Genomic DNA, 72,089 nt, shown 5'->3' on the forward strand with positions numbered 1-72,089 from the left:
AATCAACAAGATTTTTTTTTTTGGAGGGGTGAACTTTTCAAGAGTCAAAACTTCCTTTTGGGACCTGACAAAGGGAGCTTTGAAGCTTGAAAGCTTACATCCTGGAAATCTTGTTCATTTCTAAGGTGCTACTGGACTTGAATCCAGCTGTTCTACTGCAGACCAAAACAGCTACCCTCTGAAGTTATATAACACGAGTGGTAGGAGATGCTACACCAGGGCGGGGGGTTGTAGAAAAAGCCCAGCAGGAACTCATTTGCATATTAGGCCACACCCTTGACACCAAACCAGCCAGAACTGCATTCCTGTGTTTCTGCTCAAAAAAGCCCTGTGCCACACTCAGCCCCATACATTTTTATTTATTTTATGCTCATTTAATTATTTATATCTTTCTTTACTGCCCAGTTGTGAAAACAACAACAGGAAAACTGGGGAATTCTTCCAAGTGAAAATCTCCTCCCCCTGCTCTTCCATTCTGTCTCTGGCCGATTCCCTGCTAGCCTTGCTGTGGTCTCACTCTCCTTTTTTCCACAGTGCTTCTGCCCGATACTGCACATGCTGCTGCAAAGCTGCGACTTGCCCCGCCTCTTTCCCAAGTTTTCTCCACGGCTTCAACATCTGGTTTTCAGAGAATTCTACCCAGCTAAAAGCCAAAGGGTAGGCATCCTTTGGCTCTTGTCTTTTGGCCTAAGAGCTTGCATCTTTGGGCACGTCCAGGCCTTAAGTATCTACAGGTGGAGGAGAAGCAAACTCAACCAGATCTCATGCAGCTGCTGCTTTGCCGCTTGCCCGCTTCCTCTCCTGTTAAACTGGGGAGAAGCCATAGCTAACAGTGGCAGAACATACATTTTGTGTGTAAAGATCCAGAGTCAATGCTCAACATCACCAATTAAAAGGTCTCAGGCAGTGGGCCTGGACAAGCTTTCCGCCATCCAGAAGCCTTAGGGGGGTGCAGCCAGTGGGAGTAGAGAGCTAGGCCAGGTGAATGACTGTCTGACCCAGGATCAAAGAACCTGTATGTGAGGTCTGTGGTCTGCTCTCCCAATGAGGATCCAAAATGGCTATACAAAAACACCCAAATATAAAGAAACAGTTTAAGTAAACAAAATTCAATTGGAAATAAAAAAAGACAAATACAAAAACACATCTTGAGTTAATTCTGAATCTCATAGGGAGGCTCTCCCAGTGGATCTCACAGTGGCTGCAGGCTATAGGCCAAGAGTCCTTTGGCTTGTGCCCAGGTTTTAAATGCCAATGTCATCTCCCCATTTCCTGTAACAAGCTGATTTTCTTGGCAAATTCTGTCTGCCTTCTGTTCACCCACCCTACATCTCTCACTATCTCTTGTTCCTCTGAGTTCCTCTGGAGCTCAACACCTCTTTCCACCAAGTCACAATTATTTTTGGTAGTGGGAACAGGTTATCACAGTTTGGGTTGACAATTTTTATTTGGAAAATAGTGTAAGGAAAGTACAATTATAACCATTCCTCCCTCAGCACTGAAGACCAGATTCAAAAGCTGAGAGTTGTTGTAATTTAAAAATACACTGTGAGAGCCCATCTATAGGGATGGGCATGAGCTGCATTTTTGTGGTTTGGTTCATGTTTTATGGCTGAACCATGAACCAAACCATGCACCAGTAGGCCAATCCACAAGCCAAACAGGTTTGTATCACTAAGCAAGCCATTTAAAGTTTAAACCCTTGCCTTTTGCTCCTCACAAGAAGTGGTGGGGAGCAAAGCCATTTAAACCAAACAGCTGCATGGAAGGGCTCAGCTGTTTCTGGTGAAGAGCAGAAAGCAGTTTAAATGGCTCAGAGCCATTTAAACCACTGCTTTCTGCTCTTCACAAACCACCACAAATTGCCATGCCCTGCATCAAGAAAACCATAGAAGAAGAGGAAGACTATAGATTTATACCCCACCCTTCTCTCTGAATCAGAGTCTCAGAACACTTTACAATCTCCTTTATCTTCCCCCCACAACAGATACCCTGTGAGGTAGGTGGGGCTGCCCTTTCAAGAACAGCTCTTGCGAGACCAATGGCTGACCCAAGGCCATTCCAGCAACTGCAAGTGGAGAAGTGGGGAATCAAAATTTGTGGAGGTTCACGATGGCTCTTCAGTTTGCAAACATCACTCCGTGAACCACTAACCAGCCAAAATCTGTGACAAACTTTAGCTTGTGAGCTGTTTCATTCATGTAGCTAGAGGATTCCCAGTCGATGAATGCAAGGACCACTTCCTCATTTCCTAATGATGTCAGATGAAGAACAAGGACACAGAAGTTAGATAAGACATTGCTGTTAAATCGTATTACCATTACATTTTTAACCAAAGATCTGAAGCTCCTGTCATGAGTGAGCCTAAGACTGGCTCAAGTATTTTCTACTGTGTTCTAATGCACTTCTTCCAGCTCTGAGCCCTCACTCAGAGACCTGTTCTCTGACCTCCTGGTCTCTTAGCAACTTAATCTCTGCAGAAGGTCTGTTCTGTTCTTCTCTTCCATGAAAGGGTTTGTTTTTCTTTTCTTCCTAGAAGGAATGATGGATGTCCTCTAAAGAAGTGTAAAGTAAATTTAAGAACATGGTTAATAAGCTGACATTTGGAATTCCAGACCCCAAACTTTTGTTCTTCACACCTTAGAAAAGAATAACTCTGTATCCTGTGTGTATGCTGGCCTGTTCTCTGACTTACTGGCATCAGAATAGCCATTCTATTAAAGCTGCCTGTTTCACCAGCCCATAACCTTGACAGATTATTTTGTCTCCCAGATAGGTCTTGAGCAGAGGAGGGGGGATTTTAGTAGTTTTAATCCTCCTCTAACACCATTCCATAAGAGCAATTCTAGTCACTGGTAATTAGGGTTGCTGGACTCCCTGGTGGAGGTGGGGGTCCCCTGCCAACAAGCACTGTTCCCAATCAACTGGCTGGTGGGGGACTTACCTGGAGAAAGAGAAAGGCCCAGGCCTCATCACTGGCATTGCACAGGAAGTGACATCACACCAGCAACTTTCAGGCAGTGCTCTTGTATTTGGGTAAAAACTATGGTAGAAGCTGGTGTTACCATAGGGCGTTTTCGCACTGACCTTCAAGTGGCGCGACGACCCTCTTCACACCGGAGGATCTGCGCGGATTTCGCACAAGAAGCGCCGGCGCACCCAAAAGAACCGGCGACTTCCGTCGCGAAACCCACTCAAACGGGAACCGCCAAGAAGCAGGAAAACGTTTGAGCGGCTTTTGCGACGGAAGTCGCCGGCTCTTTTGGGTGCGCCGGCGCTTCTTGTGCGAAATCCGCGCAGATCCTCCGGTGTGAAGAGGGTCGTCGCGCCACTTGAAGGTCAGTGCGAAAACGCCCATAGAGTTTTTGCCTAGATACCAGAGCATCACTTGGACATCACTAGTGTGATGCCATCACTTTCTGTGCAATGCCAGAAATGAGACCTAGGCCTTTCTCTAGATAAGTCCCCCTCCATTCCCTTTGGTTGCCAGGAGGGACCTCGCAACCCTACTGCTAATGTCTGTTACCTTCATGGTTCTCTCAGAATACTCTTGAGGATGGTCAAATAAAGTGTGAGGCAGTTACAGAAGTAAATACATAATCTAATAGCAGTAAAAGTATCCATATGCATACAACTATTAATCAAAATACCATCAGGTAATAATGAAGGGTTTTCTTTTCTTTTTACTGGCTGTGCTGCTTTCTGCTCTAGACTCTTTGAACAGAGGTGAAATTCTAGCTTGGATTCCCTCCTTGTGAGTCTAGTGTGGTGTAATGGTTAGTTCATCTGACTAGGATCTAGAAGACACAAGTCTGCATCCCTCCCTGGCCACAGAAGCTTGCTGGGTAAGTTTGGGCAAGTCACACCCTCTTACCCTAACCTTCTTCACAGGGTTGTGGTTGAGAGGATGACATGGAGGACAGGAAACCTGTGTAAATTGATTGGGGTCTCCTCTGGGGAGAAAGCTGGGGTAGGCTACATTTGGCCAAGAAACGATGATCATTCTTGCTCTTGTTTTATCCTCTTTGCTACTGTTCTTTTGACAGGAGACAGAGCAGATAATTCCGTATTCAGACTACTGTGAAATATTGATTCAGATGGGTAGCTATGTTGGTTTGAAGAAACAGAACAAAGTTTGAGTCCAGTGGCACCTATCAGACCAATGAAGTTTAATTCTGGGTATAAACTTTTGAGTGCATGCACACTTTCTTCAGAAGGTTCAGAAGTGTGCATGCGCACAAAAGCTTATACCCAGAATTAAACTTTGTAGGTCTTTAAAGGTTCCACTAGAGTCACAACTTTATAGTGTTAAATATTGTGAACATAGCAAGTTATGTTTTCCATTCAGTCATTCATTCTTTAAAAAAAAAATGAACAAGAAAAGGGAAGACTTAAAATCTAGAAACTAAAGATTTTTTTTTTAAAAAAGACAAGACAAGCTATACATAAAGACAAGACAAAAATGTAACAACAGTGGTGGCAGATCTACGCATAGGTTTCTATAAAACATTTTAAATATCTAAAAAATAAGTTCAACATGCCATTGCCATGTCTATACCATGATACATTTTAAAAATTATTATTATTATTATAAATTGAAATAGGGGTACAGAAAAGAAGGAAGGGGGGAATTATAAGTATCATATTTATCTGTTATTTGTTCATCATAAGGACAAAGCATCAGAGTAAATTTAAAACATAAGCATTTAAGGCTGGGTGCAGATGAGTGGTTTAAGCCACCCCAGGGACAGCAGGTGAGCACACACAAGAAAAGCACATCCAAATGTGTACATCCGCCTGCCATTCCAGTCCCGTCCTCGACCCATTCCCAACTCACCTGGAGCTAGCTCAAAAAGGTACCACTTACAAAGTGGTACCTCATTGCTGGGGCACCTTTGAGGCACCTCCCTGCCTGTCTAAACAGCCAGGAAGTGCCCAGAAAGTGCTTGGGGAGTGGCGGACAGGGCGCATGAGCGCTCTGGATGCTCCCCCGGGGCGCTTGCAACCCATCCCTGTTCTATGGGCTGCTTGGAGGCTCTGGGGTGCTCCAATTTCCACCGGCTCACTTCCAGGTTGGCACACTGCTGCCCTGAGCCGGGGATCTGGACTCAGCCTAAGGTACTTAATATTCAGTAATTTCTGCATAATATGTTTGTTAGTAAAACTTAATATTTATTATCATGTACTATTGTTAATATGCATTATTTGTTGCTGTAACAGGTTTCTTTGTTTAAAGTGAAATCTGAACTTTATATATACATCCTAGTACTATCATGGTTATCATAGTCAAATTTAAATCTGAGAGTATTTTGAAAAACATTTCTAAAAATGTAAAAAGATAATGATAAAGTTCATATGTACATCAAAGTTAACTTTTGTAATCTTAAATGTATCATTATTTTATAAGTTATAACACTTTTTCAAAAATACCTATATTTATGCCATTATAATATTATCTGTAACAACCTAAACTATTTTAATACAGCTATATCAATGCGTATGCCAACTTTATACTAATAACTGAAATAACTGAAAGCATTTCAGTATGATTTGATTTTATTATTCAGATTTATATTCCTCCCTCCCCACAAGCGGGCTCAGGGTGGATCACAACATAAAATAAACATATAAAATCAATCAATCTAAATAACAATTCACTTCAATAAAACAGTATACAATTAGTAGCTAATACTATGAGAATTCTAAGACTCTTACTTACTCCAGTGACTTACTATAGGTGGGCTTTTATCTTTCCAGTGTTGTAATATGAATCTTTTAGTAGGGGCACAGAGGGTCCATTTCCATTGTCCATCTGCTAGCCTTGTGAGCTCAGGCAGCTACAGAGCTGGTGATTACAACAAACAGGAGCCAAGCTCCTACTCTCTCTTTCCCTCCCTCCATATTCACACACAAAAATACATATATACTTGTTCTTTGTTAACTGACATGAGATTCCTGAATTTAATTTTGTGAAGGGGAAAAACAGCAAGGAGTGTTATTGGCTCTGAAATACTCTAGTAAGTGCAGAACTGACTCAAAAAGTTTGAGAATTACTGCCCTAGAGGCACTGGGTCATATTATTCACATAACTGATTCCTGATTCTCCTCAAAACATTAGCTGTGTGACATTAGGTACCTTGAAAACTGAGGTGGACACATACAGAGATTGTTTTTCCTGTTTGAAACAGTGGGATTGTTCTCCCTGTGTTTATGTCCCTTTTGTGTTGCCATATACCTCCTCTCTTCCTAAGCTCACATGAAGTCATGCAAACAATCTGGTACCAGGTAGCCAACCTTAGCTTCCTTTCCAGGAAACCTCCTTTAGAGACAATTCCTCCAATAAACAAAGCCATTTGCATAGAATGAACAGCCACACCTCGCTGAGGCAGAGCTCTTATGTTGTGAGATGGTCACACATTCCCCACCCACACCCTGCCCATAAATACTAGGTGCTGGGGGTGGGGTGGATTGATGTGTGTGTGTATGTAACACACAGGGAAAGAGAGTGAGAGATTTCCCACAAAGACAACCTCAGACACACTGGTGTTCATGGAAAACACCTGCTCACTAACAAAGCAATACTTAATAACAACTTTCATACTTACTGAGAGCATGGCAATTAAAGCCATTGGAACTTGGCTCATTTAATTGCATGAATGAAATCAGGTACACTATTTGACATCCCAGGGTGTAACCAGACGTTCTGTTTTGTGCATTTTATTAGAGTCTCATTTGCCATAGCTTGTTTTGTATGTACAATTCTGGTATATTGTGTACAGTTCAGGTCACTGTATATCAAAGAGGACATCACAGAGCTGGGAAAAGGACAGAGGAGGGCAACCAAGAGGATTAGGGGGTTGGAACATCTTCCCTATAAGGAAAGGGTGAAGAGTCTGGAATTTTTCAGTTGAGAAAAGAGATGATGGGGGGGCATGACAGATTTATAAGATTATGCATGGGGTGGAGAGAGTAGGCAAAGAGATACTTTTCCCCCTCCCCCTTCCAAATACTAGAACTCGAGGTTATCCAATGAAGCTGATGGGCAGTAGGCTGAAGACAGACAAAAGGAAACACTACTTAACACAGAGAGTGATTACAATGTGGAATCCACTGTCAGAGGATGTAGTGATGGCCACAGGAATAAACAGCTTTTAAAAGGGATTAGAGAGATTCATGGAGGATAAGTCTATCCCTGGCTTCTAGCCATGATGGAGGCAGTGCCAGATTAAGCCCTATGGAGGCCCCTAGGCAGTCAAAATCTTGGGGGCCCCCTTGCAAATTATCTCCTAATATGTTTTTAATTTTATCAACCAACAATTTTAATAAGCCAATTTTATTACACAAAACAAACATTAACAATTATCAATGTTATTAAACAAATTAACATATGTTATTGAACAAGAATTATTAAATATTATTTATCGATACCCGCCTCCTTGTTAATATTTAGACAGTTTGTTACCTTCAACCATTCCTTATTTATTACGTATTTTTATTTATAATTTAGGATTTATGAAACAACTTTAACTAGAGTATGACCTAGGTGGTTCCCTAGAACTAGGGTATGACCAAGGTGGTTCCCTAGTCTTGTCTTGATTTTGTTTGTCTAAAATTGTATATCAGGGAGGTGGTAAAGATGGGCTCACCTCTCCAGAGACCTGGATCACTTCTGACACTGCATTTTTCACCTAAAGGATTCCTTTTGGAACCATTCTTATGAAAGCACATGCAAAAACGTTCCTTTGCAAAGAGTAGCCTGCACAGGAATTACTGAGAGAACTGATGCCAGATAAACAAAGCTGCTGGAATTGCCATTGTAATATGGGTTACATGGGGTGACTGAAAACTGGTTGGAAACTTCAGCTGACCCAAAATACAAGAGCCAGTTATTGTCAGTGGGCTGGATATAAGGATCATATCTTCCCTGTGCTGAAAGATCTGCACTGGCTGCCTGTTTGTTTTCAGGCATGATCAGGCTTCATTTTGGGCAGGAGCTCACAGGAGCGGAGCTCCAGAACCTCTAAATTTTATTGTGCTCTTTCTTTCTTACCCCCAAATACTCTAAGATCTGACAAACTTTCTAATATTTTCCCACAAAAATGGAAAAATAACCGAGACATATAGAGCAGACAGATGAAAATCTTCATCATGCCACTATGGCCACATAGGAGAAAGTACTTTAAAAAGTATGATGGGAGTAAGGTTTTATTATGATAATTATAATTCAAGAAGCATTTTAAGGTAGATGCTGAACTGATATAATTTAGTCCACTTTCCATTGAGGTCTGGGGTGTGTGACATTATGCAAATTAGTTGTGCTAATGAGCGACAGCACTTCTTTTTCGACAAAATGACCCCTGGGCATCATTCCAAGTGTTGGTTCTTACTTTTAAGGCCTTAAATGGCTTCAGGCCAGATTACTTGAGGGACTGCCTCCTCTCATACTGTCCAGCTACCAATAAAGATCCTCTTCCATGGCCCTGTTCTCTGACCCCACAGATGAGGCAAGTGGCAACCAAAGATCCAATTTTTTTTCAGTGGTGGCATTTGCCTTCAGAATGCTCTCTAGACTTGAGGCTCACTTGCGGCCTCATTTATTGTCCTTTAGATGCCAGGTCAAAAAATTTCTTCACTTTCTGTGTTAAAGCTATCCATCTTTTAAAGCTACTATTAGGCTGTGAACAGACGGGCATTTTGGGGCAGCTGGGAGGTGTCCCAAATCGGACAGGAGAAAAAAAGAGCCATTTGGGTTCACCCACAAGCCGCCCGCCTCTGGTCCGTCAGGCAGCTCTGTGCCTCTGCATGGGAAGGCGACCTGGAAGCCGGATTCCTCTTTGTTCCCCCTCGGGAAAAGCACTGATGCGCACAAGTGCTCTCATTGGGTTCTTAAAAAAACACACCCGGAAACAGCTTTGGGCGGCTTGGAAGTTCCAAACTGTCAAGCCGCCTCACTTGTGCCCCTCCCCTTCCAGACGATGGGGAGGCGACTACCGGCCGGCTCAAACATTTGCAACCGCTTTCAAAGTGGTTGCTTTTTGAGCTGGGTGGAGCGGCCGGAAGAACGGGGTGAGTGTGGGCTGGGGACACCTGGCAGATGTTTCTGTGTGGAGGGATTATTTGGGCCGACTTCACAGGCATCTCTGAGTTGGCCAAAAGTGCCGGTCCGTAATCAGCCTTAAGGACCATTTCTAGTTTGAGAGTTGCATTACAGATACCACGTCAGGCTGCTTAATGCTGTTTTCCTGGCTTTTTTCAATATTGATAATTAATGGTTGTTGTTATTATTTTAATGTATGTTTTTACTTGTAAGCCACCTCAAACAGATCTCTGGAGAGGTGGCACATAAATAAATTGTACAAGTTGTGAGGCTTAGCCTTCTGATGAAATTGGTTCACTCGTACATCACTGCAAGAGTCATTCTACAGACACTCAGCTGATTGCTAGAACTATTCTCAGGGCAGGCTTGTCCCTGTATAAGTACTGAGTGCCATATTTCATGTCATAGCTTTGCAGCTCTTGGTGTGATAAAACTAAGCATACTGAAGTCCAGTGCATTGCTAATACTGGGATTCTCTGTTCTTGCACATGCAGCACAGCAGTACCCATAGCAATATAATGCAGTTCCTGTTAATCGCACTTCCTCTTCAGGATAAAGAAGCCAAATATGTAAAAATTTTCCTTTACTCCTTATGGAAGATAGCATACACATGTAAAGGAAGAAGAGAAAGAGCCATCAGCCTTGCGCCATGTTCTCTCCTTGTCAGGCAGCAGAAAAACGCCAGCTAGGCAATGGCTTTTGAAGTATGGGGTTTCAGCTGTGACCCGGAGTGGATCACCGTAGGGAAGAAGAATGCCAATACTGCACCATGCCCCCTCCCTCAGTCAACATGGCTCCTTCACTGTTTACTCCTTTGGCTTTGCCTCAGGATTCTCATCTCCCCACTTCCAGCTGGTGACTCAGTCCCTCCCCTCCCCCTCTCCAGCTAGACACTCCATGTGGGTCTCGAACGAACGTTGCGTGCAGGCTTCAGTGAGCCTCAAAACAACGAGGCAAACAATCGCCCACAAGGGTGCGTGCACACACACAAATGCAACCCACCTATGGTGAGGTCCTGATGCCTATCCAGACCACTTGCCAACAGGAGCTCTCCTGAAGGGAGGACTGTATGGAGGTTGCTAGCTCACGTGCTCCCTCCCTCGCTGCCTCCAGTCCCATTCAACTAGGGAGCTGTCTGGCATTGCAAGGCGATGCATTCCCTTGCCTGGTGCTGTTTGGCTGTGTGTGAAGATGTTGCACTTGCTTGGCCCCTTGCCCTCATGTGCAGGCTATGAGGGTTGCAAGCAGGGGGGAAGCCAGGGGAAAAGCTGGCCCGGGACCCCTAAAGGCCTGGGGGCCCATAGGCTGGTGCCTACTTGGCCTATTTGTTAATCCAGCCCTGGACGGAGGCAAACCTCCACATTCAGAGGAACTAAACCTCTGAATCCCAGAGTCAGGAGGTAACATCAGGGGAAGGCCTTGGCCTCTATGATCTATGGTTGGATGCCTTGAGGAACTGACCATTCATTTGCTCACCAGGATCTCAGGCCAAGATCTTTCACATGACATACTACCCTATTCTTATAACTAATAGGGCTGCTAAGTTCCTGGGCCAGGCAGGGTTTTCCCCCACCTTGGAGGTTCCCAACCCACTGGCCAGCATTGGGTCAGTGGGGGGGAACCTCCCCCAATGTCATGATGACATTACTCACAGTGACATCATTGTGCTGGCGATGTCATGCGCCAGCTGCTCTAGGAGCTCCCAGGAAAACTCTTTGGTTTTCCTGGATGCTCTAGCAATTTGGGAGGGAAAACTCTATGGTACACCAAATTACTAGAGCATCCGGGAAAAACATAGAGTTTCCCTGGAAACTCCTAGAGTGGCCGGTACGTGACATTGCCATTTCGTTGCGTGCACAAGGCGCACATGAAAATAGACCCCGGCCGGAGGCTGCAGGGGACTTGGCAACCCTAATAACTAACAGTGGCAGAAATTGAAGCTGGGACCTTCTGCTGAGTCATATCTGTTCCCCTAGCTGAGGGTTCTGGATGAACTTCAGGAAAAGTCTGCCTTCTCAAATGTTCCTCATGGTGTCTGAACAGATATCTTCTGGAACAGCCTATCTGCTGGCTTGGAAGAACTCTAGCCTAGCTTCCCACTGGAAAGACAGCAGGTAATCTGAAGCAGTTTTTGAGTTTCTGCTGGCTGGGGACAACTGCATTTCAAATGGCTGGAAGACAACCATTGACAATGCAGACCGTGTGCTCCATTTAGCAGATATTCAAAGGCTGAAGCTGTTTTATCACCTAGGGAAGACTTCTCTTCATGATAGCTAGCTGTTGTCCTTGCAGCCAGCAAATCTGTCCATGAGTAAACATCTCAGGGCTGCTAATTCAAGAATATTCTGCTTTTGAGTTCCACTCTCACTGGCAGCATTAGTAGAGAAGAGGAGAGACACGCACAGATAATTTGCCCCTTCCCTTCCTTGAAAGGGTAGGTGTAAATAGGTGTAGTGCACTCATGTGCGCTCTCTCTCTCTCTCTCTCTCTCTCTCACACACACACATTTCCTCCTGTAGTCTCATGAAGGAATGCTTCTTGTAACAGGAACTGCTAATCTTGTTAAATCTATAGCCATTTCACAACACCGAGTGGGCACAACCACAAAATGGCTACCACACGAGCAGAGCCAATCACAAAATGGTTACCATGAGGACTGGGGTAATCACAAAATGTTAGGACACTGCAAGCTAAGGATCCTCCTACAAGGGAAGCAGGTATTTCTGAATAGGTAGTCCTTGCAGGTTCAACGGTGATGCCTCAAGAGTTCTTCTGAAACACTTCCTGCTCTAATGAAAGTACTATCTCTTCACAATAGAGAAGAAGTAAATGATGACAGGAAACCCCTGGCAGGTGGCATAGTACCCATGGGCAGCATGTTGGGGATCACCGTTGCAATACATGCTTCCTTCGCCCAGGCTAGTTTTAATCTCTCCCCCCCCCCCCCCCACGTAATAAGCACCAAACCTGAGCAGGGGTGTTGGTTGGCTGAGATTTGGGCTCAGGAAACCAAGCAACAAAAGGAAAAACGTTATTTTTTCCCCTGAGCCCATTTCTGAAATTCTACTGCAATTTTGACAATAACAGCCAGTTTTCTCCCATATACACATTCTCTCATGCCCCTGGTCACTCTATACCCTAAACCCTGTGGGGTCTGGTTTTGGATGGCTGGACTGGTCAGGCAGTCATCCCTACCTTCATTTAGCAGAGTACTTCCCCTGCTTGGGTGTATTTAAAGAACAAAACCTTTAGCTTTCTCATATGACTTTTAAAACATTGTCTGTCTGAGTACTTTAGTGCTTGTAACTGATCCTGCAGAAACGATCTGGTTGCCCAGTCATCTGTCACATGCTCCTTAAGTATAAAGTCATAGGTTTGCTTAGCTGTTTCACAGTCTTAAATCAATTTTAGATAATTTGTAGAAACAAACTTATAATGACTTCTTGTGCTATGTCGTCTTCCTTGTTCCATTTCGCTCTCTCATTGCCCCTGGCTGGTGGGTCTTCTGCTTTTCCAGGTGTCTCTTCTTGAGATTAAATTTCAGCCTTATTTTGCATTCAGCAAAATTATCATCTTCAAGAACAAAGACATTTGAGTCTTGCTCCTTTACAGCGGTAGCCATTTTAGCTCAATCTTTCTTTTTCTCTCTCCACAGTTTTTGGAGCTCCAGTATCCACTTGGACAAAATCAGAACTCAATTAGTATGTTCTGATACTTAGCTTAATAAGTAGCTGGGCCCATAACCAATTGTTCGGTCTGGTTTAGGATGGCTGGACTGATCAGGCAGCTGTCCTTACCTTCACTTAGCAGAGTGTTCCTTTTGAGCTTCAGTGCAGCAGTGTGGCCTAGTCTATCTCACAAACTGCACAGAAAGCCTTTGCTTTAAGTTAAGAAAACGGATTTATTTAAATAAACATAACATAAGTATTGTGGGGAGAAAAGAATGACTAAACTATTCTAGCTAACTGAATGGCTTTGGATTGTAGTAGGTCATCTGCTTAGTTCAGTTCAGGAGGAGAGACACCATGCTGTTCCTCCTGATGCATGCAGGGAAGAAGAAGGAAGAGGAAGAGAACAAACAAAAAGGAAGTTACATTCTATTGGTTAGGCAGGATGAATGAAAGCAGAACATGACAGAGACTGATATGAGTCTAGCTATCTAACTAGCTTTATGGTGTTTTTAGTCTTGGAGGACTGAGCAAGAGATAGGGTGGCCAGACCGTCCCGGTCTCCCGGGACATTCCCGGTTATGGCCACCCAATCCCGGCTCCCGGGCTGCCTATACCGGGACCATTAAAGGTCCCGGTTTAGCCAGCCCCGGAGCCGGTGGGCCGCGGGCGCCGGCGGGGAAGGCGGGGAGTGAGGGAGGGAGCGTCCCTGCGCCTGCGCAGGGCCCCTGCGCACGCGCAGGGCCCCTGCGCACGCGCAGGGACGCTCCCTCCCTCACTCCCCGCCTTCCCCGCCCGCGCGCGGGGCCGGCAGCGGTGGGGGAGGCCTCTCCGCGGCCTCCGCTGGTCGCTGGGGGCCTTCCAGAGTGTCTGGAAGGCCCCCAGCGACCAGCGGAGGCCGCGGGGAGGCCGCGGAGCACCCGGCGCTGGTCCGGGAAGGCCTTCCAGAGCCTCTGGAAGGCCTTCCCGGGCCAGCGCCGGCCAGCAAAGGCCTCCCCGCGGCCTCCGCTGGTCGCTGGGGGCCTTCCAGAGTGTCTGGAAGGCCCCCAGCGACCAGCGGAGGCCGCGGGGAGGCCGCGGAGCACCCGGCGCTGGTCCGGGAAGGCCTTCCAGAGCCTCTGGAAGGCCTTCCCGGACCAGCGCCGGCCAACGAAGGCCTCCCCGCGGCCTCCGCTGGTCGCTGGGGGCCTTCCAGAGTGTCTGGAAGGCCCCCAGCGACCAGCGGAGGCCGCGGGGAGGCCGCGGAGCACCCGGCGCTGGTCCGGGAAGGCCTTCCAGAGCCTCTGGAAGGCCTTCCTGGACCAGCGCCGGCCAGCGAAGGCCTCCCCGCGGCCTCCGCTGGTCGCTGGGGGCCTTCCAGAGTGTCTGGAAGGCCCCCAGCGACCAGCGGAGGCCGCGGGGAGGCCGCGGAGCACCCGGCGCTGGTCCGGGAAGGCCTTCCAGAGCCTCTGGAAGGCCTTCCTGGACCAGCGCCGGCCAGCGAAGGCCTCCCCGCGGCCTCCGCTGGTCGCTGGGGGCCTTCCAGAGTGTCTGGAAGGCCCCCAGCGACCAGCGGAGGCCGCGGGGAGGCCGCGGAGCACCCGGCGCTGGTCCGGGAAGGCCTTCCAGAACCTCTGGAAGGCCTTCCCGGGCCAGCGCCGGCCAGCAAAGGCCTCCCCGCGGCCTCCGCTGGTCGCTGGGGGCCTTCCAGACACTCTGGAAGGCCCCCAGCGACCAGCGGAGGCCGCGGGGAGGCCGCGGAGCACCCGGCGCTGGTCCGGGAAGGCCTTCCAGAGCCTCTGGAAGGCCTTCCCGGGCCAGCGCCGGCCAGCGAAGGCCTCCCCGCGGCCTCCGCTGGTCGCTGGGGGCCTTCCAGACACTCTGGAAGGCCCCCAGCGACCAGCGGAGGCCGCGGGGAGGCCGCGGAGCACCCGGCGCTGGTCCGGGAAGGCCTTCCAGAGCCTCTCCGACGCCTCCCTGGCCTCGCCGCCGCCGCCGCTGGACTCGCCGCCGCCGCCCGACCCGCCGCCGCCCGACTCGCCGCCGCCCGCCACCGCAGGTAAGGGGGCCGAAAGCGGGGGGGGGCGGCCTTCCTTTCTTCCCTCCCTCTTCCCTTCTTTCCTTTCTTCCTCCCTTCCTTCCCTCCCTTCCTTCCCTCCCTCCCTTCCCTTCCTTCCTTCCCTCCCTCCCTCCTCCCTCCCTTCCTTTCTTTCTTTCTTCCTTCCCTCCCTTCCCTCCCTCCCTCCCTCCCTTCCTTCCTTCCTTCCTTCCTCCCTTCCCTTCCCTCCTCCCTTCCCTCCTCCCTTCCCTTCCCTCCTCCCTTCCCTCCTCCCTTCCTTCCCTCCCTCCTCCCCTCCCTCCTCCCTTCCTTCCTTTCTTTCTTCCTTCCCTCCCTTCCCTCCCTTCCTTCCTTCCTTCCTTCCTTCCTTCCTTCCTTCCTTCCTTCCTTCCTTCCTTCCTTCCTTCCTTCCTTCCTTCCTTCCTTCCTTCCTTCCTTCCTTCCTTCCTTCCTTCCTTCCTTCCTTCCTTCCTTCCTTCCTTCCTTCCTTCCTCCCTTCCCTTCCCTTCCCTTCCCTCCTCCCTTCCCTTCCCTTCCATTCCCTTCCCTCCTCCCTTCCCTCCTCCCTTCCTTCCCTCCTTATGTTCTTATGTGGCGCAGAGTGTTGGACTGGAGGGGCCACTGGCCTGATGCAACAGGGCTTCTCTTATGTGACACAGAGTGTTGGACTGGATGGGCCACTGGCCTGATCCAACAGGGCTTCTGTTATGTTCTTATGTGACGCAGAGTGTTGGACTGGATGGGCCACTGGCCTGATCCAACAGGGCTTCTGTTATGTTCTTATGTGACGCAGAGTGTTGGACTGGATGGGCCACTGGCCTGATCCAACAGGGCTTCTCTTATGTTCTTATGTGACGCAGAGTGTTGGACTGGATGGGCCACTGGCCTGATCCAACAGGGCTTCTGTTATGTTCTTATGTGACGCAGAGTGTTGGACTGGATGGGCCACTGGCCTGATCCAACAGGGCTTCTGTTATGTTCTTATGTGACGCAAAGTGTTGGACTGGATGGGCCACTGGCCTGATCCAACAGGGCTTCTCTTATGTTCTTATGTGACGCAGAGTGTTGGACTGGATGGGCCACTGGCCTGATCCAACAGGGCTTCTGTTATGTTCTTATGTGACGCAGAGTGTTGGACTGGATGGGCCACTGGCCTGATCCAACAGGGCTTCTGTTATGTTCTTATGTGACGCAGAGTGTTGGACTGGATGGGCCACTGGCCTGATCCAACAGGGCTTCTGTTATGTTCTTATGTGACAATACTGACTTTGGTGGACCCAAGCACTGATTCAGTGTAAGGGAGCTTTGTGTTTGTGACTGGAGTGGACAATACTGACTTTGGTGGACCCAAGCACTGATTCAGTGTAAGGGAGCTTTGTGTTTGTGTCTTCTGGTGCAATTTTGTTCTCAGATCCTGTATTTACTTCATCAGTATATGGGATAAGGCACTTTCTCAACTGTGCTGCATAATGCAGCCTATTTATTTTGTCCTGTTGGCTCTGTTGGCTCTATCTGCGCCACCTTCATCACTTTCGGGGTGTGGATCCCCCAGTGGGGTGGGCTCCCGACTCCCTCTGCCGGCTGTTTCTGATAGCCCTGCGCCCCCTCTTTCATTTGATATGTGTCCCGTGCGGGTGCCACCCTCCTGCCGGGAGATGCCGCAAAATGAGCCCCCTTGAGGCTTATGGCGGCAGGGCTCGGGGGAAGCAAGCTAGACTGCTGTTCTTTTGAGGGGTTATAGAGTGTTTCGAGCCCCTCCCTGTGGCATCGGTCCCATCGTTGTGGGACCCAGGGGGCCGGTGCAGCGGCCCGCGGAAGCAGCCTGTCAGTCACTTCCGCATCTCGACCTGTGTTATTAGTGACAGGCTGCTTCGGCAGGCTGCTGCGCCGGCCCCCTGGGTCCCACGACGATGGGACCAATGCCACAGGGAGGGGCTCGAAACACTCTATAACCCCTCAAAAGAACAGCAGTCTAGCTCGCTTCCCCCGAGCCCTGCCGCCATAAGCCTCAAGGGGGCTCATTTTGCGGCATCTCCCGGCAGGAGGGTGGCACCCGCACGGGACACATATCAAATGAAAGAGGGGGCGCAGGGCTATCAGAAACAGCCGGCGGAGGGAGTCGGGAGCCCACCCCACTGGGGGATCCACACCCCGAAAGTGATGAAGGTGGCGCAGATAGAGCCAACAGAGCCAACAGGACAAAATAAATAGGCTGCATTATGCAGCACAGTTGAGAAAGTGCCTTATCCCATATACTGATGAAGTATATACAGGATTTGAGAACAAAATTGTTTCCGGCGGTGATATTTGGGGGATTTTTGGGGACGTCACAGGAAGTGCTGTGAAGTCACTTCCTGTTTCCGGCAGTGGCATTTGGGGGAAATGATGCCATTTGGGGGAAATGATGTCACAGGAAGTGATGTCACTTCCTGCTTCCGGCAGGTGGCGCGGGGGAAATGATGTCACAGGAAGTGATGTCACTTCCCGTTTCCGGCAGGTGGCGCGGGGGAAATGATGTCACTGGAAGTGATGTCACTTCCTGTTTCCGGCGGTGGTATGACGTCGCCGGAAGTGATGTCACTTCCCGTTTCCGGCAGGTGGCGCGGGGGAAATGATGTCACAGGAAGTGATGTCACTTCCTGTTTCCGGCGGTGGTATGCCGTCGCCGGAAGTGACGTCACTTCCTGTTTCCGGCGGTGGTATGACGTCGCCGGAAGTGACGTCACTTCCTGTTTCCGGCGGTGGTATGACGTCGCCGGAAGTGACGTCACTTCCTGTTTCCGGCGGCGCGCGCGCTTTGCGCGCGCGCACTCCTGCCTTCCCCCCCCCCCAAGGTGTCCCTGGCTGGCCTTCAGACATTATGGCCACCCTAGCAAGAGACATCATCAGTCTGTTCTTCTTACAAACCCTGCCCCACCATCCGCTTTATCTGGATAGGCTTGGTCATGGTGACACTAATATTAGCATGAGGGAGTGAAGTCTCACTAGAGACTTCAACTCTGAGACCTTCCCTTCCCTCCATCCCCAGTGCTTTGAGAGTTGGAATGTAAATTGTGTCCCGGGCCAACACAAAGGACAATAGAAAAGATAGTTTTACCAAGACAAGCCTGTCAAAATGCTCCAGCAAAACCACATTTGTTTATTTATTTTATTTAAAACATCTCTGTCCTGACTTTCCATCCAATTCAGGGTTCCAAACATTAAAATAAAATTCAAAATACATACACATAGGGATTTCCTGCATTTTCATTTTCCTCCCTTGTGAGTTCCTGTTTCTCGGGGGGGGGGAAGGTCTGTTTTATAAGTGTTTTGCTTTCTCTAATGGTCAATTTAACATCACACCTGATTATTTCTGGCATAAAAACCTGCAGTTTGAAACATGCCAGTCATGAATGAGTGTAATATCAAATGGACCACTAGAGGGAGCACAACACATATGAAAGAGGAAAAGAAGTCTTCACCTGCTGGCAGAAGACTATAATACAAGAAGATAGATGAATATCCTGGGGAGGGAGTTGCAGAAGTTTCAGCAGCATGACTTTCTCAGGCTGCCATCCATCTGGCCTCTGATGGTGAGAGTATCTAAAACAGGGCTTCTAAATATGACTGGAGTGGTCAGATAGCTTCATATTGGAGTAAGTCCTTTTCCTGGACTGATTTCCCAGATCTCCCAGTTTTCCCAACATCAGGGAAAGGGTTTATTGTTTAGGGGGGAGTGCTGCATACAGACCTATGTAAGAAAGGAAACATTTTGTCTGGGGATGTTTCATTAAAAACTAGGAACTATATCTCTTGTACTGGGTTAAAATCAAACTGGATGAGAAATATAAACTACGAAAAGTTTGCACTGTATACATAGATACTGTTGTATATATAATTAAGGTAGATTTATAGTGCTATCCAAGCTCTGCTCATGACCTGAGTTTAATCCAGTGGAAGCTGGGTTCAGGTAGGCAGCCCAAGGTTGGCTCAACCTTCTATCCTTCTGAGGTCAGTAAAATGAGTACCCAGCTTGCTGGGGAGAAAGTGTAGATGACGGGAAGGCAATCGCAAACCACCCCATAAAAAGTCTGCCAAGAAAACGTATTGTGACATCACCCCATGGGTTGTTAACACAGGGGATGTTAACACATCACCCCATGGGTTGCTTACACAGGGGATCACTTTTACCTTTACCTAAGCAGAGTTATACTGTTTTGAATCCATTGTCAACAATGGGTTTAGAATGCTGTAACTCTGCTTGGGATGGCACTGCTTAGGGTTAATGGTTAATGTTTGTAATAAAAAATTGTTATATTTTTTCATGTATTAATCTGTCAATAAAAGTTTTGAAAGAGAAAAAAACCTAATTCAGAACTTCAAACATTGACCAGAACTTTGAATCTGGGGAATATTTCTCTTTGTTTAAATCTCTGGAATCCTGTTGGAGATGTGTTAAGTTTCAGTTTGCCCAATGTCGGCCTGCCAGCTTGATGACAGCTTTTCCAGCCTCTCCCTGGGGCTTGTTCCATGCAGCCACCCAGTTAGAACACCTGTAGAAGTACATTGTGGACAATCTCAACACAGTCATCAAAACTAAACTGGGAGGGGTCATGGGAGAGGGAAACCAGAGCCTGCGATTTCATAGTCCCATCTCCACAGTTGTGAGGTTACCATTTATTTTTCCTCCCCAGCTGGGTTTCTGGAAGATTTTAGTCATTAACTGGTTCCATGGCAACAAAATCAATGCAACTTGCATGATCTAAGGTGGGGCGAATTAGCCTTATGCAACACTATAAAAACACAACAGGGAGATCTCTCCAGCTTCTCAGTGGTGAAACTAAAGGAACTTGGGGTGTATTGGTAATGTTAATTGTGGACCCAGGGGCAAAGCAGGGAGTGAGGATGAGGAAGGAAGAATCAAGACACAAACTAGTTTTGAAAAAAAATATTGCTAAAGCTTTTATTGAAAATAACCAAAGGAATATTGGTGCAACATGGGGACAACTCCTACACTGGACAATCCATCTGGCACACAATATACCCCATCCCCCACAGTCCACATGCTGGGGAGGGCACTGTGGCAGGTCTGGGATCCACATAGGCACTGACCGTCATGTGGTTCTCTCGCCACCTGGTGGTGACAATCCTGTAGACAGCTCCCAAGCTGGGCATGCTGCTGAATGGCGTCACCCCCAAGATTCCTTAAGGGAGTCTCCAAAGTGGGGGAGGTGAGCATGCAAGCACAGCCTCACCCTCAGAAGGATCTGTCCCAATGCCCAAACGGTTCTAACAAGCTGTGACAGAGCAGAAACAAAGGACCGTACATATCGAAACGCAGCCTGTGGAAACCAAAAACAAGAGAGGGTAAGGCGGGAAAGTTGGAACTGAGGGAAGAACCTCAGAAGTGGCCCAGTTAAAAAAGGAAAGGGAGGGCCAGTGTGAAAACTCTATGCTCCAGGTCAGCCTGGAGCCCTGCCCCCTCTGGAAAAATCTGATTGGCTGGCCTGGAGCTGCTGCAAGGACCACGCCTCCCAAACTCCACACAGCCAGTAAGTTGGGGCCAATGTTTCTCTCACAACAAAGATCTCAGTTTAAGGGAGCTTGCACACCCATACACATGCTATTACACATTGCTGGTTTTTAACAACACAGGAAGAGCCCTGCTGGATCAGACCAGTGGTCCATCTAACCCAGCATTCTGCTCCATGCAGTGGCCTACCTTCTTACTCCATTCATTTCTGGCAATAGCCTGTCCCTCTTCCATTGACCAGAAAGCATTCTTCTTCTTCTTCTTCTTCTTCTTCTTCTTCTTCTTCTTCTTCTTCTTCTTCTTCTTCTTCTTCTTCTTCTTCTTCTTCTTCTTCTTCTTCTTCTTCTTCTTCTTCTTCTTCTTCTTCTTCTTCTTCTTCTTCTTCTTCTGCAATTTCTGAATTTTCAATCGAGGAAACAATAAAGTGGAACAGCAGAGCATCATGATAATGACTATGAAATATAGTTGGTGAAATTTGTACATTTACGTCCACAGGGAATTTGGCATATATTCATAACCTGGTGAATTTTTTTTTAAAAATAATCTTTGCCAAATCTTCATTGGGCATTGATTTTTATATTATTATCTGCAATGGATTAAATTGCACATCATCTTTTGTACCCACCAGCAGCAATTAAAAAAAAAAAAGAACTGTGCTGGTAATTCTCTTTAGGTTCTGGGTTCTGACATGGAGGACCCAGGCTTCCATGATCTTGTTAGATATCAGAAACTAGGTAGGGTCCATCCTAGCTAATACTTGGAGGGGAGATCACCTCAGAAGTGCAGGTTCACTACACACAGATGAGTAAGGGAAAAGGCCCTTCTGCACCAATGTTTTTCAGCTTCTGAATGTGATAGAGTCAACATACGATTTTACCCAGAATCTGACCAATTTTGCACTATGCTTGTTCCAGGGTGGAGAGCCCTTTTGCTACAGAGGCTTCTCTCTGTTTTTGCATAAGTTGCCCTGGAGCTGCGAGTTGGCGTGCCACCATTCCACAGCAAGCAAGATCCTCTGACAAGCAGTTTCTGCTTGCTGCAGAAAAGCAGCACGCCAACTCACAGCTCTGGGGCAACTTGTGTGAAAATGGAGAGAAGCCCCGGTAGCAAGAGGGCTCTCCACCCTGGAACAAGCATAGTGCGAAATCGGTCTCTCATTATTTGCCAATCTTTGCAATTTCTCATGCATGCCGTACTGGTTTTTTGTTTTATATTAGCAATATGACTTATCATTTCTTGTGTCCTGTTTTGTTCTGTTCTGTCTGCTTCCATTGAGGGTCTATTCTTTTTTTCTGCCTTTGATCCTATTCTTAAACCATCCTGTGCCATTTCTACCTGGAATGTCATTTAGATCCAACCACTGGGGGGAACAATACATCGAAAATGGTGCATCTAAGAAAATGCAAGGAAACAGGAAGTAGTGTGAAAATCAAGGCCCACAACTTTGATTCACACCAATGAAAAAACAAATGCAAGATGGGGATTTGAAAAATGGTGGGATTTCCAAATGAATTTACTTCCTCATTTTGTGCCCACAGCCATGTTTGGCTGCATTACGTATGCAGTTGATCACTAGTAAGGTTAAGTCCTAACCATGGCCATATGATTGAACAAGCATGCTGTAAGGCAAAGTCTGAGCTGTCTCATTGCATGTACCAGCTGCATAACTTTGCCAAATTCATTCATCCATCCAAATATTTAATACAAATATGTATATTTTCCATAGCTCATAGCAGCTTACAAATTCACACACACACACACGTACAGAATACAATAAAACTCCACACAACCCCATAGAAGCCCCTCTAGTTTAGTGTAGTGGTTCAGAGCATGGACCCAAATCTGGGAGAACCGGGTTCCCACTCCTCCACATGTAGCTGCTGGTATGACCTTGGGCTGGTTATAAGTTCTTTCAGAGCTGCTCTCTCAAGAGCAGATCTCAAGAGATCTCTCAGCCCCACCCCTCACCTAACAGGGGAAGGGGAAGGAGATTGTAAACCACTCTGAGATGCTGAGTGAAGGACGGGGTATAAATCCAATCTCTTGTTCTTCCAAAACTGCCTACAGCCTATATTGCATTAAAAGTCCAAGCAGATAGAGTAACCTTGAAGTACCTTCTCAATACCTTCAGGGGTTGTCCCCTCATCTTTTCTGGGATCCTGTTCCATAAGCTTGGCATCACAATGAAAAGAAACACAGGCTCTAGTTGATGCCAAGTGGGCTCTCCTAAGAGGGGAAACAGCCAGGAAGTGGCAGCCTAACATAGGCAACATTCTGGTCACCACCTTTTTTTTTTAAGAAAAACTAGGGACACTATTGTATGCTTCACCAATGCTTCTTCCCATGGCATTTATACACATCAACCCAGATATTAAGCTATCATTCCACTCTGTCATTTACATAACACTCAAGGCTTGGGTTCAATAGGTTGTCGTGACTTTTATTACAAGCGCATTTGACAGCCAGTTTTATTGTATTTGAAGGTGTTGCCAGATGATCGCCTGATCTGTTTGGTTCATGCCATGCCAAAGAACCTGGAAGGTTTGCCAAATTGATTTGCTTCCGAATTTTGCAAAACTGCACATGCATAAGGAAACTGATTGGCAGCCGTCAGTATCACTAAGGAACGACAGCTTTAGATGAACACTGAGGGGCAGGATTTGATTGAAACAGCATTTATTCATACCTGATAGAAAGTGCTCTAATTGCCTATTTAAATAATTGCCCACTAAGCAAAGTAGTTATGCAGCAAGGATGGTGAGGGAGTAGAATTCAATCCAGTGGCATGAAGATGCATATCTGCAAAAAGGCCACTGTGTTGTACTGCCTGGTTAGGAAGGAATACAGTAAAGCAATTTCAGACACAATGGGTGGTTACAGATGGGTGGTTTAAGCCACCCTGGGGATGTGCTGGCCACCCTGGGGATGTGCAGGCGAGTGAATCTAAAAAATGCATCCAAATGTGCACAGCTGCCTGCTGTCCCAGTCTCACATCCATCCCATCCTGGCTGGCAGAGAGCTACCTTGGAAAGGTACCACTTCCACAGTGATACCTAATTTCTGAGGTGCCTCCCCAGCTGTCTGGATGGTCAGGAAGCACCTGGGGAGTGGCAGACTGCATGAGCACTCTAGACACTTGTGCATGATGCACGCAGCCCATCCCTGTTTCAGGGGTGGGCTGTGTGCTGTTTGAATGCTTCCAGGCACTCCTTTTCCTGCCAGATCCCTTCTGGGTTGGCTTGATGCCCCCCTGAACCAGCCATCTGTAAGCAGCCAATGTCTTCCATTTAACAAATGAGTGCATCTTTTTTCTTTGCAAGTAGAAAAACATAAGAAGGGGAAGGCTATATGTTGTCAATGGCTATGTGTGCAATAAGTGCTGTCAAATCACTTCTGACTTATGGCGACCTTATAAATTAATGTCTTCCAAAATGTCCTACCATTAACACGCTTTCTTAGATCTTGCAAACTGAGGACTGTGACATCCTTTGTAGAGCCAATCCATCTCATGGTCAGCATTTCTGCTCCAGTTTTTGATCCTGCTTACCTTCAACAATAGATTTACTGATATTTATTACTGTGTATGTGTTAAATGTCATTGAGTTGCTTTCAGTTATGGTTGCCAGACCCCCTGGTGGAGGTTTGTGTCTCCTGCAACCAGGTCCAACTGTCCTACCCCCAATCAAATGATTGAATAATTGATCTGTTGTGGTCATTACTGTCTGCTCTGAGAAGAAGAAGAGGGGAAGGAGGAGAAGATTGGATTTATATCCTGCCCTTCATAGGCTTGCCAATCCCTAAGTCCCAGTGGGGTTCTTCTGCTTTTCCAGGCTCCTTCCTGCCCCCATTCAGCTGGCCGATGGGGGAAGCCCCCCCCCCACAGCTACCATGTGACTTTCCACCTCCAGAGGCTTCAGTCTCCGATTGGAAAGGCTTCCAAAGGATGGTGTTTCTGTGTTACTTTGAAGAAGTTGGCAGCAAAGTAGAGTAGAGATGCAAATCCTTCACTTCAGAGTCGCCAGAAATGGGGTTGGGGGGGAGGGAAATGTCTGCTGGGCACTTCATTATTTCCTATGTGGAGATCGATTCTCATAGGATATAATGGTGAATTGATCTGGAAGTATCGGGGGCTCTGGGGGGGCTATTTTTTGAGGTAGAGGCACCAAATTTTCAGTATAGCATCTAGTACCTCTCACCAAAATACCCCCCAAGTTTAAAAACAATTGGACCAGGGGGTCGAATTGTATGAGCCCCTATCCTTCCTGGAGAAGTGTTGGGAGGTAAAGTAAGGGCGAGTGTGCTGCAGGGCCCAGATGTGCGTGTGTAAATGTGTAATTATAATCCAGGTGTGGGGATGGCTGTGTCAGTCCAAATCACTTGTCTGAATGGAGCCATATTTCAAAGTGGCAGTTTCTCTAGGTGAACTGATCTCTGTTGCCTGGAAATCATTTATAAACCCAGGAAATCACCACCCACCACCTAGAGGTTGGCAACCATAAATATTATGTAGATAATTGATTTCATAAAAGTTGTTTTTTCCCTGGGAAGAGGAAGAAGAGTTGTTTTTTTATACCCAGCTTTTCTCTGTCCTGAGGAGATTCAAAGTGGCTTACAATCACATTTCCTTTGCTTTCCACCATGTGAGGTAGGTGGGGCTGAGAGAGCTCTCAGAGAACTGTGACTGGCCCAAGATCTCTCAGCAGGTGGCAGAGGAGGAATGGGGAATCAAACCCCATATTAAAGGCCATGTTAAGCCAAATGCCCTCAAAACGAGGTTGGGGAATTAGTTAGGTGGACACCTGGCTTAATAGGAATCTTTTTACCAATATATACCAGGCTCAACCATCCAGAGAGTAAATGCTCAATAAAGAGGACTCTAATTTAATAAAACCAATTGTAATTTATTGTGAAAAATAGTTCTTTCATACAAGATAAAAACAAAACAATCACACATTCACACAGGTCTAAGGAAATACAGATAGATTGATAGGGGAACATATATGGGTAGACAGACAGGGCGATATTTATCTCTCGCAGACTCCAAGGAAGGCTCCGATGGCGACAGTTGAGGGAATGGGGGAGGACCCGAAACTGATCAGGAATCGGGGATGGATCTACACAGCGGAAAGTGGGTTGCTGAATAGAAGCACACATGAGTGGAGTTGGGTCAGAGGTTAAATAGGCTCTCTTAGACCCTCAGGGGCTGGGAGGTCCAAGGGAGGAGAAAGGGGGAGGCTCTGTGATGACCATGAAGGCTGGACATTAGCAGAGCCAATGGTGAGTCCTTTGGTGACATCCAATTGGGTGTCAGCTTTGACCAATGAACTTCACCTTAGTCCGGTGAACCTGGAAATTTCCAAGCTGCAATATTGCCTGAGGCGGCTCCAAGGTATTAGACTGGGGTGAGAATGGGAATGGCTGGATACTTGAGGTTAAATGGGATTATCTGGGAAGGTGACAATAGGGAATCAGATATTGGCCTAGGTATCCCCAGTGTAGACAAAAGAGTTGGTAATGACAGGAGATGTCCTTCCTCTTATTCCATCATCTTCTGGGCAGGAAACATTGTTTAAGGTTTTGCTAGACAATCAGGACCAACAGTGGAGCTGTTAATCCATTCATGGGGCAGATGGGTTGCTTGCAGGCCAAGGGTGACACAGGGTGTGTACGTGATCTTCCCACTAAGAAGGAATGGAGTCCAGCCTGGCAGGGTATGCTTGGATAAGCTTATGCAAAGCTGAAGCAGATGCTGGAGATGAAATCAGGAAAGCACGATGGATCCTGGTGTTGTTAGCCTTAGGTTCATGGAGGCAGGCTGGCTTCTGGCCTGGCTTCTTCCACTGCAGCGGCCAAGACTGGGCACACAAGGAACAGAGTTCTGGCTAACACGCATCCAGAGGTGTAGAATGCAACGCTGCCACATAAGCCTTAGAAGCTGTGGGCAAAGTCCACTTCTTAGAGCAGATGTGTGAGAGTCAAATCTCCAGGCATCCTGGCAACCATCCTGGTGATCACGATGTCCATATGTATGAAAAGTAGGGGGCTTTTTCCTCACAGCCACTGCTCTATACATCTACACTATGTTGGCTTTCTGTGTGATGAAATAAAAACTGAAACTCTAAACATTCTGCATGCAAAGCAGATGCTCTGCCACTGAACCCTGGCCTCACCTTGTATCCTGTGCAAAAATCCCTCCCCTCAGCTTCCAAAATTAAGAACAGCCAGGCAGTAAAAGGAAATCATAAGTAACTCATGGAAGCTACACTTAAGGGAGGTATTTGTAGGCAACATATTTGGGACATACAAGCAATTTTCTCATTCAGTGAACAATTCACAGACAGTACAATGTCCTTAGACATACACAAGTGGCAATCAAGTTTAAAAAATTCTGTCAATTATGATTTCTCATTAAGTTCTTAAGGACGCACCAGAAATGTGTCAGCTTCACTAAATAGGGAAGGCTGGCTGTGACCCAGGGCTGCCAATTAGGATTGAAGGCTCTTGTGTGGGTGTAGATTCTCATTTCTTCCCATTGTGGAATTTGCTTTTATTAACTCTCTGGCACATTGACTCTCATGCCATCGCCTGCGTGCCTCCTCTTCATCTTTCCAAAAGCAAGGTGTGTCTCTCCTCCCCGATACTTCCATTGGCTATCCCTGGTGCTTTGATGAGGATATATGCTTCACTCTTAACAGCCTGCATCTCAAGGCTGCTTGGAAGAATCCTTGTTCCAAAGCCAGCTTGGCATCCTCTGCCTTCATAGGTGGTTTATTCTATTAGTAAGGACATCCTCTCTTGGTTGATCAAGATGAACAGGTTTCTTCTCCTGGGATTTGCTGCTTTGCTCTTCTGCACAGTTGGTAAGTACAAGAACAAAGATATATATATATAGACACACACACACACACAGATATACTTTGAGATAAGTGTATATGAACATTTTGAAGGGACTGTGTAAGAATTTGGACATGATAATTCTCTTTACCCAGTCATATTAGTCATTTGATTGTCAGAAATACTGGACTGTGAACTAGGGATTCCATCCTTTTCTTGAAGAATGGGAACAGAGTTGCCTCTTCCATGAGGGTGTAGCTACAATTCAGATCTGTGTATTTGCAGGAGGATGTATGTGCATATGTGTGAAGAATGCCTGGCTTGCAGAGAAAGGTTGCCAATAGGCCTGTCCTTTTAATATATGCTTAATGTGCGGAAATGGGCAATTCAGACTTTTCTTGGCATGGAGGTAAATAATATCACCTGGTAAATGGAATCTCATTAAGCATATATTAAAAGGGCTAGACGTTTTATTTTCAAGCCTGTTGGCAACCCTACCTGCCAGGTAGTAAAGGAGAAGGAGAGAAGTGCACAATGAATGACTTGGGTCCGGAAACAGGAATACCTGGCTCTACTAGACTTCTGCCCCCACTGGCAGACCTCCTGATGGCACTTGGGTTTCGGCCACTGTGTGACACAGAGGGCTGTACTGGACTGGCTGGAATTGTAAGAGCTGTTGGCTAATCTGCTTCGGGTGACAAAATTCCCTGACAATAAAATTCCCTGGAGATTTTACCAAGACTCTTGGCTGGTGATACTTTATGAGTGGACTCTCTGGTTGTGAAGTTGTTGTTTCTGTTCTTATATAGGGCATATGACTGGTCACATAGCTATGCTGTGAGCTTCTATCTCTTTTGTGTCCATTTAGGGCTGCAATCCTAAACACTTTGCTGACCTAGCAGGGTTCTATGAGGGAGTAAATCCTATGGAACACAATGAAATTACTTCTGAGTACATATTCTTTGGCTTATGCCATGATTGCTTGATTTTGCTTCACTGATAGAATCTTGAGAGCTGTTAAGGGGGATGGACACAAGTTTGTTAGAGTTCTCATTGAATTACAGTCTGGGGTAGGGGAAATCATTATTAAACCAGAATAAGCAGAGATAAACATGTGAAACTGGATTTTGCCAAGTCAAACCACTGGGCTGTAACTGTATAGCTGTAACTGGAAGCAGCTCCTTTCAAGCACAGGAAAGTTTCTCTCAGCCCCTGAGAGCTCAAGCTCAAGGGTCTTATTGATGCAGTGCCGGTGCGTGGGGTTCTGCCGCCTAAGGCTGAACCTTGACGCGCCCCCAACCCCCTCCCACGGCGGAAAATTTTCGCTCTTGTGCTTTGTGCCTGTGCACAGTGTGATGATGTCAACCAGAGATGACGTTATCACATCAGTCACTGAAGCGCCGTTATTTTGGGGCGCTGAGGGACGGGAGAGTTCCTCCTACCCTTCAGCACCCAGAAACAACGAGTGGCACTTTTAGGCTTCGGCATTCTCTGAGGAGAATGTCAAAGCCTGAAGGTGCCATTGTTTCTGGGTGCTGAGGGGCAGGAGAATTCCTCTGACCCACCCTTCAGCACCCGGAAACAATGAGTGGTGTTTTCAGGCTTCAGCGTTCTCATTGGAGTGCGCCAAAGCCTGAAAGTGTCCAGTCGGAGGCTCAGGTATGGTGCAAATGGGGAGGAGGTGCCTGCCCTGTGCCCCTGTTGTGAGCAGGTGCCCTAGACCAGGGGTGGCCAACAGTAGCTCTCCAAATGTTTTTTGCCCACAACTCCCATCAGCCCCAGCCTTTGGCCATGCTGGTTGGGGCTGATGGGAGTTGTAGGCAAAAAACATCTGGAGAGCTACCATTGGCCACCCCTGCCCTAGGCACTTGCCTAGATCACCTACTCCCGTGCTCCGGCCCTGTATTTATGTAAAACTATCACTAATCATCTACATCAATTCATCTACATCTTTCAGTCTTCATGTATTTGGGAAACCTGGCATCCATCACAGTCAGTGTGTTGTAATGGTTAAGGTTTCAGAACAGGACTGAGGAGATCTGTGTTCTAATCTCCTTTCAGCCATGAAGCATTCTGGGTCCTCTTGGGCGAGGCATTCTCTATCAGCCTATCCTATTTCACAGGGTTTTGTAAGGCCAAAACATGTATACCACCTTGATCTCCTTGGAGGAAGAACATGATAAAATTATATAGCTGCCACTTCCTCACACCGAGTTCCAAAAAAGAAAGTCATCATTCAAATTACTATTTAATTTTACTGCCTACAGTGTGTTCTAGGTATGGTGCACAGTCAATGGCAAAAAAGTGGGTGGGAAGGGAATATACCCAAATGAGACCTCCGGGGGCAAAACCACATTCCATTCTTGTTAGGCACTGACTTAAACAAGTCCAATATAATATTATAAAAGGTCTGTGAAACAAAATGTGTGCTTCCTTTCTTCATTGTAAAAAGGTGACGTTCACCATGGGCGGTACTTAGCCAGACTGTCACCAGGTGAGGCCTACAACACAACTTCTCTCAGCAATCAAAGCTTTATTTCTTTTCTTGTCTTCTTTCCTTTTTCTCATTCTGGAGTGACAGTGATTAGACCAGAAGAAAATACTGTATTCATAGTGACATCCTAAACTGAGTTACACCCTTCTAAATCCAGAGAATTCAATTGGCATGCAGCGGTCAATAATGAGCACAGATTATTACAGGGATACCACCACATGCTGGAATCATGCCTTTTTTAATTGGTTTTTTTGTTTTTTTTGTTTTTTTGCTTTTAATGAATCAGATTTAGTGGAAAGTAGAGTCTGATCCTGCTACAGAGTCCTGTCTTTGGAGCTGTAGTCTGTAATTAGTACAAATCTCCCCTGCAGGTTCCCACACCTTCTCTTGGCAAAATGCCTCTCATGAGAGCATCCTGGCTCAGTTCCAGCTTCCTATTCAGTCCTTAATTTGTTGATACCTGTGTGTCTCATTTGATCTTATCTTATTTTCCACCCTACATGAAATAATTATCTGTTTTCTCCCAAATATGTATGGATAGGAGGGGGGGAGGTCTAGGGGCGAGTATTGGCGGACAGTTTATAATTCATGCTAGGGATTATTCAGGCAGAGTTTGAAAATAAAATGGCCTGTATTGTAATGGAGTTAATACACCTAGGCAGCTGTATTTGAAATACTTGAAACAGTTTGGGTTTCCTTCTAGAAGGATATCCTAGCAAACAGGGAAAATAGATAACTGAACAAACAAAAGGATCCCCCTTGCTGCTGCTGCTGTGTGTGTGTTTTAAATATCAATAAAATACTGTGTGAAATTTAGAAATACAAAGATGAAACAATGCAGAAAGAATTTATTGCTTCCACTTCAAAAAAGTATCTTATGAGCAGTAGATTCGGGACAGACAAAAGGAAATAGTGCTTTACACAGAGAATGATTAAAATGTGGAATTTGCTGCCAGAGGATTTTGTGATGGACGGCCACAGGAATACATAGCTTTAAAAGGGGATTCAGTAGATTCATGGAGGGTAGCTCTACCAGTGGCTACTAGCCATGAGAACTGAGGGGAATCTCCATGTTCAGAGTGCCAGCAGGCAATATCATGGAAAGGCCTCAGCCTCTATGGCCTGTCATTGACCCTCCAGAGGAACTGATTGACCAGTGTGTGAGACAAGATGCTGGACTGGGTAGACCACTGGTTTGATTACGGTTGCCAGTCCCCTGGTCCAGGCAGGGTTTCTCCCACTTTTGTGGACTCCTCACTACACCTGGCCAGCTGGCTGGCAGGGGAATACCCCACCTAGAAATGCCCCAAAATGTGACACAATGGCATCACCTGGAAGTGATGTCATCACACCACCGATGTCACGAGGCAAAGCTCTGGCTTTTGGGCGTAACTCTATGGTAAAATTGTGCTCAAACCATAGAGTTTTGCCCCAAAACTAGAGCATCGCCATGTGATGTTGGTGGCATGATGACATCAATTCCAAATGACACAATCACACCATGCACACATTGCAAGCATAGCAGAAGCTCCCAGAAAAACCCACTGATCCTCCTGCTGGCAGAATGGTAGGACCTGGCAGCCCTAGTTTTGATCCAGCAGGGGGGTTCTTATGTTCTTGGGAATGAAATTTGCAGTTCCCAAATCCAGGGAGAAACTTAGAGTAGGGAAACTTCAGAAGCATTCCTTTATTTGATGTATCTGATAAAGTGAGGTTTGGCTCATGAAAGCAGATGCTAATAAGCATTGTTCATCGTTTAAAAGCCACAGAATTCCTCATTTCTATAACCCCTGAAATAAACAGCAACCATAAGGGAAAGAGGATGACATTTCCACAGTTTGATCCGTTTTAGATTCCTCTGCTGGATGATTGGCCTTGGCCCCTCATAGCCAAAGGTTCTTCATTAATTCTATTAAATGTCTGCTTGTCTTTCTGCTTTTCTCCTGCAGCTCAAGGACTGATATGCAAAGTCTGCAAATTCAAAGTGGGTTACCTTTGTTTCAGTTCTGATGACCCCTGTGTAGCAGAGGAGGGACAGCACTGTGAAACCACAAGAGTTTATTCAGGTAAGGGAAAGAGGTTTACTTCATGTTGGAACACACCTGAACACCTGAAGCCACCTCATACTGAATCAAACAACAGTGGCTACTCTTTTCGGCAATGGCTTTCCAGAGACTTTGACTTGAAGCTATGAATTACTTTTCTTCACAAGCTCTCCATGGGGACTTGCAGCCATATTGCTGCGGCAAATTCCATGACAACTCATACATACAAATTACAGATGGTCAAATTCTGATCAAGACAGCTATATGGGGAGAAGATGGGGGAAGGGCTTCTGAGACCCAGTGTGGTGTCGTGGTTAAGAGATGCAAACTGGTTTCACACTGTGAAATTGATGCGATTTTATCCTGTTGGGAAAAAACCCACTTGAGTTTGATCCATTTCTGGGCTATCAGACAGCCGCCCTTGAAGCAGCAGGATCCCAGCAGTGGTCCGTGGTTGCCCATTCACACTGCTAGTGCAGCTCTAGCACGGACCAGCTGTGGAAAGTTTTTTTTAAGGCCCCTGGTGTGTGCACTCGAGCAGAGAAGCACACAAGTGCACCTGGGAGAGGAGTTGGGGGGTGGGGGGGAAACCCGATAGTGGCGAAACAGCTTGGCACAATCACACAGCTCTTCTGCTTATGAGTCATGTCAGGGCATTCAGACAGCAGCCGATTATATGACCTACATCCGATTCAGGGGGATACTACCAAAAAAATCCAGGTAGCTTTTTAAAATGGATAGGTGGTGTCTGGAGATGGGGTGAGAACAGGTGCAGCTTGGAGGGCAGATGTGCTTGTGTGATCGTGCACTTTTAATCTGAATAGGAGGCAGGGCTAGGTTGGGCCAAGTCTCCTGTGTGAAACCACCTGCAGACTCTAATCTAGAGAACTGGGTTTGATTCCCCATTCCTCCACTTGCAGCTGCTGGAATGGCGTTGAATCAGCCATAGTTCTCACAGATTGTCCTGGAAAAAGCAGCTTCTGTGAGAGCTCTCTCAGCCCCACCCACCTCACAAGGTGTTTGTTGTGGGGGAGGAAGATAAAGGAAGATCAAGGAAGACAAGAGATTGTGAGCCGCTCTGAGACTCTGAGATACAGACTGGAGGGTGGGATATAAATCCAATATCTTTTTCTCCTTATGAGGTCTGCTGCGTGACCTTGGGCCTCTTACAGTTCTCTCAGAACTCTCTCAGCCCCATCTACCCCACAAGGGGCCTCTTGTGGAGAGAGGAAGGGAAGCCAATTGTAAGCTGTTTTGAGACTTCTTGAGGCAGAGAAAAGTGGGGCATAACCAACTCTTCTTCTCCCTCTCCCCATACCATTTTTGGCAGCCAAAACAGGCCAGGCTCTGAGAGGATGGGTGTTATTCACACTGTTGGAAGGCCGCAAGTGTACTGTACCCTTGAGTTTGCAGCCTTCCAACAATGTGAATAATACCCAGCCCCTGCAGCCCCCAGGTCATTAGGCTGACATAAGCGGCACATGGGAAGGGAGGTAGAAGACCTTCCTCCCCTGTGTAGGCTTCCCAACCCTCCCGCCCTGGCGGGGATCCCCAGGATTTCCACCCTCTTCCCCCGCTCCCCCAGAAAATGGAAGCGGGGGGAGGGGGGAAACGGCGCCGGGGTGCCCCCCTTTCCCCTCTCCTAAGACTTCACAAGGACAGGGGAAGGCGAAGACAGCGGTAGCCCATCCCTGATTAGAAGGGGGTATGGCAAAAGGGGGGCGGGGAGAAACCGCGCAGGAAAAGGCGCTCGCCTCACCAAGCCTCACCTCTGCGGCGCGAGGCACTCCCCAGCCCCACCTACTAAATCACCACTCTCTTTTTCGCCTCCCTCCACTGGCGCTGCCTCCTCTCAGCGACTGGAGCGCGAGGAAGGAAAGGGGGGGGGAGAGAGGAGAGCGTTCCTTTGCCGCGAGGCTCTTCTCCCTGCGAACTTTTGCGGCCGGCGGGAAGCCGGTAAAGGGGCGCGCGAGGTTCTTTCGCCTCCGTCTCCCCACGGCAACGAAGCTGGACGGTCGGCAGGAGCGGCGAGGGTGAGGGGAGCCCCCTTTCTCGTGGTGGTGGCGGGGGGGGGAGTGTCCCTTTAAATGTGATGGCCAGAACTCCCTTGGAGTTCAATTCTGCTTATCACACCCTTGCTCCTGGCTCCGCCCCCAATGTCCCCTGGCTCCACCCCCAAAGTCTCCTGGCTCCACCCCCAAAGTCCCCAGATATTTCTGGGGTTGGACTTGGCAACCCTACCCCTGTGCCACTTTCCCAGTCAGAATTGGGCCCAACTGTACAATGGTTTCCAAGCCTCCCTCCCAGCCACCAGCTGGGATGAGGGGTATGGTTGCCAGCTCCAGGTTGGGAAACTCCTGGAGATCTGGGGATGGAACCTGGGGAGAACAGGAACTTCAGTGGGATGAAATGCCATGGAGTCCACCTTGCAAAGCATCCATTTCCTTCAGGGGAATTGATCACTGTCACCTGGAGGTCATCTGTATTTCCAGATCTCCAGGTCCCACCTGGAAGCTGGCATACCTAATTTGTACTTTTTTGCACACAGGTTGCCATGGTGATTTGCAGCTCTAATATGCCTGCAAATTCCTGTGTAGAACTCATGAAAAACAGTAACATATAGTTTGAGCCTGAGGTCAAGGTCTTTCACATCACTTGTTGCTTGATCGTTTTATCTGCAGACGTCATGAATTGAACCTGCACTGTACAGTATATGTCTGTAAATCAAAACACTAATTACTGTGCAGAAATTGTATGAAAACTCAATGTGTGTATTAATAAACACTGTTAAGTGAATGAACTTGTATACTGTATTAATATAGATAAATATCTGAAAGAATTACAAGAAATAGTACTAAGAATGAAGATAGATAAAATCACAGTCAATACATAATGCAAAAACCATGTGGAGAAGTATGAAAAAGTCCCCAGTGAAGCAACTTATAATAGAAGATAATAGCTCCATTGAATATAATCCATTATGTATGCAGTGGAAAACCTTCAAGACAGACACAATTCTTGCTGTCATCAAATTGTGTGATTAACATGTGGAATTCACTGCCACAGGAGGTGGTGGCGGCCACAAGTATAGCCACCTTCAAGAAGGGTTTAGGTAAAAATATGGAGCACAGGTCCATCAGTGGCTATTAGCCACAGTGTATGTGTGTATATAAAATTTTTTGCCACTGTGTGACACAGAGTGTTGGACTTGATGGGCCGTTGGCCTGATCCAACATGGCTTCTCTTATGTTCTTATGTGTGAAGTTTGCAGTCTGTCTCTATGATGAACTGAGATGAGAACTCTCAGCTCCTCCTCAGAATGTCAGTACAATCACACAAGAGAACTTAACCTGGAGCTGTATTTTAACATACATATTTAACTGTGTCAGATGCAACCCAAACTAGAAAAAAATAATAACGGAGGCTGTATACAATTGGGCAGCTTAGCGTGCACCAGAGGCACCTGAAACTGTGCCACCCCAAAATGGGCTGGTAGAATCCCATCCAGATACTCTCACCCAAGTCACCCATATCTTGTGCGTGGTGTGCTTTGGCATGGTCAGACAGTCGTTGCGCACCATTCCCATTGCTCGGTTTGTGTGTTTGCTTTTCCCTAACATTTTTGGTGAGCGAGTACTCATGCACACGTGTGCTCATGTGCTCAGGCAGGTATTTTGTCTTTTTTTTAAAAAACAGAAGTGTCCTGGGGTGGTCTGGTGGGTTAACATTGCCAATCCACCTTACTTGCATGTTCCTGCGTTCAGATGCTTGGAAAGGCGGGAGGAGTGCAGTGGAAAACTTACTACCACTTTCAAGGTGGCTGCTTTTTGAGCCACCTCAGAGACACCAGAGGATGGGTTGAGTGAGGGAACAGAATGGGAGGCAGATGTGCATGTCTGACCTTGATTTTTTAAATCCATATGGGGGCTGTGGCTATTTCGGTTTAAACTGGCCATCTGTAAGCAGCCAGAGAATGAATCCACATGGGAATTACCCAAGATAACACTGAAGACTGAATTATTGCTGTTCCTTAACCAGATGAGAAGACAATGCTTCATACTCACTCAGGATGGAAAAACACCTTTGATATAGCCAATCCTTCTGCAGTTTACAGTAAGCCCTGTACTAAGAGCCCTGTAAACTCCAAGAAGGTTGTCTACATCAGGGGTGTGTGGCCTAATATGCAAAGGAGTTCCTGCTACAAAAAAAGCCCTGCTCATACTCATAAGCCCTGATCATACCCATAATCTTCATGCAATTTGATGACAGCAAGATTTGTGTCTGCCTTAAAAGGTTTCCCACTGCATACATAATAGACTACATTCAGTGGAGCTATTATCTATTAGCAGGGCTTTTTTTTTTTTTTTTTTTTTTTTTTGGGGGGGGGAGCAGGAACGCACAGGAACGCAGTTCCGGCTGGCTTGGTGTCAAGGGGTGTGGCCTAATATGCAAATAAATTTCTGCTGGGCTTTTTCTACAAAAAACCCCTATGTGAAACAGTGGTGACATCAAGGGGTGTGGTGTAATATGCAAATAAGTTCCTGCTGGGCTTTTTCTACCAAAAAAGCCCTGTCTATTATTATAAGCTACTTCACTGGGGACTTTTTCATGCTTCTCCACATGGTCTTTGTATTATATATTGACTATGATTTGTATCTATCTTCATTCTGAGTACTATTCCTTGGAATTCTTTAAGATATTTATCTATGTTAATGCAGTATACAATTTCATTTACTTAATAGTGTTTATGAATTGAACCTGGGCATGCTAAGCAGATGCACCATTACTGCACATTGGCCCTTTTGTTTTAATCAATGACAGCTGTTGGCTGCAAAAAAGGTTGTCTTCTGTGTGCCCACAGCTATGCTCTCTGTTTCCACAGCTTTTAGTTCCACTTTCCCTATAGTTTGACATTGTTTTGATGTGCCTTCCCTTCCCCTCCCCTTCATACCAGTGGCTGCATCAGAATGACATCAGCCCACAGTTAAATTAGAGGTTGTTGGCAAAACCTCAACACCAAACTTTCTTTGTTTATTTGTGCATTGCAACTCTGAATTTGGTAAACCTGAACAATAAAACAGTTTTATTCAAGGTATGAGCTTTCTTGTGCACACAGAAGCTCACACCGTAAGAACATAAGAGAATCCATATTGGATCAGGCCAATGGCCTATCCAGTCCAACACTCTGTACACAGTGGACAAAAAACCCAGATGCCATCAGGAGGTCCATCAGTGGGGCCAGGACACTAGAAGTCCTCACACTGTTGCCCCTCCCAAGCACCAAGAATATAGAGCATCATTTGCCCCAGACAGAGAGTTCCAACAATACGCTGTGGCTAATAGCCACTGATGGACCTCTGCTCCATATGTTTATCCAATCCTCTCTTGAAGGAGAGGATTGCTTGTAGCTGCCACCACCTTCTGTGGCAGTGAATTCCATGTGTTAATCAGCCTTTGGGTGAGGAAGTACTTCCTTTTATCCATTCTAACCCGACTGCTCAGCAATTTCATTGAGTGCCCACAAGTTCTTGTATTGTGAGAAAGGGAGAAAAGTAGTTCTTTCTCTACCTTCTCTGTCCCGTGCATAATCTTGTAAACCTCTATCATGTCACCCCTGTTGATGTTTCTCCAAGCTAAAGAGCCCCAAGCATTTTAACCTTTCTTCATAGGAAAAGTGTTCCAACCCTTTAATAATTCTAGTTGCCCTTTTCTGCACTTTTTCCAATGCTGTAATATCTTTTTTGAGGTCTGGTGATCAGAATTGTACACAGTACTCCAAATGATGCCACATCATCAATTTATACAGGGGCATTATGCTACTGGCTGATTTGTTTTCAGTTCCCTTCCTAATAATTCCCACCATAGCGTTGGCCTTTTTTATTGCAGTCGCACACTGTCTTGACATTTCCACCATGACCCCAAGATCTCTTTCTTGGTCAGTCTCCTCCAGTTCACATCCCATCAACTTGTATTTATCGTTAGAATAAAACTTTGTTGATCTTAAAGGTGCCACTCGACTGTAACTATTCTGTTGCTTCAGACCAACATGGCTACCCACCTGGATCTAGTCTCTAGGGTTTCCAGCCTCCCGCTTAAGTCTCTCCCCTTTCCAAACCCAGCCTTTTCCAAGTCTCCAAAATTTCAGAGTTAGCAACCCTGACAGTTCCTCTCAGAAAGTGAATAGAAGGATTCTGTCATTGTCTCAGGAGAATGTTCCACATATGGAGCATGCAGAAAGATACACACTGGAACAAATTAAAATGCTATCCACAAAGTCAGATCACAGTCCCATCTAGTTCAATACTGTCTATTCCAGCTTGAGTTTCTCAAGCAGAGGTTGTTGTGTTTTTGCACTGTTTGATGCCTGAAGTCTGAGGAGATAAGGTGGGTGATAAAAATGATTTCTATAAATAAACCAGGCAGTCCATTCACTAGATATTTTTCTAATGAATTGATTTAAAATATTTATATCCCACTTCCTTCCCAGTCACTGGGGCTAGTTTCACACTGACACAATTTTATCCTGTTCAGAAAAAATCTGCTAAAATTTGAACCATGTCTGGGCTATCAGACAGCTGCTGCTGAAGTGGCAGGATTCCGGCAGCAGTCCGTGGTTGCCCATTCACACTGCTAGCCCGGCTCAATCAGGGACCCCCTGCGGAAAGGGTTGTCTCTTTAAAAAGGCCCCCATGTGTGCGCTCATTTGGAGAAGTGGAGAAGCACACCTCGGAGAGGGGTTTGGGGGAAACACGCCCCCCCCCCCCCCGATCTTGCTGGAAAAGGCTTGGCAATCACATAGCTCTTCCGCTTATGAGTCGCCCCCGGGCATTCAGACAGCAGCCAATTATGCGACCTACATCCGATTCAGAGGGATGCTATTGGGAAAATCCAGGTAGCTTTTTAATGCAGATAGGAGGTGTCTAGAGAGGGGTGAGTACGGGTGCAGCTTGGAGGGCAGATGTGCTTGTGTGATCATGTACTTTTAATCAGAATGGGAGGTGGGACTAGGTCAGGGCAAATCTCCTGTGTGAAACCACCTTGGGACTTCCAGAAGCTTGAGATACCACTGAGATACCACTCTCTGTCCGGTGCAGTGATGCTCTGTATTCTTGGTGCTTGGTGGGGGGGGGCACAGTGGGAGGGCTTCTAGTATCCTGGCTCTACTGATGGACCTCTTGATGACACCTGTTGTTGTTTTTTTGCCACTGTGTGACACAGAGTGTTGGACTGGATGGGCCATTGGCCTGATCCAATATGTCTTCTCTTACGTTCTTATGTTCTTATGATACTGTTTCATGGACTATTTCCAACCTACATATGTCTAATATACTGAATGCAACCTCAAGTGCAATCTTCCTCATGTGAATCAGGAACTAGTTTGCACCATTAGTTACTAGTTGGGAAGTGGACAGTTATCCAGTATAGGAGGATCAAGTAATACACATTCATCTGTGAGAACCGAGTGAAGCAGTTCTCCCATCCTCCCCTAGCATGGAGAAGGGCTTAACATTGATTCACAACTTTTCTTTTCTCTTGCTCTCTTTTTCTAGGTAAATTAATGCTCTTCACAAGGCATGGCTGCAACAAACACAAGGAGCTGTGCAACTTGACTGAGCAGAGGGATAACGTCTTTGACATGAGCTACAACCGCACTTGTTGCAACTATGACCTGTGCAATGGAGGAATCGTCAGCGGTCCCAGCTTACCGCTCTTGGCTGGACTCAGCTTGGCTCTTGGTAGCTGGCTGGCACGCTAGCAATGAAGACTGATAGTGAAGCTCATCATTCCCACCCAGCTGATGACCCTTGGACTGTCTTTCTTCCCAGAAGAGACAAGATTCTCTCACCTCCTTCCCTTCCAAAGGGGCCTCATCGCAATGGTAGCACTTTTTCAGACCAGCACAACTTTTGCCTTCCATGTCAAATGTAGCCCATCAGCCACGCGCGAGGGCCCAACAGGATGAATCGCCTTTTACTTTTGAATTATTAAAAAAACAAATGGGGCAAGTTTTTTTTTAGGGGGCAATTATGTATGATTTTCAAAATAAAATACATTGAAAACAAAGCCTGACTTTTCTATGCCAGTTTGGTGTAGTGGTTAAGTACATGGGCTCTTATCTGGGAGAACTGGGTTTGATTCCCCACTTCTGCACTTGTACCTGCTGGAATGGCCTTGGGTTAGCCATAGCTATCGCAGAAAGGGCAGCTGCTGTGAGAGCCCTCTCAGCCCCACCCACTTCACAGTGTGTCTGTTGTGGGGGGAGAAGATAAAGGAGATTGTAAGCCGTTCTGAGTCTCTGATTCAGAGAGAAGGGTGGGGTATAAATCATTCTTCTTCTTTTTCTTCTATGTACAGCAAAACTAGCCTCCAGGTGGGGCTTGGCGATCTCTCACTCTTACAACTGATCTCCAGCTGGCAAAAGATCAGTTCACCTGGAGAAAATGGCCCCTTTGGAAGGTGGACTCTATGGCATTATGCCCCACTAACGTCCCTTCCCCTCCTCAAACCCCACCCTCTTTAGACTCCATCCCTAAAATAGCCAGGTATTTCTTAACTCACAGTTGACAACACTCGTTTCTCCATGTCCAGATTACAAAGAAATATTGGTTTCATACTACTGTACTCTACAATCCTCAGCTATTGGCACTTAGGGTGGAGAGAGAACTTATTCAAAGGAACTTATTTGAGCCAAACAGGCTCAATGCTCCCTTCCTTCCTTGTGGCATAGGCATCAAGTTCAAAGGGAGCCTCAGATAGAGGTACTTTGGGGACATTTAATAATTTTTTCAACTTTGTAATGAGTTGTCTTTTTATTTTTGTCATGGCTAGGAGCCTTGAAAGCTGGAAGTGTTCCAGGTATCTCTTAGGCTTCTGAGGGCCAGATGATACAATACAGGGTTTTAATGCATTTGGACAGGGTTTCCAGACTTGACTGGATTTCCCCACACCCACACAGCAGTCACTGGAAATGTTATTTTAAAAATCAGCAGGAGCCTGCTTCAGCTCATAACTGTGGCACTGAGAGACAGGGAGGAGGAATAGGATTTTCCCTGTTCCTTTCCCTTCTTTTTCTCTCATCTCTGTGCAGGCCTGGGACTACTTGTCAAATGAGATGTGGTGCTGGATGTTCTGCAAAGAGACTTGATTCAGACTGGGAGTGTGGCTCAAACAGGAAAATGGGTTATATCTTTTAAATAAATATATTTAAATAGAAAAAATATACTTCAAGAATTCCTCTCTCAAAATTTATCCCTATTCTCCTATGTATTGGGATGTTTGGTTAAAATTGCAGAGTTTGCCCAGTCATAGAAGTGTGATCCCGATTGCAGTAAATAAATCTCCCAAGAAGCTGATTGCAACCTTACATTTATTCAAGTCAATCCAGTTCACATTCATGTTACAGTCAAAACTAGAGAAAAGAAGCCTAATCTAAAGAGTACTTTCCCTATCACAAATGACCAGATAACCCAGCATCACATGTATGTGAGTATGAGGGCACTGTTTTTACAGGAGAGACCGATAGAGATGTGTGTCTCCATGGAAGGCCATGTGAATTGAGTGAGAGGACAAAGAGAAAGACGGTAAGGGTCAGAGGGTAGCTCCCAAGTTAAACCAAAGAGAAGCGTCCCATTCAAGGAGATGACACCTATACACACTTGGGGTGATGTAGCACCCTGTGAAGTCCAGGCATGCTGAGTCGCTTACGCCAACACTATGAACATAATTTCAGAGGGTAGCCTTGTTGGTCTGCAGAAGAACAGCTAGACAACAAGATTTCCTGAATATAAGCTTTTGAGGGTTAGAGCTCTGAAATTTCTTGAAAATCTTGTTGGTCCCTAATGTGCTCCTGGATTTGAATCTAGCTGTCTTATTCTCCTATTAGCCTTTGGAGGTGGGGAAAAAGCTCAAGTAACCTTTTTCGCCTCTCCAGAGTTACTTACTGGCTTGAATAGCCCAGCTTAGCAGAACTCATCAGAACTTGGAATCTAAGCAGGATTGGTTGTGATCAGGGCTTTTTTTGTAGCAGGAACTCTTTTGCATATTAGGCCACACACCCCTGATATAGCCAATCCTGCAAGAGCTTACAGTACAGGGCCTACTGTAAGCTCCAGGAGGATTGGCTACATCAGGGGTGTGTGGCTTAATATGCAAAGGAGTTCCTGCTACAAAAACAAAAAAAAACTGTGGTCATGATTAGTACTTGTATGGAAGACCACCATGAAAACAGAAGTTGCTATGCACAGGAAGGCAATGGCAAATGACCTCTGTTCATCTCTTTCCTGGAACATCCCATGGATGGGGTTGCCAAGAATCAGTTATGACTCAACAGCACATGCTTCTTCTCCTTCCAAAGCTAATTGCATATGTGAAATAATTTCAGCAGGAGATATCATACTAGGGCTGCAATCATACACAGTAAATAATGCACTTTCAATCCACTTTCAGTGCACTTTTCAACTGGATTTTGCCAGTTCACACAGTAAAATCCAGTTGGAAAGTGAATTGAAAGTGGATTGAAAGTGCTTTATTTACTGTGTATGATCATAGCCTGGGATAGGAATATTAACTCCCTTGTCCTCTTCCTTCATTTATTCATTGCTGTCTAAGGGTCAGAAGGAATGCCCTCACTTAAATAAGAGAAAGGAGGGAAGAAAGTTAGCCCCAAACTGGCTGGCTGATGATACTCTTGACCCTTTTCCATTGGCTTTGGTGAGGGCAGCAGCCAGCAGGTTGAGCAGGCAGGGAGGCTGAGTTAGTGACAGAGGGCCAGAACCTGCTGGAGTGCTCCCATGAGTGCGCCATTCTTTTCAAAACCTAGCCTGAAAGGTAGCATGAGCCCACATGGCCTCTTGGGAGGAACAAGAGCCTTGCAAGAGGTTAGGAACCATCATCAGGCAGACAGATGAGCTGTGCTGTCCTCATGCAAGCCTTATCTCCCGCTCTTCCCTTTGCCATTGTGCTACTTTAGCTCAATTTGTAGTGATTTGTGTGGTGCACAAAAGTCTGGACTTGGATATCAGCTAAGCAATTGCACTGTGGATGCTGCAAACTGTCTTGTAAACCCATTGGGTGCTTTCACACAGTAACTGTTTGCAAATGGGTTTTGCCATTCCTACACAATAAAAATCCAGCTACAAAGTGCATTATATATGGTGCTTTCACATAAGAGACTTGGCCTGACCTAGCCACACCTCCCATTTGGATTAAATATCGCATCAGTCTCCCAGTGTGATAGCACCCTTAGTGTGTGCGAACACACCCAGTCAGACTTATTGCATTCTAAAGGAACCATATGCAGTTATCAATCTTCATGTAGTGATCAGATGAATTCTCAGTCTGTCCAGTTCATGCTGAGCAGTTGTGAACATCTCCCAGATTGGTTTGCATCAGTGTTTTGCAGAACTGTGCACATGCAAAGTCTCTGCCAATTCAAACTGATCAGTGGCCACTAGCATTACTAAGGAATACTCAAACACATACTGGAGGGTAGAGTTTTACTGAGATGCAGTATTTATTTGTGACTGATTTATATTATTTTTGAGGGATCTAATTGTTTATTTTTACAACTGCCTGCTGACTCTGAGGGGTTTTGCAGAAAGATGTGGTAAAGAAGAACTCAGGCTGCATGAGAATGTACATGCATGATAAGCCAATTACATTGTTCTGCACCAGGGCTTTTTTTTTTGTAGCAGGAACTCCTTTGCATATGAGGCCACACACCCCTGATGTAGTCAGTCCTCCTGGAGCTTACAGGGTTCTTATTACAGGGCCTACTGTAAGCTCTTGGAGGATTGGCTTCATCAAGGGTGTGTGGCCTAATAGGCAAAGGAAATTCCATCTACAAAAAAAGAAAAGAAAAAGAGCTCTGTTCTGCACAATTGAAATGGAATACAATGAAAGAACTTGTTGAACACCCACTAACAGACTGATGAATTATCAAAGTAATCATAAAAAAATCTACAATCTACAAAGAGGGCATGAGCTGATCTGGAACATCTTTGGGCACCCCTGAATATATGCCTCTGGATGCCAAAGCTCAGTTCACATTTCCTCAGTCCTCTGAACCTTCTAATTTTCAGGGTTTACTGAAAGACTGATGGACCAACAGAAGCAAAGGAAAAGGGAAATCTGCTCATCAATTGATGCATGCTGCATGTGCCCATGTGCAAACATATGGACTGGTGAGATAATACAAGTGATAGCTTCCTAAGACAGGAATTCTCACAATGATATAAGGACACCATGCTTCACGCCTGATGATATCAGCTCTACACAAATTATGTTTTTAGTTTATAATTTAGATTTATGAATTGCCCAATTGCTTGGGAAATTATAAATGTTTGTATGCAAATGCTAGAAGTGTCCGAAGTAAAATTGGTGAATTGGAATGTTTAGTGTTGGGAGAAAACATAGACATTGTGGGAATTTCAGAAACTTGGTGGAATGAGGAGAATCAGTGGGACACGGTGATTCCTGGATATAAGTTATATCGGAAGGATAGGGAGGGAAGGGTTGGAGGTGGGGTGGCTCTGTATGTCAGAGAGGATATACGGTCCAGTAAGACTGAGGTCAGAGAATTAGATTCCCTTTTAGAAATGCTTTGGGTTGAAATAGAGGGCCCAAAAGGAAATTTAACTATGGGAGTTTGTTATCGCCCACCAAATCAAAAGAGAGAGGACGATTATAATATGATGGAGGGATTAAAGATAGCGGCTAAACGTAAAAACTGTGTCATAATAGGTGATTTTAACTACCCGCAGATTGATTGGGTCAATATGTGTTGTGGTCGAGAGAAAGAGATTGAGTTTCTTGATGCTCTCAATGACTGTGCTATGGAGCAGATGGTCTCAGAACCTACCAGGGGTGGGGCGATCCTGGATCTGGTCCTAAGTAATGCCCAAGACTTGGTGAGAGACGTAAAAGTGATTGCGCCGCTTGGGAACAGTGACCATAATGTTATTGATTTCACCATTTGTATAAATAGGGAGTTGCCCAAAAAGACCGCCACAACCACATTTAACTTTAAAAGGGGTAAATTCTCTGAGATGAGGAGGCATGTGAGGAGGAAACTGAAAGGAAAGGTAAATACGGTCAAAACCCTTGGGGAAGCTTGGAGACTATTTAAAACTATAATCCTAGAAGCTCAGATAAAATACATACCACAAGTTAGGAAAGGCACAAACAGGTATAAGAAGAGGCCAGCATGGTTAACAAACAAAGTAATGGAAGCTGTAAAAGGTAAGAAGGACTCCTTTAAGCGGTGGAAAACCAGTCCAAGTGAGATTAATAAAAGGGAACACAGGCAGTGGCAAATCAAATGCAAGACTGTGATCAGGCAGGCAAAAAGGGACTATGAGGAGCATATTGCAAAAAACATAAAGACCAACAATAAAAATTTCTTCAAATATATTAGAAGTAGGAAACCAGCCAGGGAAGCAGTGGGGCCCTTGGATGACCATGGGGTAAAAGGATTACTGAAGGAGGATGGGGAAATGGCTGAGAAGCTGAACGCATTTTTTGCCTCCGTCTTCACCGTGGAAGATGAGAAGTGTTTGCCCGCCCCAGAACCACTAATATTGGAAGGGGTGTTGAAAGACCTGAGCCAGATTGAGGTGACAAAAGAGGAGGTCCTACAACTGATAGACAAATTAAAAACTAATAAGTCACCGGGTCCGGATGGCATACATCCGAGAGTTCTGAAAGAACTCAAAGTTGAACTTGTGGATCTTCTAACAAAAATCTGTAATCTTTCATTGAAATCTGCCTCCATTCCTGAGGACTGGAAGGTAGCAAATGTCACCCCCATCTTTAAAAAGGGTTCCAGAGGAGATCCGGGAAATTACAGGCCAGTCAGTCTGACTTCAATACCGGGAAAGTTGGTAGAAACCATTATCAAGGACAGAATGAGTAGGCACATTGATGAACACAGGTTATTGAGGAAGACTCAGCATGGGTTCTGCAAGGGAAGATCTTGCCTCACTAACCTGTTACATTTCTTTGAGGGGGTGAACAAACATGTGGACAAAGGAGACCCGATAGATGTTGTTTACCTTGACTTCCAGAAAGCTTTTGATAAAGTTCCTCATCAAAGGCTCCTTAGAAAGCTTGAGAGTCATGGAGTAAAAGGACAGGTCCTCTTGTGGATCAAAAACTGGCTGAGTAATAGGAAGCAGAGAGTGAGTATAAATGGGCAGTCTTCGCAGTGGAGGACGGTAAGCAGTGGGGTGCCGCAGGGCTCGGTACTGGGTCCCATCCTCTTTAACTTGTTCATAAATGATTTAGAGTTGGGAGTGAGCAGTGAAGTGGCCAAATTTGCGGATGACACTAAATTGTTCAGGGTGGTGAGAACCAGAGAGGATTGTGAGGAATTCCAAAGGGATCTGTTGAGGCTGGGTGAGTGGGCATCAACGTGGCAGATGCGGTTCAATGTGGCCAAGTGCAAAGTAATGCACATTGGGGCCAAGAATCCCAGCTACAAATACAAGTTGATGGGGTGTGAACTGGCAGAGACAGACCAAGAGAGAGATCTTGGGGTCATGGTAGATAATTCACTGAAAATGTCAAGACAGTGTGCATTTGCAATAAAAAAGGCCAACGCCATGCTGGGAATTATTAGGAAGGGAATTGAAAACAAATCAGCCAGTATCATAATGCCCCTGTATAAATCGATGGTGCGGTCTCATTTGGAGTACTGTGTGCAGTTCTGGTCGCCGCACCTCAAAAAGGATATTATAGCATTGGAGAAAGTTCAGAAAAGGGCAACTAAAATGATTAAAGGGCTGGAACACCTTCCCTATGAAGAAAGGTTGAAACGCTTAGGGCTCTTTAGCTTGGAGAAACGTCGACTGAGGGGTGACATGATAGAAGTTTACAAGATAATGCATGGGATGGAGAAAGTAGAGAAAGAAGTACTTTTCTCCCTTTCTCACAATACAAGAACTCGTGGGCATTCGATGAAATTGCTGAGCAGACAGGTTAAAACGGATAAAAGGAAGTACTTCTTCACCCAAAGGGTGATTAACATGTGGAATTCACTGCCACAGGAGGTGGTGGCGTCCACAAGCATAGCCACCTTCAAGAAGGGGTTAGATAAAAATATGGAGCAGAGGTCCATCAGTGGCTATTAGCCACAGTGTGTGTGTGTGTGTGTGTGTGTATATATATATATATATATATATATATATATATATATATATATATATATATATATATTTGGCCGCTGTGTGACACAGAATGTTGGACTGGATGGGCCATTGGCCTGATCTAACATGGCTTCTCTTATGTTCTTATGTTCTTATGTTCAATCCCTGACTACTCATAGAATCATAGAGCTGGAAGGGACCTCCAGGGTCATCTAGTCCAGCCCCCTGCACAATGCAAGAAACTCACAAATAACTCCCCCTAAATTCACAGGATCTTCATTGCTGTCAGATGGCCATCTAGCCTCTGTTTAAAAACCTCCAAGGAAGGAGAGCCCACCTTCCTTGGAGCCCACCTTCCTCCTGAGGAAGCCTGTTTAACTGAGGAACCACTCTAACTGTCAGGAAGTTCTTCCTGATGTTGAGCCGGAAACTCTTTTGATTTAATTTAATCCATTGGTTCCGGTCCTAGCTTCTGGGGCCACAGAAAACAATTTCACAACATCCTCTAGATGACAGCCCTTCAAGTATTTGAAGATGGTGATCATATCACCTCTCAGCCACCTCCTCTCCAGGCTAAACATACTGAGATCCTCATAGGGCTTGGTCTCCAGTCTTCACCATCTTCGTTGCCCTCCTCTGGACCCGTTCCAGCTTGTCTATATCCTTCTTAAAATGTGGTGCCCAAAACTGAACACAATACTCCAGGTGAGGTCTTACCAGAGCAGAGTAAAGCGATAGCATCACTTCATGTCATCTGGACACTATACTTCTGTTGATACAGCCCAAAATTGCATTAGCCTTTTTAGCCACCACATCACACATGTTCAATGTAGGGTCTACTAACACCCCTTGATCCTTTCACACATACTACTGCTAAGACAAGTCTCCCCCATCCTATAACCATGCATTGGATTTTCCCTACCTAAATGCAGAACTTTACATTTATCCCTGTTAAAATTCATTTTATTGGTTTAGTCCAGTTTTCTAGCCTGTCAAGATGAACATATCAAGCCGCCTTATACTGAATCAGACCATTCGTCCATCAAAGTCAGCATTGTCTACTCAGACTGGCAGCGGCTCTCCAGGGTCGCAAGCTGAGGTTTTTCATGCCTATTTGCCTGAACCCTTTTTAGTTGGAGATGCCGGGGATTGAACCTGGGACCTTCTGCTTACCAAGCAGATGCTCTACCACTGAGCCACCGTCCCTCCCATATGATCCCATATCCTGTTTCTGTCTTCTACTGTATTTGCAACCCCTCCCAATTTAGTATCATCTGCAAATTTAATAAGTATTCCCTCTGTTCCTTTATCCAAATTATTTATAAAGATGTTGAACAAAACAGGCCCCAAGATAGATCCTTGAGGCACTCCACTTGTCACTCCTCTCCAAGAGGTTGAGAAACCATTCACAAGCACTCTTTGGCCTCTGATATATGATGATAGGCTGGTATGGAAAATATAGCCCCATAACACTTTTTTGGGGAGAGAAGGGAATTGCAGGCATAGCAAAAGAGGACAATGTTTTTTAAAAGGGAATCGCTGACTAACGTATAATCTATTACAGAATGTGCCATGTTGGCACCATCTAGTGTTCTGGGAGGGGAAATCAGTAAACATTTCATAATCTAGAAGGCATTTTATGACCATTCATCATTGGAGCTGATTGTTTCATTTTGCAATCCAGTCCAATAAACAGCTGTTATTGATTTATTAGCAAAAAAAAAAATATCTGAACTTCTGTTTAGTTTCGAAATAGGGATGCCAGCCTCCAAGTGGGGCCTGGGTATCTCCTGGAAGGACAACTCATCTCCAGGCTGCAGTTCCCCTGAATAAAATTGGTGTCTTTGAGGGTGGACTCTATAGCATTGTCCTCTACTGAAGTCCCTGTCCTCACCAGGCTCCACCCCTAAATCTCCAGGAACTTCTCAAACTGGAGTTGGCAGCCTTCCCCCCCCCCAAAAAAAAATGTTGTTGTTCAGTTGCACAGTCGAGTCCGACTCTTTGCGACCCCATGGACAAAGTCATGCCAGGCCCTCCTGTCTTCCACCATCCTCCGAAGTCTGCTCAAATTCATGTTTGTTACATCAGTAACACTGTCCAGTCATCTCATTGTTTGCCATCCCCTTCTTCTTTTGCCTTCTGTCTTTCCTAGCATCAGGATCTTCTCCAGGGAGTGCTCCCTTCTCATTTGGTGGCCAAAGTATTTGAGCTTCAGCTTCAGCATCTGACCTTCCAGTGACCAGTCTGGGTTGATTTCCCTTAGGACTGACTGATTGGATCTTCTTGCAGTCCAAGGGACTCTCAAGATTCTTCTCCAGCACCACATCTCAAAAGCATCTATTCTTCTGCACTCGGCCTACCTTAGGTCCAGCTCTCACAGCCATATATTACTACTGGGAATACCATAGCTTTGACTATATGGACTTTTGTTGGCAGGCTGATGTCTCTACTTTTTATTATACTGCCCAGGTTCGCCATAGCTGTTCTGTCAAAGAGCAAACGTCTTTTAATTTCATGGCTACAGTCACCATCTGCAGTGATCTTGGATCCCAGAAATGTGAAGTCTGTCACTACTTCCATGTCTTCTCCTTCTATTTGCCAAGGTGTGATGGGGCCAGATGCCATGATCTTAGTTTTTTTGATGTTTTGTTTCAAGCCTACTTTTGTGCTCTCCTCTTTCACCCTCAATAAGAGGTTCTTTAGGTCCTCCTCACTTTCTGCCATTAGAATAGTGTCATCTGCATATCTGAGGTTGTTGATGCTTTTCCCAGCAATCTTAATTCCGACTTGTGCTTCATCTAGGCCAGCATTCTGCATGATGTACTCTGCATATAAATTAAATAAGCAGGGTGACAGTATACATCCTTGTCCAACTCCTTTTCCTATTCTAAACCAATCAGTTGTTCCATATCCCGTTCTGACCGTTGCTTCTTGACCCTTATACAGGTTTCCCAGGAGACATGTGAGGTGGTCTGGTACTCTCATCTCTTTAAGGACTTGCTACAGTTTGTTGTGATCCACACAATCAAAGGCTTTAGCATAGTCAATGAAGCAGAAATAGACATTTTTCTGATACTCGCGTGTTTCTCCATAATCCATCAAATGTTGACAATTTGATCTCTAGTTCCTCTACCTCTCCGAAACCCAGCTTGAACTTCTGGTAGTTCCTGGTCTACATACTGCTGAAGCCTAGCTTGTAGGATCTTTAACATGGCCTTGCTAGCATGTGAAATGAGTGCAGCAGTGTGATAGTTTGAACATTCCTTGGCATTACCGTTCTTTGGGATTGGAATATAAACTGACCTTTTCCAATCCTGTGGCCACTGTTGTGTTTTCCAAATTGTTGACATAATGTGTGCATCACTCTAACAGCATCATCTTTTAGGACCTTGAATAGCTCAACTGGGATACCATCATCTCTGCTCGTTTTGTTGTTAGTAATGCTTTCTAAAGTCCATTTGACTTCACTCTCCAGGATGTCTGGCTGAAGGTCATCGATTTCACTGTCATGGTTGTCCGGGACATTGAGATCCTTCTTGTATAATTCTTCTGTGTATTCTTGCCACCTCTTCCTGATCTCTTCTGCTTCTGTTAGGTCCCTACCATTATTGTCCTTTATCATGGCCATCTTTGCACTAAACGTTCCCTTGATTTCTTCAATTTTCTTGAAGAGATTTCTTGTCCTTACCATTCTATTATTTCCCTCTGTTGTTTTACATTGTTCCTTCAGGAAAGCTCCTTATCTCTCCTTGCTGTTCTCTGGAAATCTGCATTCAGTTGGGTGAATCTTTCCTTTTCACATTTGCCTTTCGCTTTTCTTCTTTCCTCAGCTATTTGTAAAGTCTCATCAGATAGCCATTTTGCTTTCTTGCATTTCTTGTTCTTTGGGATGGTGCTTATTGCTGCCTTCTGTACAATGTCACGAACCTCCATCCATAGTTCTTCGGGCACTCTGTCTATCAACTCTAGTTCCTTAAACCTATTCTTCACCTCCACTGTATATTCATAAGGGATGTGATCAAGGTCAAATCTGAATGGCCTAATGGCTTCTACAGTTTTCTTCAGTTTAAATCTGAATTTTGCGATGAGTAGCTCATGATCTGAGCTGAAGTCAGCTCCAGGTCTTGTTTTTGCTGACTGTAAGGAGCTTCTCCATCTTTGACTGCAGAGTATATGATCAATCTGATTTCTGTGTTGCCCATCAGGTGATGTCCACTTGTAGAGTCGCCTTTTAGGTTGTTGGAAGAGGGTGTTCACTATGACCAGCTTGTTCTCTTGACAAAACTCTATCAGCTACATTTTGTTCTCCAAGGCCAAATTTGTCAGTTGTTCCGGTCACCTTTTGACTTGTTACTTTGGCATTCCAGTCCCCTATGATGAGGAGGACATCTTTTTTTGGTGTTAATTTTAGAAGGTGTTGTAGATCTTCATAGAACTGGTCCACTTCAGCCTCTTCTGCATCAGTGGTTAGGGCATAGACTTGTATTACTGTGATATTAAATAGTTTGCCTTGGATACAGACCGAGATCATTCTGTCATTTTTGAAATTGTATCTCATTACTGCCTTCCTCACTCTCTTGTTAACTATAAAGGCCACACCATTTCTTCTACAGGACTCTTGCCCACAATAATTGATGTAGTGATCCTCTGAGTTAAATTCACCCATTCCCATCCATTTTAGTTCACTGATTCCCAAGATGTCAATGTTCAGTCTTGTCATCCCTTGTTTGACCACATCTAGCTTACCTTGATTCATAGATCTTACATTCCACGATCCGATACAGTATTGTTCTTTGCAGCATCAGACTGTTCTTTCACCGTCAGACACATCCACAGCTGAGCGCCCTTTTGGCTTTGGCCCAGCCGCTTCACTCTTTCTGTGGTTACTTTAACGCTCTTCCCCAGTAGCATATTGGGCACCTTCCAACCTGAGGAGCTCATCTTACAGCACCATATCTTTTAGCCTTTTGTTTCTGTTCATGGGGTTTTCTTGGCAAGGATACTGGAGTGGTTTGCCATTTCCTTCTCCAGTGGATTACACAATTATTTACACAATGATTAAACTGAACAATTTAGAATGATTAAAAACATAAACAGCTAACAGAATAACCAGACTAGACAGCATATGTTTGTGGCTCAAATCATCAGTTTAAGACAACTTCTTGTGTGCTCATGTGTCAGTACATTGCCTCTGGAGCAACAATGAAGAAGACCCTGAAGCTCAATTGAGTCTCCATATAAGAAGAAATCTGCAGCAAGAGCCTCTTCAGTCAATTTTCATCCAGGGGAGATTGGTTGTTTATATGATCACTAACTGGCGTTGACCTCATAGGAAGGAGTGAAATCACTAAACAGCAGGATCCCTCTAATATAGTGGGTTCTTATGCACTGAAGAAAGGAGGTGGTAGTGATAACAAGCTCTTTATTGAGTACAGCATGATAGATGGCTGCACTAACAAGACTGGCGGTCCACTGGGCCAACTATATACAACACTGGGTGCCCACGCTAGCACGTTATTGGGTCATTCAAACCAGCAGAAGGTTTGTGATTGGAGCAGGACAGTTGGGATTTGGATCCTACTGCCCGTTGTTCCTAAGTCCCCAAGCTCAGTCCTTCAGGCTCCAATGAGCCAGGCAGGAACACCATTTGGTAACACATGGATTCACATATATAACAAATCCCCAACCCTTAATTCTATGAGGCAGCCCAGAAAATTAGAATGGTTGATGGTCTTAAACAGGGCTTTTTTTGTTTTTTTTGTAGCAGGAACTCCTTTACATATTAGATTATTCCCCCCCAATGTAGTCAATCCTCCAAGAGCTTACAGTAGGCCCTGTAAGAAAAGTTCTGTAAGCTCTTGGAGGATTGGCTACTTCAGAGGGGTGTGTGGCCTAATATGCAAAGGAGTTCCTGCTACAAAAAAAGCCCTGATCTTAAAAGGTCACATGAGATTCAACAGGATAACTCTCTCTGCCCTTCTACAATTAAAAATGGGAATTAAGGACACTTCCATCCCCAAACATTATCAAATGTATGACTAAAATGGATTAAGATGGTCACCTTCTTCCAGGGGCATTGCAGTTAGTTGGTTACCAATGCTCCCTCTAAGCTGTGGAGGGAGCTTGCCTGGGGAATTATAGATGTTTGTATGCAAATGCTAGAAGTGTTCAAAGTAAAATTGGTGAATTGGAATGCTTAGCGTTGGGAGAAAACATAGACATTGTGGGAATTTCAGAAACTTGGTGGAATGAGGAGAATCAGTGGGACACGGTGATTCCTGGATATAAGTTATATCGGAAGGATAGGGAGGGCAGGGTTGGAGGTGGGGTGGCTCTGTATGTCAGAGAGGATATACAATCCAGTAAGATTGAAGTCAGAGAACGAGATTCCCTTTTAGAAATGCTTTGGGTTGAAATAGAGGGCCCAAAAGGAAATTTAACTATGGGAGTTTGTTATCGCCCACCAAATCAAAAGAGAGAGGACGATTATAATATGATGGAAGGCTTAAAGATAGCGGCTAAATGTAAAAACTGTGTCGTAATAGGTGATTTTAACTACCCGCAGATTGATTGGGTCAATATGTGTTCTGGTCGAGAGAAAGAGATTGAGTTTCTTAATGCTCTCAATGACTGTGCTATAGAGCAGATGGTAACAGAACCTACCAGGGGTAGGGCGATCCTGGATTTGGTCCTAAGTAATGCCCAAGACTTGTTGAGAGATGTAAAAGTGATTGCGCCGCTTGGGAGCAGTGACCATAATGTTATTGATTTCACCGTTTGTATATATAGGGAGTTGCCCCAAAAGACCGCCACAACCACGTTTAACTTTAAAAGGGGTAAATTCTCTGAGATGAGGATGCATGTGAGGAGGAAACTGAAAGGAAAGGTAAATACGGTCAAAACCTTGGGGAAGCTTGGAGACTATTTAAAACTATAATCCTAGAAGCTCAGATAAAATACATACCACAAGTTAGGAAAGGCACAAACAGGCATAAGAAAAGGCCTGCATGGTTAACAAACAAAGTAATGGAAGCTGTAAAAGGTAAGGAGGACTCCTTTAAGCGGTGGAAAACCAGTCAAAGTGAGATTAGTAAAAGGGAACACAGGCTGTGGCAAATCAAATGCAAGACTGTGATCAGGCAGGCAAAAAGGGACTATGAGGAGCATATTGCAAAAAACATAAAGACCAACAATAAAAATTTCTTCAAATATATTAGAAGTAGGAAACCAGCCAGGGAGGCAGTGGGGCCCTTGGATGACCATGGGGTAAAAGGATTACTGAAGGAGGATAGGGAAATGGCTGAGAAGCTGAATGCATTTTTTGCCTCCGTCTTCACTGTGGAAGATGAGAATTTTTTGCCCACCCCAGAACCACTAATTTTGGAAGGGGTGTTGAAAGACCTGAGTCAGATTGAGGTGACAAAAGAGGAGGTCCTACAACTGATAGACAAATTAAAAACTAATACGTCACCGGGTCCGGATGGCATACATCCGAGAGTTCTGAAAGAACTCAAAGTTGAACTTGTGGATCTTTTGACAAAAATCTGTAATCTTTCATTAAAATCTGCCTCCGTTCCTGAGAACTGGAAGGTAGCAAATGTCACCCCCATCTTTAAAAAGGGTTCCAGAGGAGATCCGGGAAATTACAGGCCAGTCAGTCTGACTTCAATACCGGGAAAGTTGGTAGAAAGCATTATCAAGGACAGAATGAGTAGGCACATTAATGAACACAGGTTATTGAGGAAGACTCAGCATGGGTTCTGCAAGGGAAGATCTTGCCTCACTAACCTGTTACATTTCTTTGAGGGGGTGAACAAACATGTAGACAAAGGAGACCCGATAGATGTTGTTTACCTTGACTTTCAGAAAGCTTTTGGTAAAGTTCCTCATCAAAGGCTCCTTAGAAAGCTTGAGAGTCATGGAGTAAAAGGACAGGTCCTCTTGTGGATCAAAAACTGGCTGAGTAATAGGAAGCAGAGAGTGAGTATAAATGGGCAGTCTTCGCAGTGGAGGACGGTAAGCAGTGGGGTGCCGCAGGGCTCGGTACTGGGTCCCATGCTCTTTAACTTGTTCATAAATGATTTAGAGTTGGGATTGAGCAGTGAAGTGGCCAAGTTTGTGGATGACACTAAATTGTTCAGGGTGGTGAGAACCAGAGAGGATTGTGAGGAACTCCAAAGGGATCTGTTGAGGCTGGGTGAGTGGGTGTCAACGTGGTAGATGCAGTTCAGTGTGGCCAAGTGCAAAGTAATGCACATTGGGGCCAAGTATCCCAGCTACAAATACAAGTTGATAGGGTGTGAACTGGCAGAGATTGACCAAGAGAAAGATCTTGGGGTCGTGGTAGGTAACTCACTGAAAATGTCAAGACAGTGTGCGTTTGCAATAAAAAGGGCCAACACCATGCTGGGAATTATTAGGAAGGGAACTGAAAACAAATCAGCCAGTATCATAATGCCCCTGTATAAATCGATGGTGCGGTCTCATTTGGAGTACTGTGTGCAGTTCTGGTTGCTGCACCTCAAAACGGATATTATAGCATTGGAGAAAGTCCAGAAAAGGACAACTAGAATGATTAAAGTGCTGGAACACTTTCCCTATGAAGAAAGGTTGAAACGCTTGGGACTCTTTAGCTTGGAGAAACGTCGACTGCGGGGTGACATGATAGAGATTTACAAAATAATGCATGGGATGGAGAAAGTAGAAAAAGAAGTACTTTTCTCCCTTTCTCACAATACAAGAACTCTTGGGATTCGATGAAATTGCTGAGCAGACAGGTTATATATATATAAAATTTTGGCCACTGTGTGACACAGAGTGTTGGACTGGATGGGCCATTGGCCTGATCCAACAGGGCTTCTCTTATGTTCTTATGTTATGTTCTTATGGAGTCTTGTGAACAAAAAATGCATCAATTAATTTACTCTGGGGCCATCCTTCCTGAGCTGAGACAAATGTGTGAGCCAGCAGCTAAAAAACTGTGACTAGCTCACACAAACTCAGCTTGGAGGGAACACTGTTAGTTACCATCTTCTCAGTTACCTTTTCCTAAAAGGAAGGTTAGACACTCACCTGTAGTTATTTAGATCATCCAGATCTTTACTGAGATACAAAACACCAGTACCTTCAATATTTATAGTATTTATTTAAAGTCCGCCTTTCTCACTGAAAGACACAAGGTGGGGTTACACAATATAAGTCAGTACAATCGATAGGATGAGATGAGGAGACAGTGTAATAGGAGTAGGATTTCTGAAACATGGCAATAACTTTACACATGACATAAATAATGCAAGGATGATATTACACAAGTAGAACTATAAAGCAGTGTCAGCAAACAGATATTACAGCAACGGATAAATACATCTTAGTAGTGTAGTCCACATTGCCAAGCATAGATATTTCATAATAAGCTTTTATTTTAATCAAATACTTGCTTTATTGAAACTCCATGACTTTCTCCAAGGACGGGTTCCTTGGAAGTAATGGTTGACACAGTATTGAATAATATCTTATAGAATACTTCAAAAAGCAGGGTTACAGATAACTTCAAAAGAATAACATAAGGATGTGAATTAATTCAAAGGTTCAAAAGCTGCTAGCTAGTATCTCTTTTATGACTAAGGAATGCTAACATCTCCATTTCTCACACATTCTCTGCTAGCTGATAAGACATAGCTGTGTGACTCTGTGGGAGAGGCACTTTACATTGTTAATACAAGGTTACGCTAAACATCCTGTAAGCAGAGGGAATTATTATGCACCCACAGAGGGGAAGGAAGAGAAGGGAGGGGGGAGAAAATGGGAAGCAGAGAAGAGAAGATAAACCAGCATTCAGAAATAGCATGCTTGACACACATATTCATTCTGTCTATTGAAATGCCTTCCTGAGTCATTCCGCTACAATGCAACTCATTTCCATTATATATATATAAAAAAATACCCTCCTGAATGGAGTTTTAAGCAGAAAATACAGAAATGTCAGTCTTCTTCATGTAGGCAAAGTTCCACAGGGTATGTGTATGGGCAGTTGCTGATCTTGCCCATTTGTAGGGCAGCATCAGTAGAATGCCCTGTTTCAGCTGAGCGAAGCTGGTGCATCAGGGCATAAGAGGAGAGGTGGTCCCACAGATTTGAGGGTCCAAGGCCATAAAAGGCTTTATAGGTGACAGCTGGTGCCTTGAATTCAACCCAGTGTGCATCCAAGTGACTGCAGAATGGGGAAAATATGTATGAAACACCTAGTTCCTGATAATAATGGAGCTGCAGCATTCTGCACTAACTGGAGCTTCTGAACTGATTTCAAGAGGAGATTTATGTAGGCTGTGTGACAGGCCAACAGCCTCAGTTAATGTAAGGCAGCCTCGTGAGTTTATGCAAATTCTACAAAATGGTTTCCCCACCCCCTTTGGTAGCAGCAATGCCTGAAAAAGAATTGTTTTTCTACACAACTATTCAAGGTACAAGCATTTTGACCTCATTTCTAGATGGCCATTCAGTCCTCTTTGTATCTTGCTGTACCTACAAGGCCATCAGGGTTCTTATACAGATTTCTTCTTCCTTTCTTTTTATAACAACCCCATGAAGGTAAGTTAGGCCACAAGACAATGACTGGCTCAGTAGGTCACATGGTTAGGAGTCCATGCTTGAATTCAAGATGGAGGTTTGAAATTAGGCCTCCCAAATCATAGTCTTAAGCATGATACTATTTCATCAACCTGTGGGGAAAACAATGAAGGAACGTGACCCAAAAACTTGGAAATAAAGCAGGACTACATAGTGGGTAGAGTACGATCTAGGAAACCCAGATTCAAATACCCACTGTGTCGTGGGAGTATGCTGGGTGACTTTGGGTCAGCCACACACTTTTAGCATAACCTCACAAGGATGTTGTGATAATAAAATGGAGGGGAGGAGAAATAAGTCAGCCACTTTGGAGTTCCCACTGGAGAGAAAGAAGGAGTACAAACGGTGTTAATTAATGATACATGTGGAAATAAAACCTGGTAATTTGGAGCTCCCAAAACTACAGAGCAAGTCAGATGAGAAAAAAAAAATTGGAAACACATCCACCATTTATGAAAGACTAAGCCAAATAAGAAGTGGATATGACCGGCGACTCTTGTCTGGAAGAAGTGTGGGGTTCAGAGAGACACAGTTGAGACAGCTGTAGCCCTTCACATTCTTCTCTGTTGGTACCAGCCACATTAGTTACGAGGCAGAGGCGGAATACCTCCATTGCACTTGTCAGTGTTGCAACACGTCTGGATGTGTGTATATCTACCATACCTTTCGGTTGTGTTGCAATACCATTCCCAGAAACGATCAGGGATACATCCATACGTCAGGGAATAGAGTTCTTTATCTGTGTATGGGTAAACAGAACAGTGTGAATGGGATGCCCATCTCTGTGAAGGGAAAGTGATATCGCATGTGGAACAATCTGAAGGCTGGAAGAGAGACGAGATCAAGGAGAAAGTGTGAAGGAAGTGGACTTGCACCTAGATAGTGCCTAAAGACTCAATGCAAAAATTCCCACCAGAGGACCACTACAGCAATCCTGACAGGATAGCCCAAGCTATCAGATCTTGGAAGCTAAACAGGGTCAGCATTAGCTAGTATTTGGAAGGGTGACCTCCAAATGTTTTAGTGCTATCCTAGTGCTGGATAGGTTACTGTAAAGTCAATGAATGTGCAGGGTAACAGATGCTAAAGAAGCTTCAGCAGCATGTTTAGGGAAGTTCACTTGTAATAAATGTTGCAAGAGCAGGGGTGACTGCATATATATGTGATTATCCTACTTTGTTGATTGTTGCAAACATTGCATGGTGTATATTTTTTAAAAAGTTTTCCCAACCTCTAGGTTTTTCATATTGCTTATACCATTGCATGCTTTCTGAAGGAAGTTGTAGAAACTAGTACTTTGAAAGTGATACCAGATGACCGGTTTCAGTCGGCTTCAAGTCGTCCCAAAGAGAGCGGGCCGGAAATGGAGCGCCCCAGAGCCCCATCCCAAATGGAGCTTCTGGATGGTGCTAAGAAAAGAGGCAGGCTGTGGGCACTCAGGAAGTATCTGGAACGCTCTTGAGTCCCATCTGCGGCTCCCCGGGTGCTCTCCGGTCACATCCTGGCTTTCCAGACGACCAGGAGACATCTCAGAGGTGCCCCAGCGAAAAGGAACCACTTTGAAAGTGGTGCCTTTTTGAGCTGGCTCCTGGCAAGCCGGGAGGCAGGACCGGAGCGGGACAGGAGGCAGATGTGAGTGCGTGGATGCACTTTTTGGGTCCACCTGCCTCTCGTTGCCCGGGCGGCTTTAAGCACCTGTCTGGTATCACCCTAAAAGTATTATTGCCCTGTTATCACCCTGTTAAAGCCACTTTCCCCAGTGGCTTTAACAGACAATTTGCCCCTATTACCATTACATGTTGCTGAAGGCTGTGGGGCTGAAAGCGATATTAATCTGTTCCACTATTGACTTATCTTCCAATGATCTAACAGCCAAGATCACTACCATTTTTATTTTTTTTTAAAAAAGCTAGAAACTTGTGATTGTCCTTCAATAATGTGTTCAAAATATGTCTTGTCATCTGCATGGCATTCTGCAGGAAGGTGTGTGGTATGCATAAACATTTACATGGATGTGTGCCCCAATGACAATATGCATTTGACCACAAATACACAGCTTAACTTGTAAGAGATCCTTGAGAAAAAAGCAAAATTGTTAATTATCTTAGGTCAGTCAGCTTGTGCTAGCAAACATGTGATTTGCCAGGAACTGGTACTAGTAAATAGGAATAGGAAAGATGCCCTATATGGGAGAAGGCAGTCTATAAATCAAATAAATAAATATGCCCCTTCTCTCCTCAGATTCAAATAAGATTTGTGAACACTTGGGAAGTGTGAAACTTCAGAGCACATCTCTTAGCTAGTACCCTTCTCATGTGCCACAGTCCTAATCAGAATCATGCCTGCAGGGCCGGATCTAGGGGGGGGCAAACGGGGGTGCTTGCCCCGGGCTCCAACGGAGGGGGGGCACCAAATCGGGTATGGAGTCCATTGAATTCTATGGGACCATAAGATAGAATGGCCCATAAGGGGGTGTGATTTTTTAATTTTGCCCCCCTCCCTCAAAAAACATGTAGATTCGGTCCTGCATGCCTGTCATGACAGAGAAATTGCAGTACTCTGAAACATGTTTCTCAATCACTCCCGGAGATGTCCCCAGGGAAAACATAATGGGTAGCTAGACCTTAAAAGCAAACTCATGAGCCTGCATGTCTTTCAAACAGTGAGATGCACTTTCCCAAAGAGCACTAACTCATTTGCATATTAGGCCACTCCAGTGAGAGCAAAAATAGGGGAGGCAAAGCTACTTCATGTGACATCACATTAGGGTTGCCAGACCTGTGGGCCAAGTGGGGTTTTCCCCAGTGTTTTCGGCTTCTGCCTGCCAATGGCCAGATGGCTGGTGGGGAAAACCCTGCCCCCAAACAGACATCATGTGGCAACATCCCCAATGTGATGACATCACATGGAAGTGATGTCATCACATTGGGACATCACATGACAACACTGCATTTTGGGCAAAACTCTGTGGTTTTAGGTCAAAAATCCCATAGAGTTTTGCCCAAAATGCAGAGCATCTCTGCAACATCTCTGACATCAGGGCTTTTTTTGAGCAGGAACACATAGGAATGCAGTTATGGCTGGCTTGGTGCCAGGGTGTGTGGCCTAATATGCAAATGAGTTCCTGCTGGGCTTTTTCTGAAAAAAGTCTCTGTTTGACATGATGCCATCACATTGGAGATCACTTCCATGTGATGTCATCACACTGGGGATGTCTTGTGACCAGGGGTGGAATTCTAACAGGAGCTTTTTTGCATATTAGGCCATACACCTCTGATGTAGCCAATCTTCCAAGAGCTACAAAAAAAAGCCTTGTAAGCTCTTGGAGGATTGGCTACATCAGGAGTGTGTGGGCTAATATGCAAAGGAGCTCCTGCTAGAATTCCAGCCCTGCTTGTGACCTCCCTGCCCACTCTCAGAATGCACCCCCCTCACCAGAAAGCCAAGGGGACCTCGCAACCCTGCATCACATTGTCTATTCTAATTGTACCTTTGAGTGATGTCACGACACTCTAAGAATTCCTTGATTTCTATAGTTAAAAACAGGTTCTGAGCCAAGCCCTTACATAGGGAAGAAAAACCTTAAGCTGGCTTTAGTTCTAACATAAGGTAATTGAGGCAAACAGGGGACACTCTCAGAAATATCCAAATTAACACAGATTTTAGTTCAAGTACAGGCTCCCACTGATCATGCATCCCAAGATCTTACCAACATAACCCACGTATGTGTAACATATCCCATGGCGCGATTTGCAGATATCTGTTTTAGAAAAGCAGCTCTTTGCATTTCCAGATTGACACTCTTTACACCAGAGGCCCTGAACTGAAAGAGAAAAGGATGTGTTGAAAGAGAGAACTGACTGAGACTGGGGAAATTTTGATAGGAGAGCAAGTAAATGAAAGAAATAATGGAGCTCAGGGTGTTTCACCCCTCTGGACCTTGAGGGGTTTTTTTGGGGGGGAGGATGGGGGGCATTGCATCCTATGAATATCATGAGTTGAGGGAGACAATTTATGCTCTTCGAGAGGAATCCTGGCAGCTTTGACATTAGAGGCATCTAATTAAGGATGTTTCTTAAATTATCCTACATAAATACACATGAACTACCTTCTAAGGGCTTTTTTTATATAGCAGGAATGCCTTTGCATATTAGACCACACCCAGCTGATGTAGCCAATCCTCCAAGAGCTTACAGGGCTTTTAGTAAGCTCCAGGAGGATTGGCTATATCAGCCAGGTGTGGCCTAATATGCAAAGGAGTTCCTGCTACAAAAAAAGCCCTTCTTCTACTGAGTCAGACTGTTGGAATTTCTGTTGCTAGCCAGAGCCTGGCACTCAGTGGGAGACTGGGGGACAGGGACATGGGGCTGCCATTGTGTTGATGATGTGATGTCAATTCCAGAGTGAACTCAGAAGTGACATTTCATCACACTTAGATTCAGCAGAAACTCTGTGGTTTTACTGTACATGTTCTGCTCAGTCCTACAGCAGCATGACATCAAATACAGATTCTCCCCAGCGATGATATCATGCTGTTGATGCAATGGCAATTTTCGCCTCATCCTCCTCACCCTCACTATTCTACTGGTTTATACTGTAGATATATGGGGAGTTCTTGGAGCATTATGACATCACTTCCTGCTCACTACACCATATGGTGACATTACCAACATCATTTCCCCCCACCTTTTTGCTCCCATTACTCCTTGGAGCAGTAGCAGGAGTACACCTGCTTCTCTCAAAGCAACCAGGTACAGGTTGTCTGCCATAGTGGCCAACCTGGAAGCTCTATCTGTGTTGTTTTACCAGTACAGTGTAAGCTTCCTGTAGGATATCTCTATGGAACATTTCTCAATCCTTCCCCATCCAGCAAATAAATCTAGTACAGTCCTTTTGCGTTTAAACAAGTCTTCAGTCTCACCCTTACAGTGCAATCCTATACAGTTACATATTTTAAATCAATTTTGTTTCATGGGTTTAGAAAGGCATAACTCTGCTGCTGAGGATTGCATCCTGAACCCCCCCTTTCCCCCACCCAAAAAAGTTACTCTTGTACCCTTGGAGTCACTCACCAACAGCCCAGCAGAGCAGAGCAGAAATGCCAAGAAAAAGAATCCTCTTCATCCTGATTAATTTCTGAATTGCAATTTCTGAGGAGAGAATATTTGTTTAATAAAATATTTTTTAACTTTCCCCTGCACGCTCAAAAAGGATCAAGGTGGCTTATAGTAACTCCATTATAAGAACTGTTTGTTTGTCTCTCTCATACAAAAAGAAGTCCAAAATATTACCAACCTGATAACAGAATACTATCTAGAAAAAGCTGGGAGCGTATGACGCAGATCTGGAGTCCTTTAGGTTTATATATCTTTGCCAGACCTCTGGGAGCAGCAAATGAGGTCAATGTTTTTCCTTTAGAAAGAAACACTGATGGGCTTCAGAGCCAACTAACTCCCGGGACACAATATCAGCAGACTTGGGTCACCTTGCAACAAGCTGTTGGATGCTGACTTGAGAGACCTGGATCCAGGGGTGGAATTCTAGCAGGAGCTCCTTTGCTTATTAGGCCACACACCTCTGATGTAACCAATCCTCTAAGAGCTTACAAAAAAGAGCCTTGTATGCTCTTAGAGGATTGGCTACATCATGGGTGTGTGGTCTAATATGCAAAGGAGCTCCTGCTAGAATTCCACCTCTGCCTGAATTGCAACTGCCCCATCTGCCTGGAAGTTTATGATTCAGTCACGATTTCTCAGTAATCCTCAAACGTCAACATGCCAAAAGCAACATGTGTTAGAGCAGCAGTGGGAATACAAACTGTTTGTGAATGTGGAGTCTATGCATGGAAGAAGTGTTACATGTGTAGGTTTCCTCCCCATGGTCAAGAACATTAGAAAAAGCAGCACATATAACCATCTAAACTTCCTATGTGCATCAGCCAGACCTCGGATTCAGCAGGAGCTTACAGGAGCTCAGCTTCTGAACCTTTCTGAGAGTTCCACTTCCTCCTTCCCACCTTGTCCATTGAAGAGTAGGTGCAGCTGCATAACAATCCCTGGATGAGCTCCACCACCTATTTTTCTACAAAACAACCCCTAGCATCAGCAACGTACTTACAAGCTGGTGAAGCTACATAGGCAGGTGAGGGGCCAGAACACTCATGCCCACTTTCCCTCCATGCAATTCAGTAGCAACATGTGTAATCAGGCAGATTCAGTGGGAGCTCACAGGAGTGCAGCTCCTGAACCTTTCTGAGAGTTCCACCTCTGCCTTCTGAGAGTTCCACCTCTGCCTTCTGAGAGTTCCACCTCCTTGACCGTTGAATAGTATGTGCAGCTGCATAACAATCCCTGGATGAGCTCCACCACCTATTTTTCTACAAAACAACCTCTGTGTGTAATATTACTTTAAGTAGAGAGTCAGTAGTAACTATGTCACAGGGTTGGGAGAGCACACACTGACTGGTCCGAGCTTTCCAGTGCAAGGGAGGGATGAATAAATAAGTTAACTAAACAAATGAATACAGTCTTCAGCTGGCAAGTTTCCAACAAGGCTGAGAATCCAACTGGCTCAAAAACTAGTTGAGCACAAGGGCAAATGTCGCAATCTGTTGTTTATAATTGACTTTTTGCTTACTTTAAGCCCTTGATTTTTGTGTGTTGTTATGGGGAGGAAAATGTCTTTTTGTAAAATTCATTTTATAAAATCTGCCCAATGATTCCTCTTACTCTCTTTTTAAAATGAGGACTTTCTCTTTGATTTCTCTTTGTAGAGCAATCAGTGCACCCTTTTGTAACTTCATCCTCTGCAGTTTCTTTTTTTGTGTTATAAATGGAAGGTAATAAGGTTTAGGAAGACATTGCCAGCCTCTGAACATCTACAGAATGAAATTCTGAAAGCTTGTAGAATCACCCTTTCTGCCCCTCCTCTTCTTGAATTTCTCTTTGATCGAAATGGAATTTATTAGAAACAGGATGTGATCACATGAGCAGTTTAGCTTGATCTAGGCGCCCCCCCCCCAATCAAATGGGTCTGATTAAACATGCACATCTAGCTCCCATGCCCCACTTGTCTCTACCTCACACTAAAATGACTCCCACACAGATTAAATAGCTACCAGCAAATTCCAGTGGCTACCTTGGTGAAGCAAGGCTTCCATGGCAGATTTCCAGGCGTCTGTTGACCCAAGTGTGCCATAGGAACACATGAGTGGTGTGATGGTTCCACGCTGTTTCTGGCACATCCTTCCTCCCTTCCCCAGCTGTCTTCCAACATGCACTTCAGTGCTCCCATAGAATGCAGCCAAGGAGCACATGTGCACTTGTCTACTTCTGTGCATGCACAGCGGGACTTCGAAAAATAATGAACCAACCCAGCCACAAGCCCATGGTTGTGGCAAGTTAATGATGTGAATGACCAACCACAGGCCCTAAGCACTATAATGCCAGCACATAGACGGAAGAGATGGCGTAGTGGGCCACATAGAGAGAAGGGATGGTGGATTACCATTGGAGAGGGATTCTTCTTCCCCAGCATTACACTGATGTTGTCTTTATTGCATACTACTGAATGAGGTGGAAATGGGTGAGTATTCTTCCCAAAAGCTGCAGGTTAAGTAGTCACAGTGTGTTCAGTCATGAGTGCTCACTCAGTCACTGTCATTTGAGGTGAAAAGATTATACATTGATTAGTACTGTTAGAAAAGCCTGCTGAATCTTTTCGACCAGAAATGCTGTGTCCTGAAATTTTCAGAAATGTGTGTGGTCCCCCCCCCCGCCAACACTGAGTAAAACTGGATATAGAAAGTCTGAGGTGTTTAATTACACAACCTTTGAAATGAACTTCCAGGATCCAGAGGTAGATACGGTCAGTATTCCACGGGCATTAATATATTGGCATGAACTTATTATTTGATCTCATCTTGCTGAAGTCCACTGATCTCCCAAAATCTTGTTTGCAGGGGACAGAGGATCCCCCTGAAGAGGGGCAAGCTGGGAGACTGCAGCAAAAAGGGGAATTGGTAGAATTCCCTTTCCATTAGCAGAAATTGTAAACTGGATCCATCCAAATGGTTTGGATCCTGAAGTGGCATTGCTTCAGTGTGGCAGTAGGTCCTCTGTTGGAATTCCATTTATATTTGTGGAGGAAAGATGGGAGATTTTTCTTCATTTCCCCCCTCCTGCTGTAGACTCCCACCTTGTCTGCATCTTGTTTCTGGGTGTCTGCTGATACATAGGAACACAATTTCAGGAGGCAGAGAAGCCTGGGGAAGGAAGCTTGTCCTAGCTCATATCACCCCTCCCCTTATGCTCGGGAGGTGATTAAAAAAGTGAAGGAAGGACCGGGTCTCTTCCCTGGCTTGGATGTATAATCCAAGCTACATTATTTTGGGGCTGTAATGCTTATCATCATATCTCAAGGATGTAGAGTAATCTCTGCTGGTGATTCTTCCATTCCAAGCTGTTATTTCTGCTTCCCTTAAGAATGAACTGGAACTTCCATTTAGCTTCTTTAAAATTGTTAATTGGGAACAACCAGAAACACCAAAAAAGCAAGAACAGCAGAATTGGATACACTTTCATCTTTATTAAAAGGCAAAACTACACAAGATACTTGGGATCCTTTTTATACATGGTTTGATGCAATGTTATAATTCTGCTGAACCCATGTTACATTAGAAGCTATATCATACAACCCAACTGGAGTACTTTTAAGATACATGTTGCTAAGACTTATAAATATATACATATTAAGATCTGCAGTCATTATTTGTAATTGTATTTTTTCTTTTTGTATTTGTATATTATACAATGCAACTATGTAATAGCTATTTTCCCTCCTTCCCTCGTACCCTTCCAGCCATTTTTCTAAACCAATAAAATATTTGAAATAAGAACTTCCATTCCGCATGCTATCTTCCTTCAATAAAATGAGTACATTTAAGAAGTGTAAGCCTCCCCTTACACTTCTGTTCTGATAACTTGCGTGTCATACTTTCTTTCTCCATGTTTAAATATTTAAGTATTCAGTCTTTGTTATGGATTCAGATGGGTAGTCATGTTGGTCTGAAGCAGCAGAACCAAGTTTGAGTCCAGTGGCACCTTAAGGACCAACAAATTTTAATTCTGCATATAAACTTTTGTGTGCATGCACACTTCTTCAGGGTGCACGCACTCAAAAGCTTATGCCTTGAATAAACAATTGTTGGTCTTAAAAATGCCATTGGACTTAAACTTTGTTCTACTATATGCTATGTATTTGCATTTGACCTTGCACAGTATTCAGTTTCAAGGTTGTGTTACATTAAGCTTTGCCTAGCAAGCAATATTGGGAGAGATTCAGCCATTCCCCAAGTAGCCATCTGCCAGACTCAAAAACTGGCTGAGTAATAGGAAGCAGAGAGTGAGTATAAATGGGCAGTCTTCGCAGTGGAGGACGGTAAGCAGTGGGGTGCCGCAGGGCTCGGTACTGGGTCCCATCCTCTTTGACTTGTTCATAAATGATTTAGAGTTGGGAGTGAGCAGTGAAGTGGCCAAATTTGCGGATGACACTAAATTGTTCAGGGTGGTGAGAACCAGAGAGGATTGTGAGGAACTCCAAAGGGATCTGTTGAGGCTGGGTGAGTGGGCGTCAACGTGGCAGATGCGGTTCAATGTGGCCAAGTGCAAAGTAATGCACATTGGGGCCAAGAATCCCAGCTACAAATACAAGTTGATGGGGTGTGAACTGGCAGAGACAGACCAAGAGAGAGATCTTGGGGTCATGGTAGATAATTCACTGAAAATGTCAAGACAGTGTGCGTTTGCAATAAAAAAGGCCAACGCCATGCTGGGAATTATTAGGAAGGGAATTGAAAACAAATCAGCCAGTATCATAATGCCTCTGTATAAATCGATGGTGCGGTCTCATTTGGAGTACTGTGTGCAGTTCTGGTCGCCGCACCTCAAAAAGGATATTATAGCATTGGAGAAAGTTCAGAAAAGGGCAACTAAAATGATTAAAGGGCTGGAACACCTTCCCTATGAAGAAAGGTTGAAACGCTTAGGGCTCTTTAGCTTGGAGAAACGTCGACTGAGGGGAGACATGATAGAAGTTTACAAGATAATGCATGGGATGGAGAAAGTAGAGAAAGAAGTACTTTTCTCCCTTTCTCACAATACAAGAACTCGTGGGCATTCGATGAAATTGCTGAGCAGACAGGTTAAAACGGATAAAAGGAAGTACTTCTTCACCCAAAGGGTGATTAACATGTGGAATTCACTGCCACAGGAGGTGGTGGCGTCCACAAGCATAGCCACCTTCAAGAAGGGGTTAGATAAAAATATGGAGCAGAGGTCCATCAGTGGCTATTAGCCACAGTGTGTGTGTGTGTATATATATATATATAAATATATATTTGGCCGCTGTGTGACACAGAATGTTGGACTGGATGGGCCATTGGCCTGATCTAACATGGCTTCTCTTATGTTCTTATGTTCTTAAGAGCCTTCCAAAGGCAGAGTCACATACTGGAGAAAAGCTCCATAAGTCAGAAGAAAGTTTCAAATTTAAGCCAAAAGTGAACACGGGATATAAATCTTTTAATGATGAAATCAGTGCATCAATAAACTTTGCTTAGCTGAGTGGTAGGAGAGGGATATGACCCAACCCGGTATTTCATATTTTACAGAATGTAAATTTCATATTTTATTTTTCATATTTCATATTTTACAAAACGTAAAGGTGAAATTTGATGCCTGAACTTTGAGAAGGAATAGGAGTGAAAATTTTACAGCATGCAGGAGTTGCCACTCTGAGAGATTTCTTATTTGCTGCCAAACAAGTGAAAGAGTGAAAATTTCACAGCACACAAGAGTTGCCAATCTGAGAGATTTCTTATCTGATACCAAACAAACTAGAAATGTTTGGCAAAGTATCAACACGCCTAAATTAGTCTCATCTTTATTTATGAGGAAGAAAATATACAGATGTGGAAAACAGAATGTCATCATTTGCATTTGTATTGGGAAACCATGGGCGTCTTCAGGGAATTTGAAATATTTGGAAATATTCTTTTCAGAGATATCTTTTCCCCCTAGCCCAAAGATTTTTCTGTAATCAATGCCTGAAAACTGTTGTGGTACAAAGCCATGCACAGCTGACATCAGGAAATGTTACACCGAAACAGTCTAGGTTCTAAAGATTTGTTCAATAAAAACACAATCATGGACCTTTAAGGCACTTTCTGCACTCACAGCTTTACTGCAAAGTTTCTGAGCAGTCAAGCCTTTAAACTTGATTTTGGATTTTTGTGCCTGCTGTCTGCTCAAATCTTATGCCATACAGTGTATTTATTCTGCAAATACAATTTAAAAACTGCACATTAAAATTGGGGTGGAAAATCACTTGTGACATGTGAGAGTGGTGTCCAATTTTTTTTTTTAATAATGAAATTGCCCTATTGAAGCTGCACAGTAGTGTCTGACAAACAAAGGGTCCCTGCGAGCGGTGAGAGATGACAGCATGGGTTGCAATGAGTTGCTTGTTTTTTTTTTTTAATTAAGCTTCTGCTTTTGTATCCCCCCTCAACCATGACCATGGACAGACCTCCAACAGAGAGGTTGCACTTGCAGCTTCAACCAAAACCCACATTTTTTTTTCTTAATCGAGGTGGGAACGTCAGCATTGCTAGACACTTGGCACTTTAGACCCATGGCACTTGCCTTGGGGACCCTCCCCCTTGGCTTTGCATCATCAGCTGTCATTGCTGAGTCTGCCCCTGGTCTTAGTTTCCAGACTTTCCACCTCCTCTGGTACTAGACTCCCCACCTTAGGCACATTAGACCTATGTATCCTTGACTTCCTCACCTATGGGGACACCCCTTTTGTTTTAACATCATCTGCTGCCCTTGCTGAGTTTTGGTTTCCCAGCTTTTCACTCCCCTCCATGCTAGACATCCCCCCCCCCCCCAAGTTGGCATTTTAGACCCATGGTTCCTTGACAGCAGAGTGAGAAGAACAACAGGTCTCAATCTTGGCAGTGGTGTTAACAAAAAAGAAGGGTGGGAGCAAGGTGGGGATAAAAGGTCTGAGGAAATGTGTCTGCTTCTGAATTACTGTTGGTTTGGAAGTGAGAAGTCCGCTGCAAAACAACTTTCAGAAAAGCTTGGAAAACAACTGAAAGCTGAATGGCCAAAAAGCAGTGGAAAAAAAAAGAGGAAACCTGACAGATATGCAAGCTGAAAAGGGGAGGAAATGCAGAATAACATTTAAAAGGTGATGGAGATGCAGTCCCATTTCTCTCGTATTTTTTCTTGCTTCCACAACTGCGCATATAATGTCCTAGCAGCTGAAAGCAAGTACCAAATTATAGTTCTATCTTCTTTTGGAAATTTTTCCATTTGTAATCCCAACAGAAAAGTCTCTGCAACTTTCTTTTGTTCTTTTCTTATTCCTTCAGTTTTGATATCATTATCCACCAAACTCTTTATTTGTTGCATTTGAAACCAATCATATTTATTGTTCAGCTCTTCAGCAGTTTTCAATTCTATTTTGCCACTTTGTATTTTTAATAATTGATTGTATGACAACCACTTTTCTTCACCTATCTCAGCCGTTATTTTTATTACTTCAGCTGGCACTATCCATAGCAGTCTTCTCTCATCTCCATATTTCTTATATTTCATCCATTTATTTAACAAATTATTTCTTATATAATGGTGAGAGAAAAAAACCATCCATCTTCTTTTTTCCATAATATAAATACGCGTGCCAGCCAAATTTATTTCCATGACCTTCCAGCGCTAAGAGTTTTTTTATTTAACAGCATTACCCATTCTTTTATCCACACTAAACAAACTGCTTCTTGATATAATTTTAAATTTGGTAATTGGAATCCACCTCTCTCTTTTGCATCTGTCAAAATTTTCATTTTAATCCTTGGTTTCTTCCCAGCCCAAACAAATTCTGAGATTTTTCTTCTCCATTTATCTAATTGTTTACTATCTTTCACAATAGGAATAGTTTGAAACAAATACATTATTCTTGGTAGAATATACATTTAATTGCAGCTATTCTGCCCAGCAATGACAAATTAAGTTTATTCCATTTTAACATATCTTCATCCATTCATCCATTTTACGCCATAGCTTCTCATAGTTATTTTTGAACAAATCAATATTCTTCATTGTTATCTCCACACCCAAATATTTTACCTTGGAGGTAACTTCACAGCCTGTCAGTCTCTGCAAGGCCTGTTGCTTGTTTATTTGCATATTTTTACGTAAAAACTTTGATTTTTCTTTGTTAATACAAAGTCCCGCTAACTCCCCATATTCTTGTATTTTGGCTAACAACAGTGTAACTTGTATGGGATTTTCATTTATAAACATTATATCATCTGCAAACGTTCTATATTTGTAAGTAAGTAAATCCTTTTATTCTTAATTCTTCTATTTCTTTATCTTCTTGAATCTTCTTGAATCTGCATCAATAATATTTCAAGAGTCATTATAAACAACAGTGGGGAAAGTGGACAGCCTTCTCTTGTACCTTTGCTAATTGTCATATCTTCTGTAAGATCTGCATTAATACATAGCCTTGCACGCTGTTCAGTATATATTGCTTTTATCATCCTTATAAAACTTTCTCCCAACTACATTTTCTCCATTACTGCAAACATAAAGTCCCAGTTTAAATTGTCAAATGCTTTCTCTGCGTCCGCAAAGAATAATGCTACTTCCTTTTCTGGATGTCTTTCATAATATTCTACAATATTTACAACAGTTCTAATATTGTCTGTTATTTGCCTTTTGGGAAGAAACCCCGCTTGTTCTTCCTTTATAAAAATTTATCAGATGTTGTTTAAGCCATTCTGCCAAGATTATTGTATATATTTTATAGTTATTATTTAATAGCGAAATTGGTCTGTAATTTTTTACATTCGTGACATCTCTATCTTCCTTTGGAATCAACGAAATAACAGCTTCCTTCCATGTGTTTGGTATTTTCCCTTTTATTCTTATCATGTTCATCAACTTTTGCTATTTTGGTATTAACTCTTCTTTAAAGGTTTTAAAGTATTTAGCTGTATATCCATCTGGCCCAGGTGCCTTTCCATTTTTCATTGCATTAATTGCTGCTTCAATTTCTATTTTTTCAATTGGATCATTCAAAACTTTTCACATATTTTCTGTTAAGGGTTCTATTTTTATCTTTTGTAAATACTCATCCATCTTTTCTTTCTTTATTTTAACACCTTTAAACAATTTGGCATAATACTTAAAAATTCTCTTTTTATTCCCTCTTGGTTAACCACCTCTTTTCCATCTACCACAATTTTATTAATAATTTTATTTTCTCTCTTTTTCTTCAGTTGCCAAGCCAAATATTTTCCAGGTTTGTTTGTTTGCACCCTCAAAAGATTTCTGCTGCAATCTTTTCAAATTCCATTCCAATTCTTTATTTAACAAATGTCTCATTTGCATTTGCAGTATTGTAATTTCCCTTATAATTTTCTTTTTCCCTGGCCTTTTTCTCAGCTCCCCTTCTTTTTTCTTTATTTCGTTTTGAATGTCCAACAACTGTTTTTCTTTTGCTCTCTTATCTTTATTATTCAAAATAACCAATATTCCTCTCATTACTGCTTTGTAGG

General features: G+C 44.5%; 1 protein-coding gene across 1 annotated transcript; it reads left to right on the top strand.

Annotated features, from left to right (window-relative positions):
• Nucleotides 1-27,018: 27,018 nt before the first annotated feature.
• On the top strand, nucleotides 27,019-39,593 carry LOC132571431 (lymphocyte antigen 6 complex locus protein G6c-like). Its single transcript, XM_060238223.1, has 3 exons — nucleotides 27,019-27,175; nucleotides 31,593-31,709; nucleotides 39,239-39,593. Exons 1-3 carry the CDS (start codon nucleotides 27,124-27,126, stop codon nucleotides 39,442-39,444), a joined length of 375 nt encoding a protein of 124 aa, XP_060094206.1. The 5' UTR covers nucleotides 27,019-27,123; the 3' UTR covers nucleotides 39,445-39,593.
• The last annotated feature ends 32,496 nt before the right edge of the window (nucleotides 39,594-72,089 follow it).

The sequence above is a fragment of the Heteronotia binoei genome, chromosome 5 (genome assembly GCF_032191835.1).
Source record: "Heteronotia binoei isolate CCM8104 ecotype False Entrance Well chromosome 5, APGP_CSIRO_Hbin_v1, whole genome shotgun sequence".
Lineage (NCBI taxonomy): Eukaryota > Metazoa > Chordata > Lepidosauria > Squamata > Gekkonidae > Heteronotia > Heteronotia binoei.

Coding starts and splice junctions, on each gene's coding strand:
- LOC132571431 (XM_060238223.1), top strand. CDS start 27,124: ATGAACAGGTTTCTTCTCCTGGGATTTGCTGCTTTGCTCTTCTGCACA. Junction 27,176..31,592: donor TTTGCTCTTCTGCACAGTTG/GTAAGTACAAGA, acceptor TTTCTCCTGCAG/CTCAAGGACTGATATGCAAA. Junction 31,710..39,238: donor AACCACAAGAGTTTATTCAG/GTAAGGGAAAGA, acceptor CTCTTTTTCTAG/GTAAATTAATGCTCTTCACA.